At 39.4% G+C, this 72,089-nt stretch overlaps 1 protein-coding gene across 1 annotated transcript; it reads right to left on the bottom strand.

Annotated features, from left to right (window-relative positions):
• Positions 1-13,234: 13,234 nt before the first annotated feature.
• Positions 13,235-63,747, bottom strand: LOC128636594 (neural proliferation differentiation and control protein 1-like). The gene is made up of 11 exons (XM_053689587.1): positions 63,565-63,747; positions 60,482-60,675; positions 36,793-36,847; positions 34,538-34,681; positions 28,140-28,250; positions 25,395-25,577; positions 20,594-20,660; positions 18,715-18,793; positions 18,078-18,145; positions 15,865-15,949; positions 13,235-13,425 (listed from the first exon to the last, which is right to left on the bottom strand). The coding sequence occupies exons 3-11, from the start codon at positions 36,839-36,841 to the stop codon at positions 13,384-13,386; spliced, it is 828 nt and encodes a 275-aa protein (XP_053545562.1). The 5' UTR covers positions 36,842-36,847; positions 60,482-60,675; positions 63,565-63,747; the 3' UTR covers positions 13,235-13,383.
• Between the last annotated feature and the right edge of the window lie 8,342 nt (positions 63,748-72,089).

Raw genomic sequence — 72,089 nt, 5'->3', positions numbered from 1 at the left:
GGTTTTAATGTTGGGGGGGTATTGTATTTTTTTTTTTTACAGTTTAAAGAACTGATTACTTTGGGGCAATGCCCCGCAAAAGGCCCTTTTAAGGGCTATTTGTAATTTAGTAGAGGGTAAGGAAATTTTATTATTTTGGGGGTATTTTTATTTTATTAGGGGGATTAGAGTAGGTATAATTAGTTTAAAAAAATTTAAATAATTTTTTTATTTTCTGTAATTTAGTGTTTGTTGTTTTTTCGTACTAGTTTATTTAATTTAATTGTAATTAATTGTAGTTAGTTTATGGAATTAATTTAATTATAGTGTAGTGTTAGGTGTAATTGTAACTTAGGTTAGATTTTATTTTACAGGTACTTTTGTATTTATTTTAACTAGGTAGTTATTAAATAGTTTATAACTATTTAATAACTATTGTACCTAGTTAAAATAAATACAAACTTGCCTGTAAAATAAAAATAAATCCTGAGATAGCTACAATGTAACTATTAGTTATATTGTAGCTATCTTAGAGTTTATTTTATAGGTAATTATTTAGTTTTAAATAGGAATAATTTATTTAATTGTAGTAATTTTATTTAGATTATTTTAAATTATATTTAAATTAGAGGGGGGTATTAGGGTTAGGATTAGACTTAGGTTTAGGGGTTAATATATTTATATAGTGGCGGCGATGTTGGGGGCGGCAGATTAGGGATTAATAATATAATATAGGTGTCGGGGGCGTCAGATTAGGGGTTAATAAGTGTAAGATTAGGGGTGTTTAGACTCGGGGTTCATGTTAGGGCGTTAGGTGTAGACATAAAAAAAATTTCCCATAGGAAACAATGGGGCTGCGTTAGGAGCTGAACGCTGCTTTTTTTGCAGGTGTTAGTTTTTTTTTCCAGCCAGCTCAGCCCCATTGTTTCCTATGGGAAAATCGTGCACAAGCACGTTTAGCCAGCTTACCGCTCCCGTAAGCAGCGCTGGTATTGAGGTGAGATGTGTAGCTAAATTTTGCTCTCCGCTCACTTTTTTGCGGCTAACGCCGGGTTGAAAAAAACCTGTAATACCAGCGGTGTCTTAAGTGAGCGGTGAGAAAAAAAGGCTTGTTAGCACCGCACAGCTTACCGACAAAAACTCGTAATCTAGCCGTTTATTTGCAGTATGCACAATGTATAGTGTGTAAAGGAACAGACTTCCAGCACTCACATTAAAGGGACACTAAACCCAACATTTTTCTTTAATGATTCAGATAGAGCAGCAATTTTAAGCAACTTTCTAATTTACTCCTATTATCCTTTTTTCTTCGTTCTCTTGCTATCTTTATTTAAAAAGCAGGAATGTAAAGCATAGGATATGGCCCATTTTTTGGTTCAGAACCTGGGTTATGCTTGCTTATTGGTGGCTAAACGTCAGCTACCAATAAGCGAGCGCTATCCATGGTGCTTAACCAAAAAATGGGCCGGCTCCTAAGCTTTACATTCCTGTTTTTTTTAAATAAAGATAGCAAGAGAATGAAGATAATTTGATAAATTAAAAAGTTGCTTACAATTGCACGTTCTATCTGGATCATTAATGAAAAAAATTGGGTTCTGTAACTTGTCTCAGCCTTGGATGGAAAATTTAAATATATATATATATATTATTTTTTTATAGCAAAAGTAATATTCTTAAAGGGACAGTTTATTCTAAAATTGATGTTCCTTTAATGTGTATACAATGACTTGTTATACCAGCTGCAGAGTTTAAAATATATGGGAAGTTGCTCTTTTATGTTTATTTTGGTATATAAAATAGCGGTCTCTGCTAATTGAAACAACACCCCAATGAAAAAGGAAGAGCTTATTATGTTATCCCTCCTATATTTGTACAAAAATCCTCCTTATCTTATATCTATATACGCAATGATACTAATACTTAGAGAGCACAAGCGAAAGTTAAAATTGTAGTACCTCTCTGTCCACAAACACCCCCCACACACACACACACACACTGGAAGTGTGATTTCTTCTAAATGCTATAGTTTACATAGCTTTTCTATACCCATTATTTAATCTCTTAACCACGTGGATGTAGCCCTGTAATAGCGCAGCTCTCTGTGAAAGTGGCAAGACACTACTATTACTACATGCCTCACTCCAGAAGGCATTCATTGAGAGCTGTGCTATTTACCCCCTTGCAGTAAAAACAGTCAACATACCCTGTATCGTTAAGGGGTTAAGTACTGACATTTTAAGAATAGGTGGAGGAGCAACAGGCAAAAGCAGCTGTTTCAAATGACAAAATCAAGGTAAAGTACTCTGTCCCTTTTAATGTTTTTATTATGAATCAGTCTGTTTAATTTAATGAACTGATTTACTAAACATGAACATCTTAAAATTAGGTAAAATAAGCAGATATATTCCTTTTTTAATCTTTATCTAACAGCTATATATACCCTGTGTGTGTGTATGTATGTATATATATGTATGTGTATATATATATATATATATATATATATATACACACACACACACACACACATAACACCTAAATAACCTTATATGCTCACTGCTATTGCAAGGAATACTTTTCTATTTAAAGACACGATGAGTCCACAGATTTCATCCTTACTTGTGGGATTACACCTCCTGGTCAGCAGGAGAAGGCAAAAAGCACCACAGCAGAGCTGCCACACAGCTCCTCCCCTCCCTCCCACCCCAGTCATTCTCTTTGCCTACGTTAGTGATAGGAGATGGCAAAGTGAGATGTTAGTGTTTGATTCTTCAATCAAGATTTTATTATTTTTAAAAGTAGTGCCAGAGAGTGCTGCTTTATTTTAGGGTGTAGCCGTAGTCCATGACAGTCTCTAGAGTAGAGCTATTGGTGGCTTTAGAGCAATGGGAACTGGTGGGACATAATTCTCACTGGGAACATGGGCTCTTTAAGTAAAGGGCTCCCTTGCCAGACAGCATTTACTCAGGCTCTGGGCCAAGCTTGGGGATATTTTTATTGGGGACTTGGTTTTCTTAAGTAGATGACCCCCCTACTAAACAAATGTATTTATACACTGGGCTACACTTCTTGGGGAGATGGGCTCTTTTCATAGAGGAACGTTGCACTGACTTCCCTATCAGACAAACTTGTACAGGCACTGGACTTAACTAAGCATTATTTCCACGGAACTTCTCCGGGGCTATAGGTTTTAATGGCAAACTTGGCTGAGAAGCGGCATTAGATTTTGACGCCCACGAAGGGCTGGGCTAATTTTCGCGCTTCAGTCGGGAAGCCGCGCAGTTGTCAGCCAGTTCTGGAGCTCCGACATCAGGATGTCAGTTGGGCTTTACGCTGGAACCGCATGGTTATATTAAGCAAGCGGTTGCTAGCGTTGTGGGACTCGATCGTCATCTGGCTGGAAAGATTGGTCTAAAAACCGGGTGGCAGGTAGGAGCCTCAGCAGAGCTGTTGAGGCACAGAGGTTGTATGTAATTTTTTTCTTTCAAAATAGGAATTACTAAAATGCTTTATCCGGTGCTGTAAAATTGTTGGTTTTTATAATTTAAAGGGGCCAATTCAATTTAAAACATAGTATCCTGCTCCTTTTCAGGAGTTATCATGGGCCAGTTTTTTTCATTAGTTATTACACACTAAAGCTCTGTAAGAGAGTGGTAGATTAAAGATTTGGGGATTATACCAGTTAAAGGAACAGTACATATATTTATTTTACAAGATATGACAAGCCCATGGATTTCATCCTTACTTATGGGATATCGCCTCCTGGTCAGCAGGAGGAGGCAAAGAGCTCCACAGCAGAGCTGCATAAATAGCTCCTCCCAACCCAGTCATTCTCTTTGCCTGTGTTAGTGATAGGAAGAGGCAAAGTGAAGGGTTAATTATAGATTCTTCAATAAAGTGTTTATAATTTTTAAAGTAGTGCCACAGTGTGCTACTTTGTGCTGGGGTGTAGCCTAGACCAGATCAGTCTCTTCAGTACAAAAAGAGAAGCATTTGGTGGCTTTAAGGCAATAGGAACTGGTGGGACATAATTCTCAATGCGCCTCCTATATATATTTGCTGCCCTAATACAGATAGCCTAAGCTTTTTTAACTCAGGCTTATCTTTGTCTACAGGGCTATGGGAGGGAGAAGACCTCTGGAAACCTGCTGGACTGTCATGCTGTCACTCAGCTTTCAAGGTAAGTGCTAACTTTTTGTTCTGGGGGATCTCAGAGAAGTGGAGCACTTTATGTATGTGGTTGGACTTCTGCATGTAAATAGGAGGAACAACACATTCTTTGCTGGAGCTAACAATCCAGTGAGACACTGTGTAATTGGGTGGAAGGTAAATCTGGAAAAGATTTCACTGATTCCACAGACAAGGGTTCGCTTCTTGGGAACTCCAATTGACTCTCTATCCATGAAAATCTTTTTGACGGGGGTTAGAAGTTTAAAGATTCTGTACACATGTCGAGCACTTCAGTCCAATCCTCGGACGTCAGTAGCTCAGTGTATCATTCCGGTTGCTCGGTTTCATCTCAGTCCTCTGCAACTGAACATGCTCAGACAGTGGAATGGAGTTTTATACGAATCTGTCTCCTCAAATAGTTCTAGATCAGGAGACAAGGGACTCTCTTCTATGTTGGTTGTCACTGGATCATCTATCCCAGGGGACATGCTTCCGTAGACCCTCATGGGTGATAGTGATAATGGATGCTAGCCTGTTTAGGATGGGGAGCAGTCTGGAACTTCCTGAGGGCCCAGGGTGTATGGTCTCGAACGGAGTCTCTACTTCCCCTCAATATCCTAGCGAAATTCAATGGGCTTCAGGCTTGGCCTCAGTTGATTTCGGCCAAATTCATCAGATCCAGTCGGACAACATTCCGACTGTAGCTTTCATCAATCATCGGGGTGTAACAAGGAGTTCCTTAGCGATGACAGAAGTTGTCAAGATAATTCAGTGGGTGGAGTCTCACTCTTGTTCTCTGTCGGCGATTCACATCCCAGGTGTGGAAAGCTGGGAAGCGGATCTTCTGAGCAGACAGACATTTCATCCGGGAGAATGGGAACTTCGTCCGGAGGTATTTGCTAACCTGATTCTCAGATGGGTCTAGCCGGAGTTGGATCTTTTGGGTCTCGGCAGAATGCCAAGCTTCCGAGATACGGATTTAGGTCCAGGAATCCCCAGGCTGAGCTGATGGATGCCTTGGTCTTTCAGCCTAGCTTATGTGTTCCCTCCATTTGCTCTCCTTCCCCGGGTGATTGCTCAAGTCAAACAGGAGAGGGCTTCAGTGATCCTCATCGCTCCTGCGTGGCCTCGCAGGACTTGGTGTGCCGATCTGGTGGAGATGTCATCTCTACCACTGTGGAAGTTTCCATTGAGGCAAGACCTTCTCATTCAGGGACACTTCCATCACCGGAATCTAATTTCTCTGCTGCTAACTGCTTGGAGATTGACCGCTTGATTTTATCTAAGCGAGGGTTCTCTGATGCGGTCATTGATACCTTGATTCAGGCACATAAGCCTGTTACTATAAAAATGTACCATAAGATACGGCGTAAATATCTTTATTGGTGCGAATCCAAGAGCTACTCATGGAGTAGGGTTAGGATTCCCAGGATTTTGTCTTTTCTCCAAGAGGAATTGGAGATAGGGTTGTCGGCAAGTTCCTTAAAGGGACATATTTCTGCCTTGTTTATTTTGCTACACAAGCGTCTGGCAGATGTTCCAGATGTTCAATTTTTTTGTCAGGCTCTGACTAGAATCAGGCCTGTGTTTAGACCTATTGCTCCTCCTTGGAGTTTGCATTTAGTTCTTAATGTTCTTCAAGGGGTTCCGTTCGAACCTATGCATTCCATAGATATTAAGTTCTTATCTTGGAAAGTTTTTTATTTTTGGTTGCTATTTCTTCTGCTCGCAGAGTTTCTGAGCTTTCGGCATTACAATGTGATTCTCCTTATCTTTTTTTTCCATGCGGATAAGGTAGTGTTGCGTACCAAATCTGGTTTTCTTCCTAAGGTCGTTTCAAATAAAAATATTAATCAGGACATTGTTGTTCCTTCCTTGTATCCTAATCCTTCTTCTAAGAAGGAGCGACTGTTACATAATTTGGACATGGTCCGTGCCTTGAAGTTTTACTTACAGGCAACTAAGGAGTTTCGTAAATCTTCTTCCCTGTTTGTTGTTTTTTCTGGGAAGCGTAGGAGTCAGACAGCTACGGCTACCTCTCTTTCTTTTTGGCTGAAGAGTATCATCCATTTTGCATATGAGACTGCTGTACAGCAGCCTACTGAACGAATTACGGCTCATTCCACTAGGGCTGTGGCTTCCTCATGGGCGTTTGAACATGTTGCTTCTGTGGAACAGATTTGCAAAGCTGCGACTTGGTCTTCTCTTCGCACTTTTTCAAAATTTTACAAATGTGATATTTTTGCCTCGTCTGAGGCTGTTTTTGGGAGGAAAGTTCTTCAAGCAGTGGTGCCTTCCGTTTAGGTTACCTTTCTTGTCCCTCCCTTTCATCCGTGTCCTATAGCTTTGGTATTGTATCCCATAAGTAAGGATGAAATCCGTGGACTCGTCATATCTTGTAAAAGAAAAGGAAATTTATGCTTACCTGATAAATGTATTTCTTTTACGATATGACGAGTCCATGGCCCACCCTGTTATTTTCTAAGACAGGTTTTTAATTTTTGTTAAGCTTCAGTCACCTCTGCTTCTTGGCTTTTCCTTTCTCTTCCTAACTTCGGTCGAATGACTGGGTTGGGAGGGAAGGGAGGAGCTATTTATGCAGCTCTGCTGTGGAGCTCTTTGCCTCCTCCTGCTGACCAGGAGGCGATATCCCATAAGTAAGGATGAAATCGGTGGACTCGTCATATCGTAAAAGAAATAAATTTATCAGGTAAGCATAAATTTCTTTGTTTTTATTATACTATTTTCTTCATTATCATGGATTTAGAAGATATACAGAATGTTACTTGTGCCATGTGTCTGAATGCCAATGTAGAACCTCCTGTTCCTTTTTGTCCCTCATGCATTGAGAGGGCTTTGAGCTATAGAGAAAAAAAAAAATCTGATAAAAGTTTGGCTAAGGCGGATGCTTCTCAGGAGTCTAACGATGAGATGCAGAGTATGCCGCAGCTTTCTCCCCAAGCGTCCCAGCCCTTAATGCCCGCCCAAGCAGTGCCCTGTAATTATCCGCAAATTTCTGCTGCATTGAAGGACATAGCTGAGGTTATGTCTTCTACACTTTCTGATGCGTTATCTGCTTTTCCTATACTTCAAGGCAAACGTAAAAGGAAGGACACCTATGGGGTCAATGAAGTTTCTGATGCTATGATGACAATCTCGGACCTACCCTCCCAGGTCTCTGAGTTGGAGGGTATGGAGGTTCTATCGTAAGGAGAAATTTCTGACTCAGGAAGTTCCTTACCTCTGACTGATTCTGAAGTGGTTTCCTTCAGGTTTAAACTAGAACACCTCTGCCTGTTGCTAAGGGAGGTTTTAGTGACTCTGGACGACTGTGATTCAATAGTGGTCGCTCCTGAGAAGTTGAGTAAGTTAGAAAGATACTTAGAAGTGCCTTCTTACTCCGAGGTTTTTCCAGTTCCCAAGCGAACTTCAGAGATTATTTCCAAGGAATGGGAGAGACCAGGTATTCCCTTATCTCCTCCCATTTTCAAGAAGATGTTCCCTATAGCTGACGCTGTCAGGGAATCTTGGCAGACGGTGCCTAAGGTGGAGGGAGCTATTTCCACCTTAGCTAAACAAACTACTATCCCTATTGAGGATAGTTGTGCCTTCAAAGATCCTATAAATAAGAAGTTGGAGGGTCTACTCAAAAGATCTATGTCCACCAAGGTTTGTTATTCCACCGGCTGCTTGCATTGTTACGGTCACTAGTGCGGCAGCTTATTGGTTTGATGCTCTTGCAGAGTCTCTTAAGACTGAGACTTCTTTGGAAGAGATACAGGATCGGATTAAGGCTCTTAAATTAGCTAATTTGTTTATTACTGATGCTTCTCTGCAGATTACTAAATTGGCTGCTAAGAGTTCAGGTTTTTCTATTCTAGCCTGCAGAGCCTTATGGTTGAAGCCTTGGTCTGCGGACGTGTCTTCGAAGTCTAAACTTCTGGCTATTCCTTACAAGGGGAAGACCCTGTTTGGGCCTGGTTTGAAGGAAATTATCTCTGACATCACGGGAGGCAAGGGTCATCTCCTCCCTCAGGATAAAAGAACCAAACAGAAAGGTCGACAGAGTAATTTTCGTTCCTTTCGAAATTTCAAAGGAAACTCTTTCTCTTCTTCCTCTAAACAGGAAGGAAACTAATCACAATCCAAGACTACCTGGAGACCCAACCAATCGTGGAACAAGGGTAAACAATCCAAGAAACCTGCTTCTGCTTCCAAGTCAGCATGAAGGGTTTGCCCCCGATCTGGGACCGGATCTGGTAGTGGGCAGACTTTCCTTCTTCATTCAGGCTTGGGTGCGAGATGTTCAGGATCCCTGGGCTATAGAAATAGTGTCTCAGGGATACAAACTGGAGTTCAGAAATTCTTTCCCCCGAGGAAGATTTCTTGTTTCAAGATTGTCTGCAGACCAGATAAAAAGAGAGGCGTTCTTACATTGTGTAAGAGACCTCTCTTCCATGAGGGTTATTTGTCCCGTTCCAATACAGGGACAGGGTTTTTATTCAAATCTGTTTGTAGTTCCCAAAAAGGAGGGAACTTTCATACCTATCTTAGACCTCAAGAGTTTAAACAAGTTTCTCAGAGTTCCATCGTTCAAGATGGAAACTATTCGTACCATTCTTCCATTGATCCAGGAGGGTCAATTTATGACGACAGTGGAGCTAAAGGATGCATATCTTCATGTTCCTATCCACAGAGATCATCACAAGTTTCTGAGGTTTGCCTTCCTGTACAAACACTTTCAGTTTGTGGCTCTTTCTTTCGGTCTGGCCACGGCACCCAGAATTTTCACAAAGGTTCTGGGGTCTCTGCTGGCGGTTCTCAGACTGCGGGGCATTGCGGTGGTGCCTTATCTGGACGATATTCTAATCCAGGCGTCATCTTATCGACAAACAAGGTCCCATACCGACATTGTGCTATCCTACCTGAGTACTCACGGGTGGAAGGTAAATCTGGAAAAGAGTTTGTTGATTCCGCAGACCAGGGTACCCTTCTTAGAAACTCTACATCAACTCTATTTCCATGAAAAATTTTCTGACAGGTCAGAAAGTCAAAAATTCTGAATACATGTCGAGCCCTTCAGTCCACTCCTCGGCCGTCAGTGGCTCAGTGCATGGAGGTAATTGGGTTGATGGTAGCGGCAATGGACATCATTCCATTTGCTTGGTTTCACCTCAGGCCTCTGCAGTTAAGCATGCTCAGACAGTGGAATGGAGATTATACGGATTTGTCTCCTCGAATAACACTACAACAGGAGACGAGGGACTCTCTTCAATGGTGGTTGTCTCTGGATCATCTGTCCCAAGGGACGTGCGTCCGCAGACCTTCATGGGTAATCGTGACAACGGATGCCAGCCTTTTAGGATGGGGAGCAGTCTGGAATTCTTTAAAGGCTCAAGGGATATGGACTCGGACAGAGTCTCTCCTTCCCATCAACATTCTGGAGCTAAGGGCAATCTTCAATGCGCTTCAAGCCTGGCCTCAGTTGGCTTTGGCTCAATTCATCAGGTTCCAGTCGGACAACATAACGACAGTGGCTTACATCAATCATCAGGGAGGAACGAGGAGTTCCTTAGCGATGACCGAAGTAGCCAAGATTATCCAGTGGGCGGAGGCCCATTCTTGCCATCTGTCGGCGATCCACATCCCAGGGGTGGAGAACTGGGAGGCGGATTTTCTGAGCAGGAAGACTTTTCATCCGGGAGAGTGGGAACTTCATCCGGAAATATTTTCTAGTCTGATGCTCAAATGGGGTCGGCCGGATTTGGATCTCATGGCTTCTCGTCAGAATGCCAAGCTCCCGAGATACAGGTCCAGGGATCCTCAGGCCGAGCTGATAGATGCATTGGCAGTTCCTTGGTCCTTCAATCTAGCATATCTATTCCCCCCATTTGCTCTTCTTCCTCGGGTTATTGCTCGGATCAAACAGGAGAAGGCGTCAGTGATCCTCATCGCTCTTGCGTGGCCTCGCAGGATTTGGTATGCCGATCTGGTGGACATGTCATCTCTGCCACCTTGGACTCTTCCGTTGAGGAAGGACCTTCTCATTCAGGGTCCCTTCCTTCACCAGAATCTAGTTTCTCTGAAGCTGACTGCTTGGAAATTGAACGCTTAATCCTATCCAAGCGAGGTTTCTCTGATTCGGTTATAGATACCTTAATTCAGGCAAGTAAGCCTGTGACTAGGAAGATTTACCATAAGATATGGCGTAAATATCTTTATTGGTATGAATCTAAGGGCTACTCATGGAGTAGAGTTAGGATTCCTAGGATTTTGTCTTTTCTCCAAGAAGGATTGGAGAAGGGATTATCAGCGAGTTCCCTAAAGGGTCAGATCTCTGCTTTATCTATTTTGCTATATAAGCGTATGGCAGATGTCCCAGATGTTCAATCTTTTTGTCAGGCTTTGACTAGAATCAGGCCTGTGTTTAAACCAATTGCTCCTCCATGGAGCTTGAATTTAGTTCTTAAAGTTCTTCAAGGGGTTCCGTTTGAACCTATGCATTCCATAGATATTAAGTTATTAACCTGGAAGGTTTTATTTCTTGTTGCCATTTCTTCTGCTCGTAGAGTGTCTGAGCTTTCGGCATTACAATATAATTCGCCTTACCTTATTTTTCATTCGGATAAGGTGGTGTTACGTACTAAACTCGGTTTTCTTCCTAAGGTTGTTTCAGACAAGAACATTAATCAGGAGATTGTTGTTCCTTCTTTGTGTCCTAACCCTTCTTCTCAGAAGAAACGTCTTCTGCACAATTTGGACGTAGTCCGTGCTTTCAAATTTTATTTACAAGCAACTTAAGATTTTCGTCAATCATCTTCTCTGTTTATCATTTCTTCTGGAAAACGTAAGGGTCAGAAAGCTACAGCTACCTCTCTTTCTTTTTGGCTGAAGAGTATCATCCGCTTGGCATACGAGACTGCTGGACAGCAGCCTCCTGGAAGAATTACGGCTCATTCCACTAGGGCTGTTGCTTCCTCATGGGCATTCAAAAATGATGCTTCAGTTAAGCAGATTTGCAAGGCTGCAACTTGGTATTCTCTTCACACTTTTTCTAAATTTTACAAATTTGATACCTTTGCTTCGGTGGAGGCTGTTTTTGGGAGAAAGGTTCTTCAAGCAGTGGTGCCTTCCGTTTAGGTTCTCTGTCTTGTTCCTCCCTTATCATCCGTGTACTCTAGCTTTGGTATTGTATCCCACAAGTAAGGATGAAATCCGTTGACTCATCGTGTCTTTAAAAAGAAAAGAAAATTTATGCTTACCTGATAAATTTGTTTCTTTTTAGACATGATGAGTCCACGGCCCACCCTGTTATATGAGACAGGTTATTAATTTTTGTAAACTTCAGACACCTCTGCACCTTGGCTTTTCCTTTCTCTTCCTGACTTTGGTCGAATGACTGGAGTGGGAGGGAGGGGAGGAGCTGTGTGGCAGCACTGCTGTGGTGCTCTTTGCCTCCTCCTGCTGACCAGGAGGCGTAATCCCACAAGTAAGGATGAAATCCGTGGACTCATTGTGTCTAAAAAGAAACAAATTTATCAGGTAAGCATACATTTTCTTTTCCTATCTTGATTGTTGATGTAAAACTGATAATTCACCTTTAAATAACAAATGAGTACAGAAAATGTTAGGTTAGGTGAACAAAATTTCACAGATTAATTAGCTACAACTATTAACCCAAACCTCCCTGGGAGAAAGTAGAACAAGTTCCATATTCAGATGTATTGTACAGCAAATAAAGCACAATAAATAATGAATGTATATTGTGATAATGTTTCATTTTCAATAATGAAGCATTTTATGTGGTGTTTAAATGCAGACTTTAATGGAATCGGGAGACAAGGGTTAGTCAGGGGTGAGCCAATATATGAAACAGAAGCCAACCAAATTAATGTATAGAAAGATGCTCTTCATTACACAATACATTTTTATTTAAACTTGACTCAATTATACAGTACAGTGTATTATCTGTAGTGATACACAGAATCCTTATACCATGTTAATCCTCAAAGTAAATGTACTATATATTGTTTTCCTATCATTAATATAGTATATAGTCAACATCTTGAGTAGTGTTTTATTTGAAAAACATTAAATGTAAATATTGTGCTAGACCCATGATTCCTAGGGAGATTAAAAAACAAATTCTGTAAAGTATGTTTTCAAAATACCCCAATTTGCCTAAACAAGCGTTTTGATTTGCATTATTTTGAAACCTAAGGTAACAGAATTTGCTTTTTAACCTCTCTAGGGAGACGAGCACATTTACCCAAAAGCAAACATTTTTAAAATGTATATTTAAAAGTTTGAGTTGCTGTCCTATGTGTATCACTAAAATCTCGTTTCTACACACGTTTTGATAAACAATTACTAAATGTGTGACACTAAAAACACTTTTAATGATTGAGTTTAAAAGATCCAACTCTAATAGTAGGCCTCATTGTGTAGTATATCCTTACAAATGAATACAATTATGACTATACTCACAAGTCAGGCGCTTTACGTGTTTGCCGGGAATGTTTACTGTTCCGTAAAAAAAAAATTCTACTAAAATAGAGATTCTCTGGTGTAAAAATGAAAATGCTCTAAGTGTAGTGTGCAAGTAAAGTATACGTGAAGAGTCTGAACAATCAATTTTCAGTAGAATTTGCAGTTTGAGGCAGTTGATCTGGAAAATAATATTAAAGGGACATACAGTAAAACCCAAAATTTCTCTTTCATGATTCAGATAGAACATAACATTATAAACAACTTTCCAATTTATTTCTATTACCAAATTTTCTTCGTTTTCTTGCTACCCTTTTTTTTTTTTTTAAAAACAATTGTCTGCAGCACTATATAGCAACCGTGCAGCAATAATGTTAAACTAGATGGCAGCACTATTTACTGTCATGTAGTGCTACAGGCATGTGCACGCTGCCTATATAGATATCTCATTAACCAAGAATAACAGGAGACTGAGCAAAGCAAATTTGATAATAGAAGTAAATTTGAAATGGTTTTTTAAAATTGTATGCTCTATCTGAATCATGAAGGAAAATTGTTGGGCTTCGCGTCCCTTTTAAACGCTGTTTGGAAGGCACAAGGTTCTGAAGATTTCTTCTTGCGTGAGGACAAAGAACAACACAGCCACTTTCTGTCTTTAATTTACGCCGTTCAACAGGTCACATACAGAGGTATATATAGCGGTATATAGGAAGCAGATTTTTCAGCAAGCACAAAATCAAGACTTGTCCACTATGGGTCAAATAATGGATTGTGGATTTCCATCTCGCCTGTCTGCTGGTACAAGAAAAAGGGAGAAATATCCGTTACTAAACATATAATCTATATCAGTCAAGGTATATACAAGAGATTAGTTTCTATACGTCAGTGTTCTCCGCAGGTCCTATTTAACGGGCACACCACCGCTGTTTTTACTGACACCTATCTAAACATTAAAAGGACACTGAACCCAAATATCTTTCGTGATTCAGATAGAGCACGTGATTTTATGCAACTTTCTAATTTACTTCTATTAGCAATTTTTCTTCGTTCTCTTGCTATCTTTATTTAAAAAGCAGGAATGTAAATCTTAGGGGCTGACCCATTTTAGGTTCAGCACTTTGGAAAGTGCTTGCTGATTGGTCGCTAGCCACCAATAAGCAAGCGTAACCTAGGTTCTGAATAAAAAATGGCTTTACATTCCTGCTTTTTAAATAAAGATATCAAGAGAAGAAGGAAATATTGATAATAGGCGTAAATTAGAAAGTTGCTTTAACCCTTTGACAGGGTTAATTTGTCTACATTGGAACAACGTTCCGATGTAAACAAATTAAAATCCTGCGATCGCGTGCACAATTTCATTGATGGGATCGGGTCTGGGGGGTGTCCTTGTGACGCTAGGCATGCCCTCCAGACCGCAATCACATCGAAAGCGCAGTTGACTTCAGGACAGCCAATGGTTATGACATTCTATTTCTTCATAACGGCACTAAAGCCCAGTGTAATTATGACGGAATAGAACGGCGTTAAAAGGTTAAATTGCTGCTCTATCTGAATCATGAAAGAACGAATTTGGGTTTAGTGTCCCTTTAAGTCAATCTTAAACTAAAATTAGCAAATATATTACATATTTTTTACATTATCATTAAATCAATTTATGTTAAATAATTAAATTAGTTTGTGCTCTGGATAGCTTAAAATTCAAATAGAGCATGCATTTTCCAACAGCTTTCCAATTTAAATCTATTGTCTATTTTGTCATTGGCTCACCCAATTTGTTCAGCTAGCTCCCAGTAGTGTATTGCTGCGCCTTCTACAAAGGATACCAAGAGAATGAAGCAATTTTGATAATAGAAGTAGCTTGGAAAGTTGTTTAAGATTATGGCTCTATCTGAATCATGTTTACCATTACACCTAGCAGGCAATATTTCCTGTCCAGAAAACTTACATAGTCACATTTGTTTTATATATAATCTCCACTCCCATTTTATCTTATTGCAGGTTTTTAAAGGGACATTAAACACTTTGAGATGGTAAAATAAAATAATAAACTGTATTTATAAAAACAATAACTCTGCAATATACTTTCATTCTTTATTTTGTCCACTTTTCCTGTAATTCCATTCTAAAATTGTGAGCTGTTCAGTTCCTGTTGGAAATGGAAGTGCAGAACACTGTTATATTCCTCACAGCCATTGGCTGCACACTCTAGTGACCTATTTATAACTGTATCTAATTGGCCACAGCAGAGAAGGTAACCTAAGTTACAACATGGCAGCTCCCATTGTTTTATAGACACTAAAACTTTACACTTATTTTGTCAATATTTAATCAGCTAATGAAACTTTAAAAAATACATCTACATGTTATTCTCAGACTGATATTTTCTTTGAATGTATCATTCTATCTACCATTTTAGTGTTTAATGTCCCTTTAACAATTCTTCAAATGCTGAAGTAATCTCAGAGAACATTTTCAGTATGGATCAATAGTTTAAAAAAGGAAAAGCAAAACAGGAGTCCAGATTATTTCTCTCTACAGTCATTTGTTTAAAACAAGAGGTATTAAAGGGACAGTATACACCAATTTGCATATAACTGCATATAATAGACACTAATATAAAGAATAATATGCACAGATACTGATCTAAAATCCAGTATAAAACCATTAAAAACTTACTTAGAAGCTCCCAGGTTAGCACTTTTGATTAGGTTGACTGGAACACACAGTAAAAGCAGAGCCCCCCCCCTTCCTCTGCATATGAAAAGACCCTTTACACAAACAGGAGCAAGCTGGAGTAGGTATAGGTTGGTATTCGAAAACTTTGGGGCTTGGTTAAGAGTCTGAAAATCAGCGCAATGTTATTTAAAAATAAGCAAAACTATACATTTAAAAAAAAAAACTGTATGGGCTATAATAATGGATTATCTACAAAACATTTATGCAAAGAAAAATCTAGTGTATAATGTCCCTTTAAAGGCGAAGCTCTCAAGCTAAAATGTTCCTTTATAAAATTCTTTGTGGGACCTCACATTACTGAGGAGATTTCCTAAATAATCTCACCAGACCATAGAGTTTTAGATTATCTAAAACTCTATGGTCTGTTGAGATTAATTACGAAATTTTGTCAGTAGCCTGATTGGGAATATGGCGCTAATTGATTGGAAAGTAATAGGGAAGGGGGGTTACATACGAGAAGTAGAATTTGCTCTGAACGGTCCATTCTATACGTACTGGCGCTAATCCAGGACACTCATATATTGTGAACTCTTCAACCTCCGCTTCTGAATCTGTGGAAGGCTGTTGTTGAATGTCGGATCTAGAGGAAAAAGACAAACATGCAGTCTAGCTCCCAGTTCACAAGTACAAGCAACTCTTTATGTTTGCTAGGGCCGCCTTATATCTGACAGCCACTGTGTATGTTGGTTGTGGGAGTTATAGATGCACCACTCTTTAAATCAAGTTTATCTTCCACCTTTCCCTTTTAAAAGGCGCCATCTTGGTTTTTATTGATACCCCTTTTTGGGTGTGCTCATATATTTTGTGTGATTTCAGTTATTGATCTTGGCCTTTCCATTGATTTTACCTATCAGACATTCGCATGAATCTTGTGTCCAGTTAATGAATTAAACTTGCTCTGTGAATACTTTATTGCCTATTGTGTTTTGATCTGCTGGGTTTGACCTTTTGGTTTGTATTGTCTCTGTGCTTGGGTTATGCTTCTGTTTTGATGGCTGTTTGGATTGATTATCAGTATATGATTCAGCCTGGCTGACTACGCCTCATCTCTGAACGATTCCTGTCTATTAAACCAGTTACCATCTACAGTATCTTCAGCAAGGAAATTACTTCTGTGGCACTACACAATATCCAGAAACAACACAAAAGTGGGCACAGGGATGTAAAAGTTAATCAATTTTATTGCAGAGTCGAAAACATCATAAAAACAGAAGGAGGAAACAGTCTTACGTGTTTCAGCTGTCACTTGCCTTATTTATAGACTTGTGTTACTCCTTACTACTAAACAGGTATTTAAACCCAACACTACACAATATGGCAGCTGGTGAACCACATTATGAGGCTTTTAGTCAGTTAATTGACATCCAACCTCCATATTTAGTTTCACTTGCAGACTGGCACTTCACACAGCTGTTTATAAATCTCATCTGCATGTGGTTATCCTTAAAAGAACTAGCCTAGCCAACTATTTCTCTACTCTTTACCGCAAACTGCAAATACCCTTACCAACACATATTTACATTCTTGTCTAAGTTGGGCTAATCAGTGCTGCATTTATTTTATTCCCCATACACAGGTAGGAAAATAAAGTAAGGAGGTGTCAGGGTTTTACCCGCACTTCAAAAGTTATTTGCAGCTTTTTATCTTTGTTGCCATTTTAGGCTCACCTGTGTTTTCTCTTTGCCTGTAGCAGAGTGTGTAACGCTGCTCACTACTCCCAGGCTCCCTCTCATGGCCAAACTGGAGAACATAATCAGACAGAGACAGGTTGCAGTAACAGAATGATGATGTCATCACTTCCTATTTAACTGCCTCAGTCCTGTTTGCCCTTGCGTTGTCTCTGTCCTCTCTTTGAGTTCATGTGTTCCTGACTCTGTTTAGAACCTGGCTTGTTCCTGACTTCGCTGATCTTCGTGTTCCTGACCCCGGCTCATCTGACTGGCTTTGACTCCTGGCTTGTCATTTGGCTTTTGAACTCGTTATAATTTTTTCTTATTTTTAACAAAGGTGTGATTAATTTAGCATTTCACATCTCTGTCTGGTTCCTGGTACCCTGACAGGAGGCCAGATTGATTCATCTCTGGATGGACAAAATTGGCAGACAAGGGACCTGTCTGCCCGGGATTTTGGCATTTGCTGCCTGCATTTATCATTGAACGAGCAGATGCTTGTGTACCGGTTGCCCCCTGTGCACGAGAGCCATGCTTGTAAATCACCCCAGTCAGATCAGTACGGTGATTTGTTATCTGCCAGCATTGTGGGAGCAGAGATGTTCTTAAAGAGACACTATAGTCAAAATAGAACTTTCGTGATTTAGATAGAGCGTGCAGTTTTAACAGACTTTTGAATTTGCTACCATTTTTAAACTATGCACAATCTTTTTATATGCAAACGTTCTGTGACACCAGCTCCTGCTGAGCATGTGCAAGAGTTCACAGTATATACATATAGAAGTCTGTGATTGGCTGATGGCTGTCACACGATGCAGGGACGTAAAATTGAAGTAAATTTTGAAATGTTTCTGAAAAAAATCTACATCTTATTTCATATCAGTAAGTGCTTTTGTGCTGTCTTCTTGTGTATTTGTTGATTAGACAGTTGTACTGTATTTAAGGATACTATGATTTAAGAATTGTTATATACTCTTTGAGATGACAAGCTTTATATACCTGGTACCTTTCTTAGCGTTGAGTTCCAGTTTCACTTACACTCTTTTTCCTTGAATCGTCTTCTGATTTTGATACTCTTGGGAATATTGAGGCACAGCGTTAGACGCCTAATGTTAAATGAAAGAGGAATAATGAAGTAAAGGCCAAACAAGTGTGTGTATGTGTGTGTGTATGTATGTATGTATATATATATATATATATATATATATATATATATATATGGGACAGTCTAGTCAAAATTAAACTTTCATGATAATTTTTTTGTTCTCTTGGTATTCTTAGTTGAAAGCTAAACCAAGGTAGGCTCATATGCGAATTTCTAAGCCCTTGAAGGCCGCCTCTTATCTGAGTGCATTTGGATAGATTTTCACAGCTAGACAGCGCTAGTTCATGTGTGTCATACAAATACTATTGTGCTCACTTCTGTGGAGTTATTTATGAATCAGCACTGATTGGCTAAAATGCAAGTCTGTCAAAAGAACTGACATAAGGGGGCAGTCTGCAGAGGCTTAGATACAAGGTAATCACAGAGGTGAAAAGTATATTAATATAACTGTGTTGGTTGTGCAAAACTGAGGAATTGGGTACTAAATGGATTATCTATCTTTTTAAGCAATGTAGACTGTCCCTTTAATTTGGACACTGTAATATGGGATCAGTGATTCTATAATCTCACCCTTTGGCAGCAATGTTGCTGGCTTCCCTTATAAGCCGTGTATGCCATCTTTTGTGCCAAATGCACCTCCTTCTGTAACCTAGATGGGAAATAGGATACAAAATTATAACAGATGCCCCGTCCCTACACATTAAACATTTAAAATGGATGCTTCTGCTCATAAAAATAGAAATGTGCTAATCAGTATGTTAATAGAGGATGCTGCCTCCTGCGGTCACTCCTTCACCGTATAGTCAATATGGAATTGGCAGCTCTGTCTCTCTAAGAGAATCAAGCTGTTCCATTTAGTGATCACCTTGAGTGTTCCTGCAGTGTCTCCATGTAATTATCCGATGTCCAGTAAACCTCAAAAATAACTAGGCAATCGTATAGTACAGCCACACACAGAGCCACTAATAAATGCCTTTAAATACATATTTTATTAAAAAGTTAAAAACTTCCCAACGCGTTTCTGCAGATATACTGGCTTACTCAAGAGCACAAAAAATAGCTTAAATGGATATTAAACAATTGTTTGTCTTCATTCACTTGGTATCTTTACATGGCTACATTTAGCCACCTATCAACGGCTGCTACCCAGGGTGCTAAACCAAAAATGGGCAGCTCCTAAGCTTACTTTCCTGCTTTTTCAAATAAAGATACCAAGAAAGTAAATTAGAAAGTTGCTTAAAATTGCTGCTCTATCTCAATCATGAAAGAAAAAGTTTGGGTTTAATATCCATTTAAAAGAGCCGTGATTACCGATTTCCTGACACACCACAATAGGTTTCCAGAACTGGTTTACAATTAGGTGTATTCCTCTTATTGAGTGAAAAATATATTCACAAATTCAAAAGTTAAAATTCTGCGTTAGGGTCCTTTTGTTTCATAAATAAACAATCTCCTATAAACTATTTTATTGGCTTTTTATATTCTCATTACAACCTGGTTAAAATTTTAAAGATTGGAAATGAGTGAGTGCTAAAAGTATGATTTGAATTTAAATGATAGTTTCTAGAATATTCGTTTTGTTTTGGGGGTTTTTTAAAATTGAAATTAAAGTACCCAAACTCCAAATTGTTTTTTTTTTAATTCATCCATCTATATACTTTTTATACCAGAGGAATGTGTTGAGCAATTTTTTACTTTTTAATAAATTGGTTGAACTGGAAAACACTTACCTGTCCTGTGTTCAAACCAACAATAAAGGATCTATATTCACTTTTATCCATTTAGTACTGGTTATGTGTTTGGCTGTACTATACAATTGCCTACTTCTTAATTTCAAGGTTTACTGGACATCTGACGATTATGTTGAAACCCTGTTGGAACACTCAAGGAGGACAGCAAAGGGCCAGATTCATTCCCTAAGAGAGCAGCCCCACCATTTCCATATTGACCCTACACATAAAACAAGATATACATAGAACTTTAAGGGACAATATCAGCTTAGAGACTAAATAAATTGTTGTTGAATTGTTTCTTAATTTAAAGGTCCAGTGGTTTCCACATGGATGCATATGTGGTTATAGACTGTAATACTGGACAGTGCAAAAAGCTGACCACAAAGCAAAATAACAATGGTACATTGGGTATTACCTATTCCTATCTTTATTTTATTTGTTTGTTTTTAATCATTTTTATTACTTTGACCCTCTGCCTTTAACTGTAATGGTACAGGTTAAACAGGCTATCCTGCAAGTCTATGGCTGTTGACACCTTTGATAACTGGGGTAATTTGTACTGCATGGATATCCCCAATAAAGCCAGCATTTGTTCTTACATGTCTGTTCTGTCTTTCTATGTGTTTCTCTGGTGGGTTCAAGTGCTTTTCAGTGTGCACGTTTGTCAGGTACGTCATACCGTTCATTGTTTAATAGGAATCAAACATATGACTCACCTGTACCAACACAGAGCAGCTACAAATATTCCAGAGAGTCCCGTCAGAGTACAGATGATGATTAACGCTTTAGAGAGAGAGAACAAAGTAAAGATGAAATGTGTGCACCTGTAAAAATGTACAACAGCATATATATATATTACATTTGTACACCCAAAAATTATAGTCTTGCTACTTTAGAGGGACGTTAGTCTTTTTTTTATTTATGTGTAGGATATATCAGTAATTAAGCACTGCACTGCAAAATATCTGAATAGAAATGTTTTAAAATAAATAAATCTGCAATTTTGTATCTGCAATTTGCAACGTTTTGCAGTCTGTGGATTCATTATGTTTATCTCATCTCCCGTTTAGGGAGATATATATAGGCTACTTCACAAGCAATCACTGTGTATAATGCTGCAGGCTCATGGTATTTAATCATACATGATACAGCCTCTGGGGCAGTGGAAAAATCAATTTTCAGAGGTAAATCATTATAAACATGGACTTTCTTTCATGTAATTAGCAAGAGTCCATGAGCTAGTGACGTATGGGATATACATTCCTACCAGGAGGGGCAAAGTTTCCCAAACCTCAAAATGCCTATAAATACACCCCTCACCACACCCACAAATCAGTTTTACAAACTTTGCCTCCCGTGGAGGTGGTGAAGTAAGTTTGTGCTAGATTCTTTTAGAATTCCTAGAATTTTACAGTTTCTTCAGGATGGTTTGGATAAGGTTTTGTCTGCAAGTTCTTTGAAAGGACACATTTCTGCTCTTTCTGTGTTGTTTCACAGAAAGATTGCTAATCTTCCTGATATTCATTGTTTTGTACAGGCTTTGGTTCGTATCAAACCTGTCATTAAGTCAATCTCTCCTCCTTGGAGTTTGAATTTGGTTCTGGGGGCTTTACAAGCTCCTCCGTTTGAACCTATGCATTCTCTGGACATTAAATTACTTTCTTGGAAAGTCCTGTTCCTTTTGGCAATCTCTTCTGCTAGAAGAGTTTCAGAGTTATCTGCTCTTTCTTGTGAATCTCCTTTTCTGATTTTTCATCAGGATAAGGCGGTGTTGCGAACTTCATTTAAATTTTTACCTAAGGTTGTGAACTCTAACAACATTAGTAGAGAAATTGTGGTTCCTTCATTATCTCCTAATCCTAAGAATTCTAAGGAAAGACCGTTGCATTCTTTGGATGTAGTTAGAGCTTTGAAATATTATGTTGAAGCTACTAAAGGTTTCCGAAAGACTTCTAGTCTATTTGTTATCTTTTCCGGTTCCAGGAAAGGTCAGAAGGCCTCTGCCATTTCTTTGGCATCTTGGTTAAAATCTTTGATTCATCATGCTTATGTCGAGTCGGGTAAAACTCCGCCTCAAAGGATTACAGCTCATTCTACTAGGTCAGTTTCTACTTCCTGGGCGTTTAGGAATGAAGCTTCGGTTGATCAGATTTGCAAAGCAGCCACTTGGTCTTCTTTGCATACTTTTACTAAATTCTACCATTTTGATGTGTTTTCTTCTTCTGAAGCAGTTTTTGGTAGAAAAGTACTTCAGGCAGCGGTTTCAGTTTGATTCTTCTGCTTATAATTTCAGTTTTTTTCATTATAAGATTAAAACTTTATTTTGGGTTGTGGATTATTTTTTCAGCGGAATTGGCTGTCTTTATTTTATCCCTCCCTCTCTAGTGACTCTTGCGTGGAAGTTCCACATCTTGGGTATTTATTATCCCATACGTCACTAGCTCATGGACTCTTGCTAATTACATGAAAGAAAACATAATTTATGTAAGAACTTACCTGATAAATTAATTTCTTTCATATTAGCAAGAGTCCATGAGGCCCACCCTTTTTTTGTGGTGGTTATCATTTTTTTGTATAAAGCACAATTATTCCAATTCCTTATTTTTTATGCTTTCGCACTTTTTTCTTATCACCCCACTTCTTGGCTATTCGTTAAACTGATTTGTGGGTGTGGTGAGGGGTGTATTTATAGGCATTTTGAGGTTTGGGAAACTTTGCCCCTCCTGGTAGGAATGTATATCCCATACGTCACTAGCTCATGGACTCTTGCTAATATGAAAGAAATTAATTTATCAGGTAAGTTCTTACATAAATTATGTTTTTTTTTTGCTATTGAAAAAAAGCATTTTGTAGGAAATTAAATTTTAAGTATAACGTCCCTTTTTAAAAACAGTTTGAATAAGGGGTTTATATAATTGGAATTTAAAGGGACATCCAAGTCAAATGAAAGAAGCAACAAAGTCAAAATTAAACTTTTCTATTCTGCACTAGCTGAATAAAATTCCAATTTAATTTCATTATTAAAATGTACACAGTTTTTCTAAATACACTTTCTAAAGCACCAGCGCCTACTGAGCATGTGCAAGAGTTCAGCGTATGCATATGAGTCTGTGATTGGCTGATGGCTGTCACATGATACTGGGAGCAGGTAAATGAAAAGAAGCTTGAATTTTGTAAAAAATATACAAATCTACTACTTATTGCAGGGTCTTGCATTTGTTGATTATGCAAATCTACTGTATTTAAAGGGACACAAAACCCAAAAATGTTCTTTCATTATTCAGAGAGCATGTGATTTCAAACAAGCTTCCAATTAATATCAAATTTGTTTCATCCTCTTAGTATCCTTTTTTGAAGAAGTAGAAATGCACTACTGGGTGTTAGCTAAACACATCTGGTGAACCAATGACAAGAGGCATTTATGTGCAGCCACCAATCAGCAGCTAGCTCCCAGTAATGCACTGCTGCTCCGGAGCCTACCTAGGTATGCTTGTTCAACTAAGGATACCAAGAGAATGAAGAAAATAAGATAACAGAAGTAAATTGGAAGGTTACCTAAAATCATATGCTCTGTCTGAATCATGACAGACATTTTTTGGGTATCATGTCCCTTTAATGGTCCTTCAAAGATTTTTGAGTCACAGTGTAAAATCCAATTTACGATTACCTACGTTCCTTTGTTCTGCTGGTATTCTTTATTTAAAGAGATAGTCAACAACAGAATTGTTGTTTAAAAAGACAGATAATCCTTTTATTACCCATTCCCCAATTTTGCATAACCAACACAGTTATATTAATACACTTTTTACCTCTGTGATTACCTTGTATCTAAGCCTCTACAAACTGCCCCCTTATTTCAGTTCTTTTGACAGATTTGCATTTTAGCCAATCAGTGCTGACTCCTAGGTAACTTCACGTGCTTGAGCTCAATGTTATCTATATGGCACACATGAACTAACACCCTCAAGTGGTGAAAACCTGTCAAAATGCATTCAGATTAGAGGCGGTCTACAAGGTCTAAGAAATCAGCATATGAGCCTACCTAGGTTTAGCTTTCAACTAAGAATACCAAGAGAACAAAGCAAAATTGGTGATAAAAGTAAATTGGAAAGTTGTTTAAAATCACATGCCCTATCTGAATCATGAAAGTTTATTTTGGACTTGACTGTCCCTTTAACCTGATGGAACGACCATGTAGTTCGACAAATACGTAGCTATTGCTTTTTCAGCTTTTATTGCGTATGCTGATTTAATTTGTGATTTTAATACACATATGCTTGACTGTTTCTGTGGATCATCTGTTCCATGAAGTTTTTTTATCAAATGCGAGTACCATTTTTTAATTGGATACATTTTTTTAATTTCCATCCTTTCTATCCTCACATTTGATATGCTATGTGGTGCCCCCTATTTTAATTTGTCTCAGCTTTTTAAAAAGCATACCTAGATAGGCTCATGAGCGTGCACCTCTTGCTGCAAACACTGGTGACATATAATGTATCACAGTTGTAACAATCTATAACATTGTTTAAAGCCTTGTTGCAAACACTGCTGCCATATAGTGCTCTGGACTTATGCACACTCCTAAGCCTATCTAGGTATTCTCTTCAATAAAGTAAATTTGATTGGAAAGTTGATTACTATCGAATGCTCTCTCTTGGTCGTAAAAGTTTAATTTTGAATTTCATGGTCCTTTGAAAGTTTACTCTAATGGCAATTAAGATGCATTGTTGGATGAAAAACATTAGAAAAACTAAGATATATTAGTGGTACAGTAGCCTCCCCCTCCATATCTGCGGATGATATGTTCCAAGACCTAGCGCGGCTACCCGAAACCGCAGATAGTAGCAGATATACGTAGTTTTTCATATGTTCTTTAGCAAATATTACATATTTAGGGAGTAGTTAACCAAGAGTATATATGAGTGTATATATATATATATATATATATATATATATATATATATATATATATAGAAACTTCTCATGTAAAGAAGAGGCACTCACAGGTCTTAATAGGCATAAAGTTTTTATTAGTTCATAGGTTCAGTCAACGTTTCGGTCCTCACAGGGACCTTTGTCAAGACTGTTCTCAGTTTTCATCTGAGTCTAGCGATCAGCGGTGATCTCTAGACTCAGATGAAAACTGAGAACAGTCTTGACAAAGGTCCCTGTGAGGACCGAAACGTTGACTGAACCTATGAACTAATAAAAACTTTATGCCTATTAAGACCTGTGAGTGCCTCTTCTTTACATGAGAAGTTTCTACCTACCTACCATAGAGTGCACCCAGGGAATACAATTAACAGTGAGTGCTTGGATCCCTCTACCAGCATATATATATATATATATATATATATTAATATTTTCATGCCACGGAAAACCGTAGATAAGTGAAACCATGGAAACCGAATGGGCAGATACGGGGGTTCTACTGTATATGTGAGGATACATTTTTATTTATCTTTGACATTTTCTGGCTAAAGCAGTTGGTTGGTTCATTGTTGATAGAATTACTTAGCGAGAAGGTCTGGCTGATGTCAGATTTTCTGCCACTTGATCTCCAGTGTAGACCCTTGAACGGTGTTGTCTCAGGCTGCTCACTGACTCCTTCCCTGGTAGAGTTATTGAGAACCAATGGGAGGGATGGAGAGGTGGAGCGTGGTGGCGCAGTGATAACAGCTGAGTTAGCAGACGATTCTAAAGAGAGGAGAACTGACCATAAAATCAGAGAAAAAGAAAACCAGTTATGGAGTATAGAGGAAGATGGCAGAGCAAGGAAAACAGACCAAAAAAAAACTGGTGAGGCGAAACAAGTGGAAAATAAAATGAGGAAGGATAACTTATAAAAGGAAAAAGTGTATAGAAACAAAAAGAATATAATGTGTGAGAGAGAAAAGACAGTTGGTTTCAGCACCTTAAAGGGACACTGAACCCAAAGTTTTTCTTTCATGATTCAGATAGAGAACGAAATTTTAAGCAACTTTCTAATTTACTCCTATTATCAATTTTTCTTTGTTCTCTTGGTATTTTTATTTTAAAAGCAGGAATGTAAATCTTAGCAGCCAGCCCATTTTAGGTTCAGCACCATGGATAGCGCTTTCTTATTAGAGGCTTACATTTACCCACCAATAAGCAAGCATAACCCAGGTTCTCAGCCAAAAATGGGCCAGCTACTATGCATCACATTCCTGCTTTTTAAATAAAGTCAGCAAGAGAATGAAGAAAAATTGATAATAGGAGTAAATTTGAAAGTTGCTTAAAATTGCTGCACTATCTGAATAATGAAAGAAAAAATTTGGGTTGACAATGTTGACAAATTTTCATATAACTGCATGTAATAGACACTACTATAAAGAATAATATGCACAGATATTGATCTAAAAATCCAGAATAAATTCTTTTAAAAACTTAGTTAGAAGCTTCCAGTTTAGCACTGTTGATGACGTTAGGCTGACACAACCACTGAAAGGGGCTGGGAAAACAAGAAGAGCATGTGCCTAACTACGAGTAGCTTTCAACAAAGAATACCAAGAGAACAAAGCAAATTTGATGATAAAAGTAAATTGGAAAGTTATTTAAAATTGCATGCCCTATCTGAATGATGGAAGTTTAATTTTGACGTGACTCTCCCTTTAAGGGGAGTTCACTTAAATAATTTATGTGAAGGCGATATACTTCCTTTACAGCATAAGCTTTTGAAAATCGGGCCCCTTAGTCTGGCTATTTATAAATCCAAGACGTTAGAGAAGGGTTGGTTGTACCCATTGAAAGAGACTATAATCTAACCGTGTAGAATGACATAAGACTATGAAGAAATGAATTATGGGTGAGTATAAATCTTGTTACAGGTGAAGCGGTAAGGATTATAGAAAGAATGAAAAAGAAATAGTAGATATGCTTATGTGTCACAAAGGGGATAATTAAGAAAATGCATCACTGGGAAAGAAGATAGAGGAAAAGCAGATACTATGACCATATAAATGTGGGGGAGGAAGGGAAATCTTAGGAATGGAATGATGATGAAATGGAGAAATAACATCATTTATGCTTACCTGATAAATTCATTTCTTTCATGGTGGTGAGAGTCTACTATCCATTACTCCTGGGAATTACTCTTCCTTCCACTAGGAGGAGGCAAAGATTTCCAAACCCCAGGAGCTCTATAAAACCCCTCCCACCTCACTGGCACCTCAGTCTAACGTATAGCCGAGCAAACAAAAAGACAGGCAAAAAAATAATATAGGAGCAGGGAAAAAAGAAGTGTCTAACAAACAAACAGCACCAGAAAAAAGGGTGTGGTTTTGTGGACTCTCACCACCATCAAAGAAATTAATTTATTAGGTAAGCATAAATTGTTTTATTTCATACAGGTGGTTAGAGTCCATGATCCATTACTCCTGGGACAGAATACCCATGCAGTGGAGTTCATGAGTCCAAAAGAAGCCAAAAAAGGGCAAAACCATACAATTAAAATAACTAACAGGCAAAAATCATTCTAAGACAACTGCCTGAAGGACTTCCTACCAAAGGCTGCCTCAGAAGAAGCAAAAAACATAAAAATGGTAGAATTTAGTAAAAGTATACAAAGAAGACCAAATAGCTGCCTTGCAAAGTTGGACAACTGAAGTCTCATTCCTAAAACACCAAGAAATGGCAACTGTACTAGTAGAATGAGCAGTAATCTGTTAAGGTGGATGCTACTCTGCCTTCAAAAAAACCTTACAGATCAGAAGTCAGAAGAAGACAAAGAAATGGCAGAAGCTTCCTGTCCTATCCGGGAACCAGAAAAAAAGCAGACATAAACTAAAAGGTTTTCTGAAAATTATAGTAGCGTTAACATAATACTTCAACGTTCTAACAGCAAATTATGCACACAATAAAAAAAAACTTTGATGGGAGGGGGTTTTGGATTTTGCAAATCTTTGCCTCCTCCTAGTGACTTGAAAGAGTAATTACCAGGAGTAATGGATTGTGGACTCTCACCACCTGTATGACAAAAAAGAGAGAGACTGGAACGGAATGTGAGAAAAGGAAAAAAAACTAAAAAAAAAAATAGAACTACAGAAATAAAGATACAAAGTGAAACATAAAAAATATAAACCAAGAGAAAATAGGAATAAAGGGAATAGTTCTTCTAGAGACCTACAGTATATAATGATACAACAACAGGACAGGTATCTGGAAGGTCGAGAGTGGAAGATTATATCTACGACTGTTTTGTTTTTAAATGGATATACGAGGGCAAACAGAACAGATTACCTGGGTTTGTTGAGTTCAGACGTTGGCCTTTGTTTAGCTTTGACTCTGAGTGAAGAATATTGTGCATAAGATCGATCATTGTATCGGGCCCAATGAATTTTGACCTATCACCTGTTTCAAAAAAGGAGAACGCACATGGTAATGGTTTATTTCATTTTATTGTATTGGAATCCCATTTGATGATGATCCCCATCTGATCATGATGCATTAAAAGAAAAGATTAGTCTGAGAATAACCTGTCGATGTATTTTTAAAAGTTTCATTAGCTGTTTAAATATTGACAAAATAAATGTAAAGTTTTAGTGTCTATAATGGGAGCTGCCATGTTGTAACTTAGGTTACTTCTCTGCTGTAGCCAATTAGAGTTATAAATAGGTCACTAGAGTGTGCAGCCAATGGCTGTGTGGAATATAACCGTGTTCTGCACTTCCATTTCTAACAGGAAATGAAAAGCTCTCAATTTCAGAATGGAATTACAGGAAAAGGGGACAAAATAAATATGAAAGTATATTGTAGTTTTTATGTATACGATTTATCATTTTTTTTATCAATATTTAAATAGCTAATGAAACTATAAATAGTACATATACATGTTATTCTCAGACTAATCTTTTCTTTGACTGCATTATTCCATCTAGCATTTATTTAGTGTTTAATGTCCCTTTACTGCTTATGCACTTATTAACGTTTAAATAATCTAAAACTAAATATATATTTATATGACATTCATATTCTTAGAGGTACTGCAGTCTGCTTTCTGTCCCACGATAATATTCACACGTAAACCTCCTAGTTATTGCAGGCACCACATCTGGGGCGCGATCCGATATACGGCGCAGGTTTCGGCGCAAGCGTGGAAACCTGTGCCGCCCGTAGTTTCAGCTCGCACAGCGAGCTATCACATATACGGCACTGGCAGTTGCTAAAGTGCCGTAAGTCTGACAAACTAGCGATGTCCAGAAATCTGCGTAAGTACAAATTTCTGGAGTCGCCAGTGACTTACGGCACTTTAGAAACTGCCGCCGCCTACAAAAACTGACTAAAATATTAAATCTCCCGTTACTGTCTAACACGCCTCCCAAACATAGCCCGACACGTATACCCCTCTATCCGCAATCCCCCCTCTCACTCCTAACAATAAATATATTAACCCCTAAACCGCCGCTCCCGGACCCCGCCGCCACCTATATTAACTGTATCACCCCCTAATGTGAGCCCCCTACACCGCCGTCACCTATATTATATATATATATTACCCCTAATGTGAGCCCCCTACACCGCCGCCAGCTACATTAAATGTCTAACACCCTAATGTGAGCCCCTACCCCGCCGCCACCTATTTAAACTACATTACCCCCTAATGTGAGCCCCTATCCCGCCGCCACCTATTTAAACTACATTACCACCTACTGTGAGCCCCTACCCCGCCGCCACCTATATTAAAATGATAACCCCCTAATGTGAGCCCCTACACCGCCGCCACCTACATTAAAATCATTAACCCCTAATCTAATCCCCTTACACCGCCGCCACCTATATTAAAATGATTAACCCCTAATCTAATCCCCCTACACCACCGCCACCTATATTGAAATGATTAACCCCTAATCTAATCCCCCTACACTGCCGCCACCTATATTAAAATGATTAACCACTAAACCTAAGTCTAACCCTAACACCCCCTAACGTAATTATTATTAAAATAAATCTTAATAATATTAACTAAATTATTCCTATTTAAATCTAAATACTTACCTATAAAATAAACCCTAAGATAGCTACAATATAATTAATAAATACATTGTAGCTATTTTAGGATTTATATTTATTTTACAGGTAACTTGGTATTTATTTTAACTAGGTACAATAGCTATTAAATAGTTAATAACTATTTAATAGCTACCTAGTTAAAATAATTACCTGTAAAATAAATCCTAACCTAAGTTACAAATACACTTACACTATCAATAAATTAATTAAATAAACTACAATTATCTAAACTAAAATATAATTAAATAAACTTAACTAAATTACTGAAAAAACAAAACACTAAATTACAAAAAATAAAAAAAGATGACAAGAATTTTAAGCTAATTACATCTAATCTAAGCCCCCTAATAAAATAACAAAGCCCGCCAAAATAAAACAATGTCCCTACCCTAAACTAAATTACAAAAAGTAATCAGCTCTATTACCAGCCCTTAAAAGGGCCTTTTGTGGGGCATTACCCCAAAGTAATCAGCTCTTTTACCTGTAAAAAAAAAGAACACCCCCCCCCATTACAACCCACCACCCACACACCCCTACTCTAAAACCCACCCTATCCCCCCTTAAAAAAAACTAAGTCTAACCCCCAAGTGGTCCTTACCTGTCCTGAAGACTGGTGGAGAAGGTCCTGTTCCAGGCAGAGAAGTCTTCTTCCAGGCGGCGACCTCTTCTTCTTCCAGGAACCAGCCGGCGCGGAGCGGAGGAGTTGAAGGCCGATGACCGCGGAGCTGAAGACCGTCCTCTCTGGAACTGAAGACCGGCGATGCTGGAACTGAAGACCGGAGCCATGGAGCGTGGAGGATCCTCTTCATACGATCACCGCCGTACACTGAATAGGAATTCAAGGTACGCGATTAAAAATGGCGTCCCTTGAATTCCTATTGGCTGATTTGAGCCTTCAAATTCAAATCAGCCAATCGGATGAAAGCTACTTTAATTCTATTGGCTGATTTGAATAGCCAATAGAATAAGAGCTACTGTAATTCTATTGGCTGATTAGAATAGCCAATAGAATTACAGTAGCTCTTATTCTATTGGCTATTCAAATCAGCCAATAGAATTAAAGTAGCTTTTATCCGATTGGCTCCGCGCCGGCTGGTTCCTGGAAGAAGAATAGGTTGCCACCTGGAAGAAGACTTCTCCGCCTGGAACAGGACCTTCTCCGCCGGTCTTCAGGACAGGTAAGGACCACTTGGGGGTTAGAGTTTTTTTTAAGGGGGGGATAGGCCCCACAAAAGGCCCTTTTAAGGGCTGGTAATAGAGCTGATTACTTTTTGTAATTTAGTTTAGGGTAGGGACATTTTTTTATTTTGGGGGGCTTTGTTATTTTATTAGGGGGCTTAGATTAGGTGTAATTAGCTTAAAATTCTTGTAATTTTTTTTATTTTTTGTAATTTAGTGTTTGTTTTTTGTAATTTAGTTTAGTGTATTTAATTATATTTTAGTTTAGATAATTGTAGTTTATTTAATTAATTTATTGATAGTGTAGGTGTATTTGTAACTTAGGTTAGGATTTATTTTACAGGTAATTTGGTAATTATTTTAACTAGGTAGCTATTAAATAGTTATTAACTATTTAATAGCTATTGTACCTAGTTAAAATAAATACCAAGTTACCTGTAAAATAAATATAAACCCTAAAATAGCTACAATGTAATTATTAATTATATTGTAGCTATCATAGGCTTTATTTTATAGGTAAGTATTTAGATTTAAATAGGAATAATTTAGTTAATATTATTAATATTATTTAGATATATTTTAATAATAATTACGTTAGGGGGTGTTAGGGTTAGACTTAGGTTTAGTGGTTAATTATTTTAATATAGGTGGCGGCGGTGTAGGTGGATTAGATTAGGGGTTAATAATTTTAATATAGGTGGCGGCGGTGTAGGGGGATTAGATTAGGGGTTAATCATTTTAATATAGTTGGCGGCGGGGTAGGGGGCTCACATTAGGGGGTAATGTAGTTAAAATAGGTGGCGGCGGGGTAGGGGGCTCACATTAGGGGGTAATGTAGTTAAAATAGGTGGCGGCGGGGTAGGGGCTCACATTAGGGGGTAATAATTTTAATATAGGTGGCGGCGCTGTAGGGGGATCACATTAGGAGGTTAGACATTTAATGTAGCTGGCGGCGGGGTCCGGGAGCGGCGGTTTAGGGGTTAAACACTTTATTAGGGATTGCGGCGGGGGATTGCGGTTGACAGGTAGATAGACATTGCGCATGCGTCAGGTGTTAGGTTTTATTTTGCAGCCAGTTTAGGGAGTTACGGGGCTCCAATACTCAGCGTAAGGCTTACTACGCCTGCAATTTGTGTCGAGGTGAAAATGGAGTAAGATTTCTCCATTTTCGCCACGTAAGTCCTTACGCTGTATATTGGATACCAAACTGCGCGGGTTTCGTATACCTGCCTATGGGCCAAAAAACTACAGCCGAAGGCAGAAATATACGAGCGTAACTTCTAGGTTACGCCGTATATAGGATACCAAACCTGCGCAAAATTTGGCGTCGCCGGCTTTTGCGGGCGACGCTGCATATCGGATCGGGCCCCTGCTTGTCATTTTATAGTATTCAGGCCCTTTTGCTTTCCGTTTTATGGAGCAAATTATCAATTTTACCTGTTGTTATACAGGGAGTGCTGAATTATTAGGCAAATTAGTATTTTGACCACATCATCCTCTTTATGCATGTTGTCTTACTCCAAGCTGTATAGGCTCGAAAGCCTACTACCAATTAAGCATATTAGGTGATGTGCATCTCTGTAATGAGAAGGGGTGTGGTCTAATGACATCAACACCCTATATCAGGTGTGCATAATTATTAGGCAACTTCCTTTCCTTTGGCAAAATGGGTCAAAAGAAGGACTTGACAGGCTCAGAAAAGTCAAAAATAGTGAGATATCTTGCAGAGGGATGCAGCACTCTTAAAATTGCAAAGCTTCTGAAGCGTGATCATCGAACAATCAAGCGTTTCATTCAAAATAGTCAACAGGGTCGCAAGAAGCGTGTGGAAAAACCAAGGCGCAAAATAACTGCCCATGAACTGAGAAAAGTCAAGCGTGCAGCTGCCAAGATGCCACTTGCCACCAGTTTGGCCATATTTCAGAGCTGCAACATCACTGGAGTGCCCAAAAGCACAAGCTGTGCAATACTCAGAGACATGGCCAATGTAAGAAAGGCTGAAAGACGACCACCACTGAACAAGACACACAAGCTGAAACGTCAAGACTGGGCCAAGAAATATCTCAAGACTGATTTTTCTAAGGTTTTATGGACTGATGAAATGAGAGTGAGTCTTGATGGGCCAGATGGATGGGCCCGAGGCTGGATTGGTAAAGGGCAGAGAGCTCCAGTCCAACTCAGACGCCAGCAAGGTGGAGGTGGAGTACTGGTTTGGGCTGGTATCATCAAAGATGAGCTTGTGGGGCCTTTTCGGGTTGAGGATGGAGTCAAGCTCAACTCCCAGTCCTACTGCCAGTTTCTGGAAGACACCTTCTTCAAGCAGTGGTACAGGAAGAAGTCTGCATCCTTCAAGAAAAACATGATTTTCATGCAGGACAATGCTCCATCACACGCGTCCAAGTACTCCACAGCGTGGCTGGCAAGAAAGGGTATAAAAGAAGAAAATCTAATGACATGGCCTCCTTGTTCACCTGATCTGAACCCCATTGAGAACCTGTGGTCCATCATCAAATGTGAGATTTACAAGGAGGGAAAACAGTACTCCTCTCTGAACAGTGTCTGGGAGGCTGTGGTTGCTGCTGCACGCAATGTTGATGGTGAACAGATCAAAACACTGACAGAATCCATGGATGGCAGGCTTTTGAGTGTCCTTGCAAGGAAAGGTGGCTATATTGGTCACTGATTTGTTTTTGTTTTGTTTTTGAATGTCAGAAATGTATATTTGTGAATGTTGAGATGTTATATTGGTTTCACTGGTAAAAATAAATAATTGAAATGGGTATATATTTGTTTTTTGTTAAGTTGCCTAATAATTATGCACAGTAATAGTCACCTGCACACACAGATATCCCCCTAAAATAGCTATAACTAAAAACAAACTAAAAACTACTTCCAAAACTATTCAGCTTTGATATTAATGAGTTTTTTGGGTTCATTGAGAACATGGTTGTTGTTCAATAATAAAATTAATCCTCAAAAATACAACTTGCCTAATAATTCTGCACTCCCTGTATATTAAACTGCTTACGAATTGCTTGTCGACAGTGCCATGTATACTGAACTTTTTAATATTTCAGTATTGGTTCTAGAAAAGCTAGCAGCAAAAGTCGACCTCTTAGTAGAAAGTGGTAAAGAGAATCCAGCCCATTTGAAAGGATGTTTCTAGAGCAACTTTGAATACTATCAGCTGCTTACCTGAGTACATTGTCCCTTTAATAAGCCACATTAAGAGAATATATGGGGGGGGGGGGGGCGGTTAACAATAAAAGAAAGCAAGCAAGCAAAAATAACTAACCCCAATAGTCAATACACACACACAGCGTCAATGTCATCTCTCTCCTAATAGATTCCTTTAAACCCAATTCTAACAAAACCTTTCAGAAGAATGGCGCACAGTGCTCTGTAGTAGAAGCTCACTAGACTACACACAACTGAACCACACTACCTACCTTGACTTTTGAATACACAGGTCCCAGCTGGTGTCTCTTGATATTGTGGCATGCAGGGGCCACAGTCTTGGCTCCCGGGAGCACATATCTCTCTCCTTCTTATCACACAAGTCAGTTTAATGGGACACTGTCTTTGTACTGCTGCTGTAGGGAGGTACATATAATCAGAAGAGCAGCAGTGCTAGCCTCCCTCTCACACACACTACTACACCATGACATGTATACACAGCACAGGTACAGTGCAGACAGCAGCAGTGCCAGCCTCCCCCTCTCACACACTACTACACCATGACATGTATACACAGCACAGGTACAGTGCAGACAGTAGCAGTGCCAGCCTCCCTCTCACACACACTACTACACCATGACATGTATACACAGCACAGGTACAGTGCAGACAGTAGCAGTTCTATCTCCCCCCTCACACACACTACTAAATCATGACATGTATACACAGCACAGGTACAGCACAGACAGCAGCAGTGCCAGCCTTCCCCTCACACACTTCTACACCATGACATGTATACACAGCACAGATAGCAGCAGTGCCAGCCTCCCCCTCACACACACTACTACACCATGACATGTATACATAGCACAGGTACAGCACAGACAGCAGCAGTGCCAGCCTCCCCCTCACACACACTACTACACCATGGCATGTATACACAGCACAGGTACAGCACAGACAGCAGCAGTGCCAGCCTCCCCCTCACACACACTACTACACCATGGCATGTATACACAGCACAGACAGCAGCAGTGCCAGCCTCACACACACTCCTACACCATGGCATGTATACACAGTACAGGTACAGTGCAGACATCAGCAGTGCCATCCTCCCCCTCACACACAATACTACACCATGACATGTATACACAGCACAGGTACAGCACAGACAGCAGCAGTGCCAGCCTCACACACACTACTACACCATGACATGTATACACAGCACAGGTACAGTGCAGACAGCAGCAGTGCCAGCCTCCCCCTCACACACACTACTACACCATGACATGTATACACAGCACAGGTACAGTGCAGACAGCAGCAGTGCCAGCCTCCCCCTCACAGACACTACTACACCATGACATGTATACACAGCACAGGTACAGTGCAGACAGCAGCAGTGCCAGCCTCCCCCTCACACACACTACTACACCATAACATGTATACACAGCACAGGTACAGTGCAGACAGCAGCAGTGCCAGCCTCCTCCTCACACACACTACTACACCATGACATGTATACACAGCACAGGAATAGTGCAGAAAGCAGTGCCAGCTTCCCCCCTCACACTACTTCTACACCATGACATGTATACACAGCACAGGTACAGTGCAGACAGCAGCAGTGCCAGCCTCCCCCTCACACACACTACTACACCATAACATGTACACAGCACAGGTACACCGGAGGCATCCATAAGATACCAATGACATATTTATGGAGCACAGTTTCTGCAGATGTAGTGACAGTTGCCAAACCAATGAGATTTCTATTCATAGAAGGATGTTAATTTAACTGTTACTATGGAAACATTATGCAGCTAGTGATGGGTCAGAGAAGATGCATTGAAAAATGGATAGTTATTACGCAAATAGAAAGCAGTAAGGCTGGTGCAGAAATGGTGAAACAGGACTGAGATATACAGAGTTAAACACAAAGACAATGCAAGCCAATTTGAGCGAGAAACTGACCCATATACACTGCTTTTATCAAAAATTTGATTTGCTGATCAAGAAAATTTTTAAATCTTTCTAAGATGTAGCATATTTCATATTCTTTTGCCACAAACTGCAAAACTACAAAATTTAAGTGGCTACTTTCAATAAATAATACAAGATTTACACATTAACAATAGCAGACTTAAAAATAAATAAATGGATTTGGAGATAAACAGTCTGTAAACGACCAGCGTGATGGACACTCATGCAGGAACACAAATAAACAGAGATAAAGCACAGAAAGGGTGGATATATTTATATACAGCATTATATTAAATTGTACAATCTCAGATGATATTGATAGTGACTATCTCATTGAGTAATAGTGATGTGATTAGACAGGGAAAAAAACAGATATATGTACAGACAAACAAAATCACTGAGACATAAATAAACACAGACAGGACAGGTAGATGGACACATAATTAGGTAGGCAGGAAATAAATATATGGTTCTTAGGATTAGGATACAGGCATTATATAAAGTTATTCATGATATACCAATACACAGAGTGTGAAATAGTTACCTGTTACAGCAACAAGGAACAGTAATATGCGAAGAGCTGCGTGTGCCATCCTGCCCTATAAATAACACACAGATTCTATTCTGCTCACATTAATAAACTGACAGTGATACACACAGCTACAGGTGCATAGAGATATATAGATATTCCCAGTCATTCAGCTACAAGCTGATAAACAGATACACTGACAGTGATACACACAGCTACAGGTGCATAGAGATATATAGATATGCCCAGTGATACAGCTACAATCTGATAAACAGATACACTGACAGCGATACACATAGCTACAGGTGCATAGAGATATATAGATATGCCCAGTCATACAGCTACAAGCTGATAAACAGATACACTGACAGTGATACACATAGCTACAGGTGCATAGAGATATATAGATATTCCCAGTCATACAGCTACAAGCTGATAAACAGATACACTGACAGTGATACACACAGCTACAGGTGCATAGAGATATATAGATATGCCCAGTCATACAGCTACAAGCTGATAAACAGATACACTGACAGTGATACACACAGCTACAGGTGCATAGAGATATATAGATATGCCCAGTCATACAGCTACAAGCTGATAAACAGATACACTGACAGTGATAAAGCTACAAGTGCATAGAGATATATAGATATGCCCAGTGATACAGCTACAAGCTAATAAACAGATACACTGACAGTGATACACACAGCTACAGGTGCATAGAGATATATAGATATGCCCAGTCATACAGCTACAAGCTGATAAACAGATACACTGACATTGATACACATAGCTACAGGTGCATAGAGATATATAGATATGCCCAGTGATACAGCTACAAGCTAATAAACAGATACACTGACAGTGATACACACAGCTACAGGTGCATAGAGATATATAGATATGCCCAGTCATACAGCTACAAGCTGATAAACAGATACACTGACAGTGATATACACAGCTACAGGTGCATAAAGATATATAGATATGCCCAGTCATACAGCTACAAGCTGATAAACAGATACACTGACATTGATACACACAGCTACAGGTGCATAGAGATATATAGATATGCCCAGTGATACAGCTACAAGCTAATAAACAGATACACTGACATTGATACACATAGCTACAGGTGCATAGAGATATATAGATATGCCCAGTCATACAGCTACAAGCTGATAAACAGATACACTGACAGTGATAAAGCTACAGGTGCATAGAGATATATAGATATGCCCAGTCATACAGCTACAAGCTGATAAACAGATACACTGACAGTGATACACACAGCTACAGGTGCATAGAGATATATAGATATGCCCAGTCATACAGCTAAAAGTTGATAAACAGATACACTGACAGTGATACACACAGCTACAAGTGCATAGAGATATATAGATATGCCCAGTGATACAGCTACAAGCTGATAAACAGATACACTGACAGTGATACACACAGCTACAGGTGCATAGAGATATATAGATATGCCCAGTCATACAGCTACAAGCTGATAAACAGATACACTGACAGTGATACACATAGCTACAGGTGCATAGAGATATATAGATATGCCCAGTGATACAGCTACAAGCTGATAAACAGATACACTGACAGTGATACACACAGCTACAGGTGCATAGAGATATATAGATATGCCCAGTCATACAGCTACAAGCTGATAAACAGATACACTGACAGTGATACACATAGCTACAGGTGCATAGAGATATATAGTTATGCCCAGTCATACAGCTACAAGCTGATAAACAGATACACTGACAGTGATACACACAGCTACAGGTGCATAGAGATATATAGATATGCCCAGTCATACAGCTACAAGCTGATAAACAGATACACTGACAGTGATACACACAGCTACAGGTGCATAGAGATATATAGATATGCCCAGTCATACAGCTACAAGCTGATAAACAGATACACTGACAGTGATACACACAGCTACAAGTGCATAGAGATATATAGATATGCCCAGTCATACAGCTACAAGCTGATAAACAGATACACTGACAGTGATACACACAGCTACAGGTGCATAGAGATATATAGATATGCCCAGTCATACAGCTACAAGCTGATAAACACATAAACTGACAGTGAGTCACACAGCTACAGGTGCATAGAGATATATAGATATGCCCAGTGATACAGCTACAAGCTGATAAACAGATACACACAGCTACAGGTGCATAGAGATATATAGATATGCCCAGTCATACAGCTACAAGCTGATAAACAGATACACTGACAGTGATACACACAGCTACAGGTGCATAGAGATATATAGATATGCCCAGTCATACAGCTACAAGCTGATAAACAGATACACTGACAGTGATACACACAGCTACAGGTGCATAGAGATATATAGATATGCCCAGTCATACAGCTACAAGCTGATAAACAGATACACTGACAGTGATACACACAGCTACAAGTGCATAGAGATATATAGATATGCCCAGTCATACAGCTACAAGCTGATAAACAGATACACTGACAGTGATACACACAGCTACAGGTGCATAGAGATATATAGATATGCCCAGTCATACAGCTACAAGCTGATAAACACATAAACTGACAGTGAGTCACACAGCTACAGGTGCATAGAGATATATAGATATGCCCAGTGATACAGCTACAAGCTGATAAACAGATACACACAGCTACAGGTGCATAGAGATATATAGATATGCCCAGTCATACAGCTACAAGCTGATAAACAGATACACTGACAGTGATACACACAGCTACAGGTGCATAGAGATATATAGATATGCCCAGTCATACAGCTACAAGCTGATAAACAGATACACTGACAGTGATACACACAGCTACAGGTGCATAGAGATATATAGATATGCCCAGTCATACAGCTACAAGCTGATAAACAGATACACTGACAGTGATACACACAGCTACAGGTGCATAGAGATATATAGATATGCCCAGTCATACAGCTACAAGCTGATAAACAGATACACTGACAGTGATACACACAGCTACAGGTGCATAGAGATATATAGATATGCCCAGTCATACAGCTACAAGCTGATAAACAGATACACTGACAGTGATACACACAGCTACAGGTGCATAGAGATATATAGATATGCCCAGTCATACAGCTACAAGCTGATAAACAGATACACTGACAGGGGTCCCCCCCACTACAGGTGCATAGAGATATATAGATATGCCCAGTCATACAGCTACAAGCTGATAAACAGATACACTGACAGTGATACACACAGCTACAGGTGCATAGAGATATATAGATATGCCCAGTCATACAGCTACAAGCTGATAAACAGATACACTGACAGTGAGTCACACAGCTACAGGTGCATAGAGATATATAGATATTCCCAGTGATACAGCTACAAGCTGATAAACAGATACACTGACAGTGATACACATAGCTACAGGTGCATAGAGATATATAGATATGCCCGGTCATACAGCTACAAGCTGATAAACAGATACACTGACAGTGATACACACAGCTACAGGTGCATAGAGATATATAGATATGCCCAGTCATACAGCTACAAGCTGATAAACAGATACACTGACAGTGATACACACAGCTACAGGTGCATAGAGATATATAGATATGCCCAGGCATACAGCTACAAGCTGATAAACAGATACACTGACAGTGATACACACAGCTACAGGTGCATAGAGATATATAGATATGCCCAGTCATACAGCTACAAGCTGATAAACAGATACACTGACAGTGATACACACAGCTACAGGTGCATAGAGATATATAGATATGCCCAGTCATACAGCTACAAGCTGATAAACAGATACACTGACAGTGAGTCACACAGCTACAGGTGCATAGAGATATATAGATATGCCCAGTCATACAGCTACAAGCTGATAAACAGATACACTGACAGTGATACACACAGCTACAGGTGCATAGAGATATATAGATATGCCCAGTCATACAGCTACAAGCTGATAAACAGATACACTGACAGTGATACACACAGCTACAGGTGCATAGAGATATATAGATATGCCCAGTCATACAGCTACAAGCTGATAAACAGATACACTGACAGTGATACACACAGCTACAAGTGCATAGAGATATATAGATATGCCCAGTCATACAGCTACAAGCTGATAAACAGATACACTGACAGTGATACACACAGCTACAGGTGCATAGAGATATATAGATATGCCCAGTGATACAGCTACAAGCTGATAAACAGATACACTGACAGTGAGTCACACAGCTACAGGTGCATAGAGATATATAGATATGTCCATTGATACAGCTACAAGCTGATAAACAGATACACTGACAGTGATACACACAGCTACAGGTGCATAGATATATATATAGATATGCCCAGTCATAAATCTACAAGCTGATAAACAGATACACTGACAGTGATACACACAGCTACAGGTGCATAGAGATATATAGATATGCCCAGTCATACAGCTACAAGCTGATAAACAGATACACTGACAGGGGTCCCCCCCCACTACAGGTGCATAGAGATATATAGATATGCCCAGTCATACAGCTACAAGCTGATAAACAGATACACTGACAGTGAGTCACACAGCTACAGGTGCATAGAGATATATAGATATGCCCAGTCATACAGCTACAAGCTGATAAACAGATACACTGACAGTGATACACACAGCTACAGGTGCATAGAGATATATAGATATGCCCAGTCATACAGCTACAAGCTGATAAACAGATACACTGACAGTGATACACACAGCTACAGGTGCATAGAGATATATAGATATGCCCAGTCATACAGCTACAAGCTGATAAACAGATACACTGACAGTGAGTCACACAGCTACAGGTGCATAGAGATATATAGATATGCCCAGTCATACAGCTACAAGCTGATAAACAGATACACTGACAGTGATACACACAGCTACAGGTGCATAGAGATATATAGATATGCCCAGTCATACAGCTACAAGCTGATAAACAGATACACTGACAGTGAGTCACACAGCTACAGGTGCATAGAGATATATAGATATGCCCAGTCATACAGCTACAAGCTGATAAACAGATACACTGACAGTGATACACACAGCTACAGGTGCATAGAGATATATAGATATGCCCAGTCATACAGCTACAAGCTGATAAACAGATACACTGACAGTGATACACATAGCTACAAGTGCATAGAGATATATAGATATGCCCAGTCATACAGCTACAAGCTGATAAACAGATACACTGACAGTGATACACACAGCTACAGGTGCATAGAGATATATAGATATGCCCAGTCATACAGCTACAAGCTGATAAACAGATACACTGACAGTGATACACACAGCTACAAGTGCATAGAGATATATAGATATGCCCAGTCATACAGCTACAAGCTGATAAACAGATACACTGACAGTGAGTCACACAGCTACAGGTGCATAGAGATATAAAGATATGCCCAGTCATACAGCTACAAGCTGATAAACAGATACACTGACAGTGATACACACAGCTACAGGTGCATAGAGATATATAGATATGCCCAGTCATACAGCTACAAGCTGATAAACAGATACACTGACAGTGAGTCACACAGCTACAGGTGCATAGAGATATATAGATATGCCCAGTCATACAGCTACAAGCTGATAAACAGATACACTGACAGTGAGTCACACAGCTACAGGTGCATAGAGATATATAGATATGCCCAGTCATACAGCTACAAGCTGATAAACAGATACACTGACAGTGAGTCACACAGCTACAGGTGCCTAGAGATACATAGATATGCCCAGTCATACAGCTACAAGCTGATAAACAGATACACTGACAGTGATACACACATCTACAGGTGCATAGAGATATATAGATATGCCCAGTCATACAGCTACAAGCTGATAAACAGATACACTGACAGTGAGTCACACAGCTACAGGTGCATAGCGATATATAGATATGCCCAGTCATACTGCTACAAGCTGATAAACAGATACACTGACAGTGATACACACAGCTACAAGTGCATAGAGATATATAGATATGCCCAGTGATACAGCTACAAGCTAATAAACAGATACACTGACATTGATACACATAGCTACAGGTGCATAGAGATATATAGATATGCCCAGTCATACAGCTACAAGCTGATAAACAGATACACTGACAGTGATACACACGGCTACAAGTGCATAGAGATACATAGATATGCCCAGTGATACAACTACAAGCTAATAAACAGATACACTGACATTGATACACATAGCTACAGGTGCATAGAGATATATAGATATGCCCAGTCATACAGCTACAAGCTGATAAACAGATACACTGACAGTGATACACACAGCTACAAGTGCATAGAGATATATAGATATGCCCAGTGATACAGCTACAAGCTGATAAACAGATACACTGACAGTGATACACACAGCTACAAGTGCATAGCGATATATAGATATGCCCAGTGATACAGCTACAAGCTAATAAACAGATACACTGACATTGATACACATAGCTACAGGTGCATAGAGATATATAGATATTCCCAGTCATACAGCTACAAGCTGATAAACAGATACACTGACAGTGATACACACAGCTACAGGTGCATAGAGATATATAGATATGCCCAGTCATACAGCTACAAGCTGATAAACAGATACACTGACAGTGATACACACAGCTACAGGTGCATAGAGATATATGGATATGCCCAGTCATACAGCTACAAGCTGATAAACAGATACACTGACAGTGATACACACAGCTACAGGTGCATAGAGATATATAGATATGCCCAGTCATACAGCTACAAGCTGATAAACAGATACACTGACAGTGATACACACAGCTACAGGTGTATAGAGATATATAGATATGCCCAGTCATACAGCTACAAGCTGATAAACAGATACACTGACAGTGATACACACAGCTACAGGTGCATAGAGATATATAGATATGCCCAGTCATACAGCTACAAGCTGATAAACAGATACACTGACAGTGATACACACAGCTACAGGTGCATAGAGATATATAGATATGCACAGTGATACAGCTAGAAGCTGATAAACAGATACACTGACAGTGATACACACAGCTACAAGTGCATAGAGATATATAGATATGCCCAGTGATACAGCTACAAGCTAATAAACAGATACACTGACATTGATACACATAGCTACAGGTGCATAGAGATATATAGATATGCCCAGTCATACAGCTACAAGCTGATAAACAGATACACTGACAGTGATACACACAGCTACAGGTGCATAGAGATATATAGATATGCCCAGTCATACAGCTACAAGCTGATAAACAGATACACTGACAGTGATACACACAGCTACAGGTGCATAGAGATATATAGATATGCACAGTGATACAGCTAGAAGCTGATAAACAGATACACTGACAGTGATACACACAGCTACAGGTGCATAGAGATATATAGATATGCCCAGTCATACAGCTACAAGCTAATAAACAGATACACTGACAGTGATACACACAGCTACAGGTGCATAGAGATATATAGATATGCCCGGTCATACAGCTACAAGCTGATAAACAGATACACTGACAGTGATACACACAGTTACAGGTGCATAGAGATATATAGATATGCCCGGTCATACAGCTACAAGCTGATAAACAGATACACTGACAGTGATACACACAGCTACAGGTGCATAGAGATATATAGATATGCCCAGTGATACAGCTACAAGCTGATAAACAGATACACTGACAGTGATACACACAGCTACAGGTGCATAAAGATATATAGATATGCCCGGTCATACAGCTACAAGCTAATAAACAGATACACTGACAGTGATACACACAGCTACAAGTGCATAGAGATATATAGATATGCCCAGTCATACAGCTACAAGCTAATAAACAGATACACTGACAGTGATACACACAGCTACAGGTGCATAGAGATATATAGATATGCCCGGTCATACAGCTACAAGCTGATAAACAGATACACTGACAGTGATACACACAGCTACAGGTGCATAGAGATATATAGATATGCCCAGTCATAAAGCTACAAACTGATAAACAGATACACTGACAGTGATACACACAGCTACAGGTGCATAGAGATATATAGATATGCCCAGTCATACAGCTACAAGCTGATAAACAGATACACTGACAGTGATACACACAGCTACAGGTGCATAGAGATATATAGATATGCCCAGTGATACAGCTACAAGCTGATAAACAGATACACTGACAGTGATACACACAGCTACAGGTGCATAGAGATATATAGATATGCCCAGTCATACAACTACAAGCTGATAAACAGATACACTGACAGTGAGTCACACAGCTACAGGTGCATAGAGATATATAGATATGCCCAGTCATACAGCTACAAACTGATAAACAGATACACTGACAGTGATACACACAGCTACAGGTGCATAGAGATATATAGATATGCCCAGTCATACAGCTACAAGCTGATAAACAGATACACTGACAGTGAGTCACACAGCTACAGGTGCATAGAGATATATAGATATGCCCAGTCATACAGCTACAAGCTGATAAACAGATACACTGACAGTGATAAAGCTACAGGTGCATAGAGATATATAGATATGCCCAGTCATACAGCTACAAGCTGATAAACAGATACACTGACAGTGATACACACAGCTACAAGTGCATAGAGATATATAGATATGCCCAGTCATACAGCTACAAGCTGATAAACAGATACACTGACAGTGAGTCACACAGCTACAAGTGCATAGAGATATATAGATATGCCCAGTCATACAGCTACAAGCTGATAAACAGATACACTGACAGTGATACACACAGCTACAGGTGCCTAGAGATATATAGATATGCCCAGTCATACAGCTACAAGCTGATAAACAGATACACTGACAGTGATACACACAGCTACAGGTGCATAGAGATATATAGATATGCCCAGTCATACAGCTACAAGCTGATAAACAGATACACTGACAGTGAGTCACACAGCTACAGGTGCATAGAGATATATAGATATGCCCAGTCATACAGCTACAAGCTGATAAACAGATACACTGACAGTGATACACACAGCTACAGGTGCATAGCGATATATAGATATGCCCAGTCATACAGCTACAAGCTGATAAACAGATACACTGACAGTGATACACATAGCTACAAGTGCATAGAGATATATAGATATGCCCAGTCATACAGCTACAAGCTGATAAACAGATACACTGACAGTGATACACACAGCTACAGGTGCATAGAGATATATAGATATGCCCAGTCATACAGCTACAAGCTGATAAACAGATACACTGACAGTGATACACACAGCTACAAGTGCATAGAGATATATAGATATGCCCAGTCATACAGCTACAAGCTGATAAACAGATACACTGACAGTGAGTCACACAGCTACAGGTGCATAGAGATATAAAGATATGCCCAGTCATACAGCTACAAGCTGATAAACAGATACACTGACAGTGATACACACAGCTACAGGTGCATAGAGATATATAGATATGCCCAGTCATACAGCTACAAGCTGATAAACAGATACACTGACAGTGAGTCACACAGCTACAGGTGCATAGAGATATATAGATATGCCCAGTCATACAGCTACAAGCTGATAAACAGATACACTGACAGTGAGTCACACAGCTACAGGTGCATAGAGATATATAGATATGCCCAGTCATACAGCTACAAGCTGATAAACAGATACACTGACAGTGAGTCACACAGCTACAGGTGCCTAGAGATACATAGATATGCCCAGTCATACAGCTACAAGCTGATAAACAGATACACTGACAGTGATACACACATCTACAGGTGCATAGAGATATATAGATATGCCCAGTCATACAGCTACAAGCTGATAAACAGATACACTGACAGTGAGTCACACAGCTACAGGTGCATAGCGATATATAGATATGCCCAGTCATACAGCTACAAGCTGATAAACAGATACACTGACAGTGATACACACAGCTACAAGTGCATAGAGATATATAGATATGCCCAGTGATACAGCTACAAGCTAATAAACAGATACACTGACATTGATACACATAGCTACAGGTGCATAGAGATATATAGATATGCCCAGTCATACAGCTACAAGCTGATAAACAGATACACTGACAGTGATACACACAGCTACAAGTGCATAGAGATATATAGATATGCCCAGTGATACAGCTACAAGCTGATAAACAGATACACTGACAGTGATACACACAGCTACAAGTGCATAGCGATATATAGATATGCCCAGTGATACAGCTACAAGCTAATAAACAGATACACTGACATTGATACACATAGCTACAGGTGCATAGAGATATATAGATATTCCCAGTCATACAGCTACAAGCTGATAAACAGATACACTGACAGTGATACACACAGCTACAGGTGCATAGAGATATATAGATATGCCCAGTCATACAGCTACAAGCTGATAAACAGATACACTGACAGTGATACACACAGCTACAGGTGCATAGAGATATATAGATATGCCCAGTCATACAGCTACAAGCTGATAAACAGATACACTGACAGTGATACACACAGCTACAGGTGCATAGAGATATATAGATATGCCCAGTCATACAGCTACAAGCTGATAAACAGATACACTGACAGTGATACACACAGCTACAGGTGTATAGAGATATATAGATATGCCCAGTCATACAGCTACAAGCTGATAAACAGATACACTGACAGTGATACACACAGCTACAGGTGTATAGAGATATATAGATATGCCCAGTCATACAGCTACAAGCTGATAAACAGATACACTGACAGTGATACACACAGCTACAGGTGCATAGAGATATATAGATATGCACAGTGATACAGCTAGAAGCTGATAAACAGATACACTGACAGTGATACACACAGCTACAAGTGCATAGAGATATATAGATATGCCCAGTGATACAGCTACAAGCTAATAAACAGATACACTGACAGTGATACACATAGCTACAGGTGCATAGAGATATATAGATATGCCCAGTCATACAGCTACAAGCTGATAAACAGATACACTGACAGTGATACACACAGCTACAGGTGCATAGAGATATATAGATATGCCCAGTCATACAGCTACAAGCTGATAAACAGATACACTGACAGTGATACACACAGCTACAGGTGCATAGAGATATATAGATATGCACAGTGATACAGCTAGAAGCTGATAAACAGATACACTGACAGTGATACACACAGCTACAGGTGCATAGAGATATATAGATATGCCCAGTCATACAGCTACAAGCTAATAAACAGATACACTGACAGTGATACACACAGCTACAGGTGCATAGAGATATATAGATATGCCCCGGTCATACAGCTACAAGCTGATAAACAGATACACTGACAGTGATACACACAGTTACAGGTGCATAGAGATATATAGATATGCCCGGTCATACAGCTACAAGCTGATAAACAGATACACTGACAGTGATACACACAGCTACAGGTGCATAGAGATATATAGATATGCCCAGTGATACAGCTACAAGCTGATAAACAGATACACTGACAGTGATACACACAGCTACAGGTGCATAAAGATATATAGATATGCCCAGTCATACAGCTACAAGCTGATAAACAGATACACTGACAGTGATACACACAGCTACAAGTGCATAGAGATATATAGATATGCCCAGTCATACAGCTACAAGCTAATAAACAGATACACTGACAGTGATACACACAGCTACAGGTGCATAGAGATATATAGATATGCCCAGTCATACAGCTACAAGCTGATAAACAGATACACTGACAGTGATACACACAGCTACAGGTGCATAGAGATATATAGATATGCCCAGTCATACAGCTACAAGCTGATAAACAGATACACTGACAGTGATACACACAGCTACAGGTGCATAGAGATATATAGATATGCCCAGTCATACAGCTACAAGCTGATAAACAGATACACTGACAGTGATACACACAGCTACAGGTGCATAGAGATATATAGATATGCCCAGTGATACAGCTACAAGCTGATAAACAGATACACTGACAGTGATACACACAGCTACAGGTGCATAGAGATATATAGATATGCCCAGTCATACAGCTACAAGCTGATAAACAGATACACTGACAGTGATACACACAGCTACAGGTGCATAGAGATATATAGATATGCCCAGTCATACAGCTACAAGCTGATAAACAGATACACTGACAGTGATACACACAGCTACAGGTGCATAGAGATATATAGATATGCCCAGTCATACAGCTACAAGCTGATAAACAGATACACTGACAGTGAGTCACACAGCTACAGGTGCATAGAGATATATAGATATGCCCAGTCATACAGCTACAAGCTGATAAACAGATACACTGACAGTGATACACACAGCTACAGGTGCATAGAGATATATAGATATGCCCAGTCATACAGCTACAAGCTGATAAACAGATACACTGACAGTGATACACACAGCTACAGGTGCATAGAGATATATAGATATGCCCAGTCATACAGCTACAAGCTGATAAACAGATACACTGACAGTGAGTCACACAGCTACAGGTGCATAGAGATATATAGATATGCCCAGTCATACAGCTACAAGCTGATAAACAGATACACTGACAGTGATACACACAGCTACAGGTGCCTAGAGATATATAGATATGCCCAGTCATACAGCTACAAGCTGATAAACAGATACACTGACAGTGATACACACAGCTACAGGTGCATAGAGATATATAGATATGCCCAGTCATACAGCTACAAGCTGATAAACAGATACACTGACAGTGAGTCACACAGCTACAGGTGCATAGAGATATATAGATATGCCCAGTCATACAGCTACAAGCTGATAAACAGATACACTGACAGTGATACACACAGCTACAGGTGCATAGAGATATATAGATATGCCCAGTCATACAGCTACAAGCTGATAAACAGATACACTGACAGTGATACACATAGCTACAAGTGCATAGAGATATATAGATATGCCCAGTCATACAGCTACAAGCTGATAAACAGATACACTGACAGTGATACACACAGCTACAGGTGCATAGAGATATATAGATATGCCCAGTCATACAGCTACAAGCTGATAAACAGATACACTGACAGTGATACACACAGCTACAAGTGCATAGAGATATATAGATATGCCCAGTCATACAGCTACAAGCTGATAAACAGATACACTGACAGTGAGTCACACAGCTACAGGTGCATAGAGATATAAAGATATGCCCAGTCATACAGCTACAAGCTGATAAACAGATACACTGACAGTGATACACACAGCTACAGGTGCATAGAGATATATAGATATGCCCAGTCATACAGCTACAAGCTGATAAACAGATACACTGACAGTGAGTCACACAGCTACAGGTGCATAGAGATATATAGATATGCCCAGTCATACAGCTACAAGCTGATAAACAGATACACTGACAGTGAGTCACACAGCTACAGGTGCATAGAGATATATAGATATGCCCAGTCATACAGCTACAAGCTGATAAACAGATACACTGACAGTGAGTCACACAGCTACAGGTGCCTAGAGATACATAGATATGCCCAGTCATACAGCTACAAGCTGATAAACAGATACACTGACAGTGATACACACATCTACAGGTGCATAGAGATATATAGATATGCCCAGTCATACAGCTACAAGCTGATAAACAGATACACTGACAGTGAGTCACACAGCTACAGGTGCATAGCGATATATAGATATGCCCAGTCATACAGCTACAAGCTGATAAACAGATACACTGACAGTGATACACACAGCTACAAGTGCATAGAGATATATAGATATGCCCAGTGATACAGCTACAAGCTAATAAACAGATACACTGACATTGATACACATAGCTACAGGTGCATAGAGATATATAGATATGCCCAGTCATACAGCTACAAGCTGATAAACAGATACACTGACAGTGATACACACGGCTACAAGTGCATAGAGATACATAGATATGCCCAGTGATACAACTACAAGCTAATAAACAGATACACTGACATTGATACACATAGCTACAGGTGCATAGAGATATATAGATATGCCCAGTCATACAGCTACAAGCTGAAAAACAGATACACTGACAGTGATACACACAGCTACAAGTGCATAGAGATATATAGATATGCCCAGTGATACAGCTACAAGCTGATAAACAGATACACTGACAGTGATACACACAGCTACAAGTGCATAGCGATATATAGATATGCCCAGTGATACAGCTACAAGCTAATAAACAGATACACTGACATTGATACACATAGCTACAGGTGCATAGAGATATATAGATATTCCCAGTCATACAGCTACAAGCTGATAAACAGATACACTGACAGTGATACACACAGCTACAGGTGCATAGAGATATATAGATATGCCCAGTCATACAGCTACAAGCTGATAAACAGATACACTGACAGTGATACACACAGCTACAAGTGCATAGAGATATATAGATATGCCCAGTCATACAGCTACAAGCTGATAAACAGATACACTGACAGTGATACACACAGCTACAGGTGCATAGAGATATATAGATATGCCCAGTGATACAGCTACAAGCTGATAAACAGATACACTGACATTGATACACATAGCTACAGGTGCATAGAGATATATAGATATGCCCAGTGATACAGCTACAAGCTGATAAACAGATACACTGACAGTGATACACACAGCTACAGGTGCATAGAGATATATAGATATGCCCAGTCATACAGCTACAAGCTGATAAACAGATACACTGACAGTGAGTCACACAGCTACAGGTGCATAGAGATATGAAGATATGCCCAGTCATACAGCTACAAGCTGATAAACAGATACACTGACAGTGATACACACAGCTACAGGTGCATAGAGATATATAGATATGCCCAGTCATACAGCTACAAGCTGATAAACAGATACACTGACAGTGATACACACAGCTACAGGTGCATAGAGATATATAGATATGCACAGTGATACAGCTAGAAGCTGATAAACAGATACACTGACAGTGATACACACAGCTACAAGTGCATAGAGATATATAGATATGCCCAGTGATACAGCTACAAGCTAATAAACAGATACACTGACATTGATACACATAGCTACAGGTGCATAGAGATATATAGATATGCCCAGTCATACAGCTACAAGCTGATAAACAGATACACTGACAGTGATACACACAGCTACAGGTGCATAGAGATATATAGATATGCCCAGTCATACAGCTACAAGCTGATAAACAGATACACTGACAGTGATACACACAGCTACAGGTGCATAGAGATATATAGATATGCACAGTGATACAGCTAGAAGCTGATAAACAGATACACTGACAGTGATACACACAGCTACAGGTGCATAGAGATATATAGATATGCCCAGTCATACAGCTACAAGCTAATAAACAGATACACTGACAGTGATACACACAGCTACAGGTGCATAGAGATATATAGATATGCCCGGTCATACAGCTACAAGCTGATAAACAGATACACTGACAGTGATACACACAGTTACAGGTGCATAGAGATATATAGATATGCCCGGTCATACAGCTACAAGCTGATAAACAGATACACTGACAGTGATACACACAGCTACAGGTGCATAGAGATATATAGATATGCCCAGTGATACAGCTACAAGCTGATAAACAGATACACTGACAGTGATACACACAGCTACAGGTGCATAAAGATATATAGATATGCCCGGTCATACAGCTACAAGCTAATAAACAGATACACTGACAGTGATACACACAGCTACAAGTGCATAGAGATATATAGATATGCCCAGTCATAAAGCTGATAAACAGATACACTGACAGTGATACACACAGCTACAGGTGCATAGAGATATATAGATATGCCCAGTCATAAAGCTACAAGCTGATAAACAGATACACTGAGAGTGATACACACAGCTACAAGTGTATAGAGATATATAGATATGCCCAGTCATAAAGCTACAAGCTGATAAACAGATACACTGACAGTGATACACACAGCTACAGGTGCATAGAGATATATAGATATGCCCAGTGATACAGCTACAAGCTGATAAACAGATACACTGACAGTGATACACACAGCTACAGGTGCATAGAGATATATAGATATGCCCAGTCATACAGCTACAAGCTGATAAACAGATACACTGACAGTGATACACACAGCTACAGGTGCATAGAGATATATAGATATGCACAGTGATACAGCTAGAAGCTGATAAACAGATACACTGACATTGATACACACAGTTACAGGTGCATAGAGATATATAGATATGCCCAGTGATACAGCTACAAGCTGATAAACAGATACACTGACAGTGATACACACAGCTACAGGTGCATAGAGATATATAGATATGCCCAGTCATACAGCTAAAAGTTGATAAACAGATACACTGACAGTGATACACACAGCTACAGGTGCATAAAGATATATAGATATGCCCAGTCATACAGCTACAAGCTGATAAACAGATACACTGACATTGATACACACAGCTACAGGTGCATAGAGATATATAGATATGCCCAGTCATACAGCTACAAGCTGATAAACAGATACACTGACATTGATACACATAGCTACAGGTGTATAGAGATATATAGATATGCCCAGTCATACAGCTACAAGCTGATAAACAGATACACTGACAGTGATACACACAGCTACAAGTGCATAGAGATATATAGATATGCCCAGTCATACAGCTACAGGTGCATAGAGATATATAGATATGCCCAGTCATACAGCTACAAGCTGATAAACAGATACACTGACAGTGATACACACAGCTACAGGTGCATAGAGATATATAGATATGCCCAGTCATACAGCTACAAGCTGATAAACAGATACACTGACAGTGATAAAGCTACAGGTGCATAGAGATATATAGATATGCCCAGTCATACAGCTACAAGCTGATAAACAGATACACTGACAGTGATACACACAGCTACAGGTGTATAGAGATATATAGATATGCCCGGTCATACAGCTACAAGCTAATAAACAGATACACTGACAGTGATACACACAGCTACAGGTGTATAGAGATATATAGATATGCCCAGTCATAAAGCTGATAAACAGATACATTTACAGTGAGACAACTGATCACAACGAAAGATAACCTTGTAAAAAAATATAATGTAAAGTTACCGAGGCATGCTTCAATCACTGATAATACACTTACTCTATATCGTGAGAGGCAACATTATAGAAATTAGCATATGAGCCTACCTAGGTTTAGCTTTCAACAAAGAATACCAACAGAACAAAGCAAATTTGATGATAAAACTAAATTGGAAAGTTGTTTAAAATGAAATGCCATATCTGAATCATGAAAGTTTATTTTCACTAGACTGTCCCTTTAATCTTTTTTTATGCAAGAAAAAAGCCGGCCCATTTCTGGAGCACTTTATGGTGGCCGTTTTAGAAGAATGTTATCCATTTGCAAGAGGATTATATCCTACCATGTAGTGCTCCAGATGCCATCTAGATATCTCTTCAACAAAAAATACCATGGGAACGAAGCAGATCTGATAATAGAAGTAAATTGGAAACTTTTTTTAAAATGGTGCGCTCTGTCTGAATCACAAAATAATTTTTTGGGGCCTCATATGCCTTTAAGTCTGCTGCAGTTTTCCTGACCTGTCTACATTCTACAGCAGTGAGCAAACTCATTTGCCTAGGTCAGTAATTGGACATCATCAAGTGACATAAGATAAATATACTCAGCAGGAATTATTTAGAGGTTTATTCTCGGGCTACTGCTGAATTGGAAAACCCAGCACATTGTGCTATAAAATATTTTTTATGTAACTCACCCTGATAGGTATCTCTCGCTTTTATGCGTACATATTCGCCCCTGTTTGTCCGTTTTCGCCTCTGCCAGGCAGCAATACGCTGCAGGAATATGATTGCACGGGCAGGAGCTGTCAATCTCCCCGATCAGACGAGACCGGGGAGATTGAAATTCCCAACCTAAGAGTAGGGGAAGAGTCTAGAAAGCAGCGGTCTGATGACCACTGCTTGATAAACACTGACTGTAGGTTCTCTTGTGTCTGATGACCGCTGCTTGATAAATACTGACTGTAGGTTCTCATGTGTCTGACCGCTGCTTGATAAACACTGACTGTAGGTTCTCTTGTGTCTGATGACCGCTGCTTGATAAATACTGACTGTAGGTTCTCTTGTGTCTGATGACCGCTGCTTGATAAATACTGACTGTAGGTTCTCATGTGTCTGACCGCTGCTTGATAAATACTGACTGTAGGTTCTCTTGTGTCTGATGACCGCTGCTTGATAAATACTGACTGTAGGTTCTCATGTGTCTGACCGCTGCTTGATAAATACTGACTGTAGGTTCTCTTGTGTCTGATGACCGCTGCTTGATAAATACTGACTGTAGGTTCTCCTGTGTCTGATGACCGCTGCTTGATAAATACTGACTGTAGGTTCTCTTGTGTCTGATGACCGCTGCTTGATAAATACTGACTGTAGGTTCTCTTGTATCTGATGACCGCTGCTTGATAAATACTGACTGTATGTTCTCCTGTGTCTGATTACCGCTGCTTGATAAATACTGACTGTAGGTTCTCTTGTGTCTTATGACCGCTGCTTGATATATACTGACTGTAGGTTCTCCTGTGTCTGATGACCGCTGCTTGATAAATACTGACTGTATGTTCTCCTGTGTCTGATGACCGCTGCTTGATAAATACTGACTGTATGTTCTCCTGTGTCTGATTACCGCTGCTTGATAAATACTGACTGTAGGTTATCTTGTGTCTGATGACCGCTGCTTGATAAATACTGACTGTAGGTTCTCATGTGTCTGATGACCGCTGCTTGATAAATACTGACTGTAGGTTCTCTTGTGTCTGATGACCGCTGCTTGATAACTACTGACTGCAGGTTCTCCTGTGTCTGATGACCGCTGCTTGATAAATACTGACTGTAGGTTCTCTTGTGTCTGATGACCGCTGCTTGATAAATACTGACTGTAGGTTCTCATGTGTCTGATGACCGCTGCTTGATAAATACTGACTGCAGGTTCTCTTGTGTCTGATGACCGCTGCTTGATAAATACTGACTGTAGGTTCTCTTGTGTCTGATGACCGCTGCTTGATAAATACTGACTGTAGGTTCTCTTGTGTCTGATGACCGCTGCTTGATAAATACTGACTGTAGGTTCTCTTGTGTCTGATGACCGCTGCTTGATAAATACTGACTGTAGGTTCTCTTTTGTCTGATGACTGCTGCTTGATAAATACTGACTGTAGGTTCTCCTGTGTCTGATAACCGCTGCTTGATATATACTGACTGTAGGTTCTCTTGTGTCTGATGACCGCTGCTTGATAAATACTGACTGTAGGTTCTCCTGTGTCTGATAACCGCTGCTTGATAAATACTGACTGCAGGTTCTCTTGTGTCTGATGACCGCTGCTTGATAAATACTGACTGTAGGTTCTCTTGTGTCTGATGACCGCTGCTTGATAAATACTGACTGTAGGTTCTCATGTGTCTGATGACCGCTGCTTGATAAATACTGACTGTAGGTTCTCTTGTGTCTGATGACCGCTGCTTGATAAATACTGACTGTAGGTTCTCTTTTGTCTGATGACTGCTGCTTGATAAATACTGACTGTAGGTTCTCCTGTGTCTGATAACCGCTGCTTGATAAATACTGACTGTAGGTTCTTTTGTGTCTGATGACCGCTGCTTGATAAATACTGACTGTAGGTTCTCCTGTGTCTGATGACCGCTGCTTGATAAATACTGACTGCAGGTTCTCTTGTGTCTGATGACCGCTGCTTGATAAATACTGACTGTAGGTTCTCTTGTGTCTGATGACCGCTGCTTGATAAATACTGACTGTAGGTTCACATGTGTCTGATGACCGCTGCTTGATAAATACTGACTGTAGGTTCTCTTGTGTCTGATGACCGCTGCTTGATAAATACTGACTGTATGTTCTCCTGTGTCTGATGACCGCTGCTTGATAAATACTGACTGTAGGTTCTCTTGTGTCTGATGACCGCTGCTTGATAAATACTGACTGCAGGTTCTCTTGTGTCTGATGACCGCTGCTTGATAAATACTGACTGTAGGTTCTCCTGTGTCTGATGACCGCTGCTTGATAAATACTGACTGCAGGTTCTCATGTGTCTGATGACCGCTGCTTGATAAATACTGACTGTATGTTCTCCTGTGTCTGATGACCGCTGCTTGATAAATACTGACTGTAGGTTCTCTTGTGTCTGATGACCGCTGCTTGATAAATACTGACTGTAGGTTCTCTTGTGTCTGATGACCGCTGCTTGATAAATACTGACTGTAGGTTCTCTTGTGTCTAATGACCGCTGCTTGATAAATACTGACTGTAGGTTCTCTTTTGTCTGATGACTGCTGCTTGATAAATACTGACTGTAGGTTCTCCTGTGTCTGATAACCGCTGCTTGATAAATACTGACTGTAGGTTCTCTTGTGTCTGATGACCGCTGCTTGATAAATACTGACTGTAGGTTCTCCTGTGTCTGATAACCGCTGCTTGATAAATACTGACTGCAGGTTCTCTTGTGTCTGATGACCGCTGCTTGATAAATACTGACTGTAGGTTCTCTTGTGTCTGATGACCGCTGCTTGATAAATACTTGCTGTAGGTTCTCATGTGTCTGATGACCGCTGCTTGATAAATACTGACTGTAGGTTCTCTTGTGTCTGATGACCGCTGCTTGATAAATACTGACTGTAGGTTCTCCTGTGTCTGATAACCGCTGCTTGATAAATACTGACTGCAGGTTCTCTTGTGTCTGATGACCGCTGCTTGATAAATACTGATTGTAGGTTCTCTTGTGTCTGATGACCGCTGCTTGATAAATACTGACCGTAGGTTCACATGTGTCTGATGACCGCTGCTTGATAAATACTGACTGTAGGTTCTCTTGTGTCTGATGACCGCTGCTTGATAAATACTGACTGTATGTTCTCCTGTGTCTGATGACCGCTGCTTGATAAATACTGACTGTAGGTTCTCTTGTGTCTGATGACCGCTGCTTGATAAATACTGACTGCAGGTTCTCTTGTGTCTGATGACCGCTGCTTGATAAATACTGACTGTAGGTTCTCCTGTGTCTGATGACCGCTGCTTGATAAATACTGACTGCAGGTTCTCATGTGTCTGATGACCGCTGCTTGATAAATACTGACTGTATGTTCTCCTGTGTCTGATGACCGCTGCTTGATAAATACTGACTGTAGGTTCTCTTGTGTCTGATGACCGCTGCTTGATAAATACAGACTGCAGGTTCTCTTGTGTCTGATGACCGCTGCTTGATAAATACTGACTGTAGGTTCTCTTGTGTCTGATGACCGCTGCTTGATAAATACTGACTGTAGGTTCTCTTGTGTCTGATGACCGCTGCTTGATAAATACTGACTGTAGGTTCTCTTGTGTCTGATGACCGCTGCTTGATAAATACTGACTGCAGGTTCTCTTGTGTCTGATGACCGCTGCTTGATAAATACTGACTGTAGGTTCTCTTGTGTCTGATGACCGCTGCTTGATAAATACTGACTGCAGGTTCTCTTGTATCTGATGACCGCTGCTTGATAAATACTGACTGTAGGTTCTCCTGTGTCTGATGACCGCTGCTTGATAAATACTGACTGCAGGTTCTCATGTGTCTGATGACCGCTGCTTGATAAATACTGACTGTAGGTTCTCTTGTGTCTGATGACCGCTGCTTGATAAATACTGACTGCAGGTTCTCATGTGTCTGATGACCGCTGCTTGATAAATACTGACTGCAGGTTCTCACTTGTCTGATGACCGCTGCTTGATAAATACTGACTGTAGGTTCTCTTGTGTCTGATGACCGGTGCTTGATAAATACTGACTGTATGTTCTCTTGTGTCTGATAACCGCTGCTTGATAAATACTGACTGTAGGTTCTCTTGTGTCTGATGACCGGTGCTTGATAAATACTGACTGTAGGTTCTCCTGTGTCTGATGACCGGTGCTTGATAAATACTGACTGTAGGTTCTCTTGTGTCTGATGACCGGTGCTTGATAAATACTTGCTGTAGGTTCTCATGTGTCTGATGACCGCTGCTTGATAAATACTGACTGTAGGTTCTCTTGTGTCTGATGACCGCTGCTTGATAAATACTGACTGCAGGTTCTCTTGTGTCTGATGACCGCTGCTTGATAAATACTGACTGTAGGTTCTCTTGTGTCTGATGACCGCTGCTTGATAAATACTGACTGCAGGTTCTCTTGTGTCTGATGACCGCTGCTTGATAAATACTGACTGTAGGTTCTCTTGTGTCTGATGACCGCTGCTTGATAAATACTGACTGCAGGTTCTCTTGATACATCGAGCCCATAGTAGCTACTTCTCTTCCCACTAGTCATTCCTCTCTGCTTCTCTAAACACCCCTTTTTCTTTCTTCCCTGGACCTTTGCTGGGTCTCCTTTTTCTGCCCCTCAGACATTTTCCCTTTCACTTGGTCGTCCTCTGAATCTGGCTCCCGCCTTATGTTTTATCTCACTTGCCTCAGTCTTTTCTTTTTATATCTTTCCATCTTTCTCTACATTTTGTAACGCTAGGGTATGAAGTGTCAGTCCAAACCTGCACCCAAGTGCTGAGATTGGATGTTAGATTTAAAGAGACAGTCTAGTCAAAATTAAACGTTCGTGATTCAGATAGAGAGGCCCATTTATCAAGCGCCGTATGGAGCTTGATGCCCCGTGTTTCTGGTGAGTCTTCAGACTCGCCAGAAACACAAGTTATGGAGCAGCGGTCTAAAGACCGTTGCTCCATAACCCTGTCTGCCTGCTCTGATGAGGCGAACAGGAATCACAACAATACAACCCGATCGAGTACGATCGGGTTGATTGACACCTCCCTGCTGGTGGCCCATTGGCCGCTAGTCTGCAGGGGGCTCTTGTGAGCTGCTGGTGCAATGCTGAATACCGAGAGCGTATTGCTCTCCGCATTCAGCGATGTCTGTCGGACCTGATCCGCACTGTCGGATCAGGTCCGACAGACATATGATAATTCGGCCTCAATGCATGTAATTTTATACAACTTTCCAATTTATTTCTGTTATCAAATGTGCTTTATTCTCTTGGTATTCTTTGCTGAGGAGTAAACCTAGAAGTAGCAATGCACTGTTGGGATTTAGCTGAAAAAATCTGGTGAGCCAATGAAAAGAGGCATATGTGTAGCCACCAATCAACAGCTAGCCTCCTGAGTTTACCTAAGTATGCTTTGCAACAAAGGATACCAAGAGAATTAAGCTAATTTGATAATAGAAGTACATTGAAAAATTGTTTAAAATTGTATGTTCTATCTAAATCATGAACATTTAGTTTTATTTTATTGTTTCTTTAAAGGAACAGAAATTCTTGGTTGCCTTTGGACATAACCCAGCCTTGATGTAGTAGATAAATACTGCAGTAATTGGATTACCTTAGATGAAGTAACTGGAGTTGATATCAGGGTCACCTGGCAGGATGGGTATAGTAGAATGAACTGGTCATACACCGCAATAAAGCAGGAGTAGAATTAAAAAACAGGAACAATCCACATTAGGGGCAAAATGCAGTGGACAATATCAGGCAGGCGTCCAGAAGGTAAAATGGAAGTTGAATTTACAAGCCAAGCTCGGTAAAAGGAAACAAAAATAAGTAATTAGAGCAGAATGACCTAGACGATATACAGAAAAATAAAAAACTGAAACACATCTTCATCACTGTTGGCTCAAGTATTGTAAATCATTTGGGGAAAAAACAAAGTTGCATTAAGATTGACACAATAGTTGAGACACATAGATTTTTAGAAGGGTGAAGTGGCATGGTGTAAAAATGATAAAACAAACGTGGTGGTGGGCCAAGAAAAGACAGTGAGAGAATAAAGCACAGGTGTGATTTTTTGCCATTTCCTAAGCTCCCAACTGACCCATAAAATGGTCTTGGTATGGGAAATCTGTCCCTCCTGCAAGTCTAAAGCCCTTAGAAATGTCTTGGTTTTAAAAAGTGAGTCATGCCCCCATGCTGCCTCAACCCTGCACACTTGGCTCCTCCCCTCATTTAACCAGTCTCCACCCATAGGCTACCCTGACTCCAGCCTCTATTCCCAGGTACTAGTTGGTAAGTATTTGGAGCTGTGCATTTCCTCGCTCCTCCATGCCTCTTTTCTTCCTTCCTTCTATCTATCTCACCTTCCCTTTCTAACCCTCCTCCCTTATATCTCTATTCACCCATATTCATTCTGACCCTTACTTCTCAAATTCTTTTTGCGTCTTATCCCTCCCCTGTAAAGTTATAGTGTACTATGCTGTAAAAAAGTCAATAAACTTATAATTGAATTGCCTATAAATTGTTGCCCACATGTTAAAAAATATTATCTCTATCTTTCTATCTATCTGTATATGTATCTCTTCATCTATCTATCTAATCTATCTATTTCTTCCTATATCTGTCTCGCTATCTATCTATCATCTGTTCCTATATCTATCTATTTATCTCTCTATCTATATATCCCTATACATAGTATCTACCATCTATCTATCTATCTATCTATCTATCTATATCTTCCTATATCTCTCTGGCTATCTATCTCTTTCTATAACTACCTATCTCTTCCTATACCTAGTATCTATCTATCTCTTCCTATATGTATCTATCTCTTCCTATACCTAGTATCTATCTATCTATCTCTTCCTATATGTATCTATTTATCTCTTCCTATACCTAGTATCTATCTATCTCTTCCTATATGTATCTATCTCTTCCTATACCTAGTATCTATCTATCTATCTATCTATCTATCAATCTCTTCCTATATCTATCTATTTATCTCTTCCTATACCTAGTATCTATCTATCTCTTCCTATATGTATCTATCTCTTCCTATACCTAGTATCTATCTATCTATCTATCTATCTATCTATCTATCTATCTCTTCCTATATGTATCTATTTATCTCTTCCTATACCTAGTATCTATCTATCTATCTATCTATCTATATCTTACTATAGCTATATATTTAACTCTTCCTATACCAAGTATCTATCTATCTCTTCCTATATCTATTTAGTTATCTCTTCCTATACCTAGTATATATCTATCTCTTCCTATAACTATCTATTTATCACTTCTTATACCTAGTATCTATCTATCTCTTCCTATATCTATTTAGTTATCTCTTCCTATACCTAGTATCTATCTCTTCCTATAACTATCTATTTATCACTTCCTATACCTAGTATCTATCTATCTCTTCCTATATCTATTTAGTTATCTTTTCCTATACCTAGTATCTATCTATCTATCTATCTATCTTTATATATATCTATTTATCTCTTCCTATACCTAGTATATATCTATCCCTGTATCATCTATATATTTATATATTCCTATACCTAGTATCTATCATCTATCTATATCTTCCTATATCTCTCTGGCTATCTATCTCTTTCAATAACTATCTATTTATCTCTTCCTATACCTAGTATCTATCACTTCCTATATCTATCTATTTATCTCTTCCTATACCTAGTATCTATCTATCTATCTATCTCTTCCTATATCTATCTATATCTTCCTATACCTAGTATCTATCTATATCTTCCTCTATCAATCTATCTATCTATTCTATCCCTTTACCTAGTATATATCTATCCCAATATTATCTAACTATCTCTTCCTTTACCTAGTATCTATCTCTATCTATCTCTTCCTATATCTATGTATCTATCTCTTCCAATACCTAGTATCTATCTTTCTCTTTTTATATCTATCTATTTATCTCTTCCTATACCTAGTATCTAATATCTCTTACTATATCTATCAATTTATCTATCTATATCTTCCTATATCTATCTATCTCTTCCTATACCTAGTATATATCTATATCTTCCTATATCTATCTATCTATCTATCTATCTATCTATCTATCTCTATCCCTTTACCTAGTATCTATCTATTCCAATATTATCTATCTCTTCCTTTACCTAGTATCTACCTCTATCTATATCTTCCTATATCTATGTATCTATCTCTTCTTATATCTATGTATCTATCTCTTCCTATACCTAGTATCTATCTTTCTCTTTTTATATCTATCTATTTATCTCTTAATATACCTAGTATCTATCTATCCCTATATTATTTGTCTATCTATTTATCTATTCCTATACCTAATATCTATCTCTATATATCCTTATATTATCTATCTCTGTCTGTATCATCCATCTGTCTTATTATTTTATAAGCTTTTAACTCCAATTTCATAGGTTGTTGTTTTTTTCTTAATTGTTCTACATACATATCTCTTCTTAGACTTCTCTCCTTTTTGCATTTGCTTAATATTAATTTATCTTGGTTATTTCACCCGTGGCTATCGTATCTTGTCTATAACCATTCTTGCTCCTTCTACCCTGTGTTTCTGTCTATCTTGTCCTCTGTCTCTCATTCACACCAAACTAATTACGCTTTTGCCCTCTGCCTCTCACTTATTCCAAGTACATTGTCTCTTCCATATTTTCTTACTTTTTTTCCTTCAGTTTGTCTTTCTTCCTTTGCAAATACGAGTTGTCTTTGCTATTGTCGTCCCCTCGTTTTTTCTATTTCTTTCTTGAAATCTGCTCTCTTTATATTTTATTCAGAGAATATTTATCCATTTCCTTCTCCGCATCTTCTCTATAGATCTCTGCCGTCAGAGTTCTGTCTGGGTGTGTGTGTTTTTGTATTGCACACAGACTGCAATAGTCTGTCTTTATGAATGGAGAATTGCGTGGGAAGATAGCTATGTCAACAAGCAGATAGGCCAATGAGTGAGCGTTAGATAAATAGGTGGGAGGGTATGGGACAAACAGAGAGAAGGGGGGGTAAGAATTAATTGCTTTAAATGGGCTATATTGGGAAGCAGAAATAGATAGAACTACACTGCATTGTGATATGGAAAACCTTATTACAGCTTTCTAAATTATATTTGTACTATATAGAATTATTTTATTGCAAAAATTGATATGTGGGTTCAATTCAAAGCTGTGAACGGTATTACAGTGTTTCTACATAATAAAGGGTTTCACATAATCATTTGTAATGATCTATCTGCAGAGCTTCAGTGAATGGAGAGTCTACAGCAAGAATTTTAAATGACAAAATTAGACATGTGCACGGGCAAAAAAAAAATGCTTCCTCCCAAAGAGCTAATTAACCAAACAATATGTCACCTTCCCTTTCTTGCACCTTTTTTTGGTGCCAAATGGTATGAATCAATTTAGTCAAAGTAACATTTGTTGTTTTTTTTTTGTCCAATAATGTATACGGCTGTTCGTACATCAAATGACTTGAAAAATCAGCAAAATTCGGACAAATTTGCATTCATCCAAAGCCCGATTGCAAATCATAACCAAACGACTGTTCTCTTTTTTTGTTCCTGGGGACAGAAGCAGTGCCATATTGTTTACAGTTATCTAATTAGAAATTGGCAGATAATGACACAATATGACATAATACTAAATATTATTATTGTTGTTGTACATACCGGGTCCCTCCGGTCTGGTCTTGGATACTGAGAGTGCCGCCCTGCATCTCTGCGCCCCACGTGGAGGGACGCAGACACTGAAGTCTTTCTTCAACTGCGACTGCAGCTCTCTATGAGTGTGCAGCTGAGCGCTGCCTATATTTAAAGGCGCCGCATCCTAATTATAGGAACTCCCACTTGGAGTTATTGCCTTACCTACCTTGTTCCTGTCTCCAGAATCTAAGCATACTTACCTGATACCAGTGTATGCTCTCTTTTCTCCTGAGACCAAGCATACTTACCTTGTACATGTGTATGCTCACCTTGTTCCAGATACCAAGCATACGTAATCTTGTACCTGCGTATGCTCATCTTGTTCCAGAGACCAAGCATACTTACCTTGTACCTGTGTATGCTTACCTTGTTCCAAAGACCAAGCATACTTACCTTGTACCTGTGTATGCTCATCTTGTTCCAGAGACCAAGCATACTTACCTTGTACCTGCGTATGCTTACCTTGTTCCAAAGACCAAGCATACTTACCTTGTACCTGCATATGCTCACCTTGTTCCAAAGACCAAGCATACTTACCTTGTACCTGTGTATGCTCATCTTGTTCCAAAGACCAAGCATACTTACCTTGTACCTGCGTATGCTCACATTGTTCCAGACACCACGCATACTTACCTGATACCTGTGTAAACTCACATTGTTCCAGAGACCAAGCATACTTACCTTGTACCTGTGTATGCTCACTTGGTTCCTGAAAGACAAGCAGACTAACCTGATACCTGTGTATGCTCTTCTTGTTCCAAAGACCAAGCATACTTACCTTGTACATGTGTATGCTCATCTTGTTCCAGAGACCAAGCATACTTACCTTGTACATGTGTATGCTCACCTTGTTCCAGATACCAAGCATACTTAATCTTGTACCTGCGTATGCTCATCTTGTTCCAGAGACCAAACATACTTACCTTGTACCTGCATATGCTCATCTTGTTCCAAAGACCAAGCATACTTACCTTGTACCTGTGTATGCTCATCTTGTTCCAGAGACCAAGCATACTTACCTTGTACCTGTGTATGCTCATCTTGTTCCAGAGACCAAGCATACTTACCTTGTACCTGCGTATTCTTACCTTGTTCCAAAGACAAAGCATACTTACCTTGTACCTGCGTATGCTCACCTTGTTCCAAAGACCAAGCATACTTACCTTGTACCTGCGTATTCTTACCTTGTTCCAAAGACCAAGCATACTTACCTTGTACCTGCGTATTCTTACCTTGTTCCAAAGACCAAGCATACTTACCTTGTACCTGCGTATGCTCACCTTTTTCCAGACACCACGCATACTTACCTGATACCTGTGTAAACTCACCTTGTTCCAGAGACCAAGCATACTTACCTTGTACCTGTGTATGCTCACTTGGTTGCTGAAAGACAAGCAGACTAACCTGATACCTGTGTATGCTCTTCTTGTTCCTGAAACTGTACCTATCTGGTATCCTGTGACAGTTCTCACCAACAGTACCCGCTTCTTTTATCTGTAATCTCTACAGATGCAAGTTTTTTCCAGGATGGGGGCGGGAGGCGTCTGGAGTTCTCAGAGTGCATAAGGAGTTTGAAAAAAAGAATGCCGAGATACAGCGCTACACTACCCCCAAAAGAGGGTTGTGTTGCTAAAGATGGTGTCCACGACTATAGAAATATATATTAATATGAATATATTGATAAAAATATATATATATTATATAAAACGTTAAAACGTTAAACCGTTAAAAAAGGTTAAAAAAGGTTATGGGTGTGAAATACAATTTTAGAAATATTATAAAATTAACAATCATTTTATTAACATAAAATTACAATTAAAATAGGTATCCAAACTGATGGAATGTCCCATACAATGTTCAAGGAGTACTGGCCCATAAAAAATCCAATTAGTAACGTCCCATACAGAAATGTCCAAAAAATGTGTCCAAAAAACAGTAGGTGTCCCCAAAAATATAATAAGTAAAAAGTCCAAAGCTGAGTGTCTAAAAATTATGTGTAAGTGGCAATCCAAATGTATATATATATAAGGTGCTGGGTGCTTTTTTATGGTGATTTTATTGCACTATGTCCATTTTCTGTACACTTTTTTAGGTACAGGAGGATATCCCAATACATTGATAACCCTTTGAGAAGAGGAACATCAACCCAGCACCTTATACATTCACATTTGGATTCATTTGGAGCTATTCACAACCCTTATATTGTTTATTTGAACACAATTATTTGACTATTGCACTTCATAATTTTCATATTTTCATACATTTTTCTTCATAAGGTTTTACCAATTTGTAAGGACTTTCATAAGACTTTCATAAGCCTTTTTTGTTTATTTTTTAGGACACATTTTTAGGTGTACACCTTCACTAGATCAACTTATTATATATATATATATATATATATATATATATATATATTTATTTTTCCTATATGGGTTGCTGATCACAACTCATATATTTTTATATTTTTATTTTTTATCTTTTTATCTTTTTTCATATATTTTTTCACAATTATTTGATTTTTTCACCTGGATTGGAGTTTTCAACACATCACATATATATATATATATATATATATATATACATATATATATATATATACATTTGGATTGCCACTAACACATAATTTTTAGACACTCAGCTTTGGACTTTTTACTTATTATATTTTTGGGGACACCTACTGTTTTTTGGACACATTTTTTGGACATTTCTGTATGGGACTTTACTAATTGGATTTTGTATGGGCCAGTACTCCTTGAACATTGTATGGGACATTCCATCAGTTTGGATACCTATTTTAATTGTAATTTTATGTTAATAAAACGATTGTTAATTTTATAATATTTCTAAAATTGTATTTCACACCCATAACCTATTTTAACCTTTTTTTAACGGTTTAACGTTTTAACGTTTTATATAATATATATATTTTTATCAATATATTCATATTAATATATATTTCTATAGTCGTGGACACCATCTTTAGCAACACAACCCTCTTTTGGGGGTAATGTAGCGCTGTATCTCTGCATTCTTTTTTTCATTCACATATCGGAGTCTGGTTGGGAGACTCCGCCTCTATTAGATATAGCTTGTATGGTATTATTATGGTGCTGATAGACATACATTTGCATAAGGAGTTTGGTTTCCTCAGGAGGTGAGGTTAGCTGTTGATGTTTTTTTAAACTCTGTGCAATATACAGGGCCCTTTAGAGTTGACCTCTATTGTAAGGGATTTTTTTCCCTCTGTTTTAGATTAGACAATGTTATATCTGTAGGTTCTATCAGATTATAGATCTATAGGGTCGCCCAGAGATAGTTCTTAAGGCTTCCTGGTTAAATCTCAATTTTCCCAGGTACTGTATAAGATCCAGAGATCTTACACAGTACACGGGAAAATTGAGATTTAGTAGTTCAGTGGTCTTTTTTTCTACCTCTGGTCTTTTATTCCAGGGCGATTGCCAAGATTTGACAGGAAGAGCTTTAGTTCAGCTTCCTCCAGCTTGTCCCTCCAGCATTTGGTAAACAAATCTGGTTCTGTTATCCAGTTTCTCTCCTTGGCTACTTATTTTTAAGGTCCTTCTTTCTATCCAGAATCTAGTTCTCTTGTCTTGTGGGCATGGAGATAGAATCAGAATCCCTTTGAACTACTTGTTCAATTATTGAGTTTCTTATACAGGCTAGTGCATCTGTGACTAGGGGAATTGTTACTTAAAGGTCTGGAAGGCCTTTATTTCTTGCTGTTCAAATAAAGTTTTTTTCTTGGCATTCTTTTTGAATTCCCAGATTTCTGGCTATTTTTACAGGATGCTTTTGATAAGGGGTTTATCCGTCAGTCCTTTTGAAGGTTCAGTTTTCTGTTCTTTTTACTTATGTTCCGTAAGAAGATTTCTAATCATTCTGACATTTATGGTTTAGTCCTAACCTGGCCTAGAATTAAAGGGACACTGAATCCAAAAATTTTTCTTTCGTGATTAAGATAGAGCATGCAATTTTAAGCAACTTTCTAATTTACTCCTATTATAATTTTTTCTTTGTTCTCTTGCTATCTTTATTTGAAAAATAAGGCATCTAAGCTTTCTTTGGTTCAGATCTCTGGACAGCATTTTTTTTATTGGTGGATGAATTTATCCACCAATCAGCAAGTACAACCCAGGTTGTTCACCAAAAATGGGCTGGCATCTAAACTTACATTCTTGCATTTCAAATAAAGATACCAAGAGAATAAAGAAAAATGTATAATAGGAGTAAATTAGAAAGTTGCTTGAAATGTCATGCTCTATCTGAATCCTGAAAGAAAAAAATTTGGGTTCAGTGTCCCTTTAACCCTTTGAGTGCTAATGACGGCTCTGAGCCGTCACAGAGTTTCTCACTCTGGTGCTAATGACAGCTCAGAGCCGTCATGAGCACTCTCCCACCTTGAGGGAGATCTGGGGGCTCCTAACCGCTCCTACCCCGGTGATCGTTGCCTGCAGAGTGACAGGCATCGCCGGGGCTTCACGTGATGCGCGGTGACATCACGCGCAATAACGTGATGACGTCACCGCGCAACTTTATTTATAATTAACAATGTTAAGTATAGGAGGAGTGGGCATGCTGCTTAGAAGCCTGTGTTTCAGGCATCTAAGCAGCTACAGACCCCCAAGACTCACTGTTGAAAAGGGAATCGCCTAACCTTTCCAACAGTGTATGTCTTGGGGGTCTGTAGAAAACAAAAAAAAAGTTAAAACATGTTTTTTCAAAAATTTAAAATATTAAAAAAAAACGTAGAAAATATTAGCACCCAGGTGGGAAAGTGCTTAGCACTCAAAGGGTTAACCCCTTAATGACCACAGCACGTTTCCATTTTCTGTCCGTTTGGGACCAAGGCTATTTTTACATTTTTGCGGTGTTTATGTTTAGCTGTAATTTTCCTCTTACTCATTTACTGTACCCACACATATTATATACCGTTTTTCTCGCCATTAAATGGACTTTCAAATGATACCATTATTTTTATCATATCTTATAATTTACTATAAAAAAAATTATAAAATATGAGGAAAAATGGAAAAAAAACAAAAAAAAATTATGCTTACCTGATAAATTTCTTTCTCTTGTGGTGTATCCAGTCCACGGGTTCATCCATTACTTGTGGGATATTCTCCTTCCCAACAGGAAGTTGCAAAGAGGACACCCACAGCAGAGCTGTCTATATAGCTCCTCCCTTAACCCCCACCCCCAGTCATTCGACCGAAGGCAAGTAAGAAAAAGGAGAAACTATAGGGTGCAGTGGTGACTGTAGTTGTAAAAAAAAAATAAAAAAAAATTCCTGACTTAACGTGACAGGGCGGGCCGTGGACTGGATACACCACAAGAGAAAGAAATTTATCAGGTAAGCATACATTTTGTTTTCTCTTGTAAGGTGTATCCAGTCCACGGGTTCATCCATTACTTGTGGGATACCAATACCAAAGCTTTAGGACACGGATGAAGGGAGGGACAAGGCAGGAACTTAAACAGAAGGCACCACTGCCTGTAAGACCTTTCTCTCAAAAATAGCCTCAGAGGAAGCAAAAGTATCAAATTTGTAGAATTTAGAAAAAGTATGAAGTGAAGACCAAGTTGCCGCCTTGCAAATCTGTTCAACAGAAGCCTCATTTTTAAATGCCCATGTGGAAGCTACCGCTCTGGTCAAGTGAGCTGTAATCCTCTCAGGAGGCTGCTGGCCAGCAGTCTCATAAGCTAACCGGATCATGCTTCTCAGCCAAAAAGAAAGAGAAGTTGCCGAAGCCTTGAGACCTCTCCTCTTACCAGAGTAGACAACAAACAAGGCAGATGTTTGACGAAAATCCTTAGTTGCTTGTAAGTAGAACTTTAAAGCACGAACCACATCCAGATTGTGTAACAACCGTTCCTTCTTAGAAGAAGATTCGGACAAAGAGAAGGAACAACAATTTTCTGACTAATATTTCTATTGGAAACAACCTTAGGAAGAAAACCTGGCTTAGTACGTAACACCACCTTATCCGCATGGAAAATCAGATAGGGTGAATCACACTGCAGAGCAGATAACTCTGAAACTCTTCGAGCTGAAGAGATAGCAACTAGAAACAAAACTTTCCAAGATAAAAGTTTAATATCTAATGAATGCATAGGTTCATACGGAACCCCTTGAAGAACTTTAAGAACTAAATTTAAACTCCATGGCGGAGCAACTGGTTTAAATACCGGCTTGATTCTGACCAAAGCCTGACAAAACTCCAGAATGTCTGGAACATCTGCCAGACGCTTGTGAAAGAGAATAGACAGAGCAGATATCTGTCCTTTCAAGGAACTAGCTGACAATCCTTTTTCCAATGCTTCTTGGAGAAAAGATAGAATCCTAGGGATCTTGACCCTACTCCATGAGAAACCCTTGGCATCACACCAATTAAGATATTTAGACCATATCTTGTGATAGATCTTCCTGGTGACAGGCTTCCTAGCCTGGATCAAGGTATCAATAACAGACTCAGAAAAACCACGCTTTGATAAGATCAAGCGTTCAATCTCCACACACATCTACTAGTGCCGCCCGAGGATCCCTTGACCTGGACCCATAACAAGGAAGCTTGGCATTCTGACAGGACGCCATCAGATCCAGCTCCGGTCTGTCCCATAGACGAATCAGTTGGGCAAATACCTCCGGGTGAAGCTCCCATTCCCCCGGGTGAAAAGTCTGCCGACTTAGAAAATCCGCCTCCCAGTTCTCTACTCCTGGGATATGGATAGCTGAGAAGATGGCAAGAGTGAGCCTCTGCCCATATAATTATCTTGGAAACCTCCATCATTACCAGGGGACTCCTTGTTCCCCCCTGATGGTTGATATAGGCTACAGTTGTGATATTGTCCGACTGAAACCTGATGAACCTGACCGCAGCCAGTTGAGGCCATGCCTGAAGAGCATTGAATATCGCTTTCAATTCCAGAATGTTTATCGGGAGGAGGGCTTCCTCCTGAGTCCAAGAACCCTGAGCCTTCAGGGAGTTCCAGACTGCGCCCCAGCCCAGAATGCTGGCATCTGTTGTCACTATAGTCCACTCTGGCCTGCGGAAGCTCATTCCCCTGGACAGATGGACCCGAGATAACCACCAGAGAAGAGAATCCCTGGTCTCTTGATCCAGATTTAACAGAGGAGACAAATCTGTGTAGTCCCCATTCCACTGATTTAGCATGCAAAGTTGCAGCGGTCGCAGATGTAGGCGGGCAAATGGAACTATGTCCATTGCCGCTACCATTAGGCTGATTACTTCCATTCACTGAGCCACTGACGGCCGAGAAATGGAATGAAGAGCACGGCAGGAATTTAACAGCTTTGAAATCCTGACCTCTGTTAGAAACATTTGCATTTCTACTGAATCTATCAGAGTCCCTAGGAAGGAAACTCTTGTGAGAGGGGAGAGAGAACTCTTTTCTACGTTCACCTTCCACCCGTGAGACCTCAGAAAAGCCAGAACAATGTCCGTATGGGACT

This window comes from Bombina bombina, chromosome 7, assembly GCF_027579735.1.
Source record: "Bombina bombina isolate aBomBom1 chromosome 7, aBomBom1.pri, whole genome shotgun sequence".
NCBI classification, from domain to species: domain Eukaryota; kingdom Metazoa; phylum Chordata; class Amphibia; order Anura; family Bombinatoridae; genus Bombina; species Bombina bombina.
This window is presented reverse-complemented; position numbering and strand designations above follow the sequence as displayed.

Bases quoted from the DNA above. Each gene is read 5' to 3' on its own strand.
- LOC128636594 (XM_053689587.1), bottom strand. From the start codon at position 36,841: ATGGCACACGCAGCTCTTCGCATATTACTGTTCCTTGTTGCTGTAACA. The intron at 28,251-34,537 runs GTAGGTAGTGTG...TTTTTGAAACAG, and splicing joins CTGTGTATTCAAAAGTCAAG to GTGATAGGTCAAAATTCATT. The intron at 25,578-28,139 runs GTAATCTGTTCT...TCCTCTCTTTAG, and splicing joins TCTGAACTCAACAAACCCAG to AATCGTCTGCTAACTCAGCT.